Genomic DNA, 72,089 nt, shown 5'->3' with positions numbered 1-72,089 from the left:
GGTTCGGGTGCTGCCAGGCTGCGATGACTTGTTACCTCTGTTCCACCCCGCTGGGGCCGACAAAGATGATGTGATGACCCTCGGCGCCTGCTTAAGCTGGCCCTTGCTTTGGCCGAAGAGCTAGATTCGTTTGGGGGCGGGGGACACCACCCCACAGACAACACCGCCAGTCGTGCCGGCGCCAAGCCATGGCAAGACCGCCGCAACGCTACCGGACATGCATATGGCACAGGATCCGGACATGCATATGGCACAGGTTCCGGACGACGACGATGACGACGATGGTACATTTACCAAGGTCGATAAGTACTTTGCCGAACATGGGTACGGTGAGGAATTCTTGGGGCCTCCATCTCAAGAACCCAACCCTGCAAAAGACGACCGCGATCTAGCTGGTACCGCGGAGAAACCCAATTGCAACAGGCGTTGTCTGGCGTTTAGTTTTGAGGAGACGCCTCTAGCTGCCGCCTTCACCGAGCCTCAGATAGCCGAGGTGCGAAATATTATCAGCCCCAACACACTCAAGAAGGTGGTCTCTGAGCAGATGAACTCAATCCCATTACATCAGCAGAAGAAGGGACGGAAAAGAAAGACTAACAAGGGTGCGAGCCAGCCGGCACTGAGTACGATCCGTGCTCTAGACGGGCCACCTTCACCTAAGGATATCTCGAGGAGGGTGCATGTGGCGGGTAGGCCGATGCTACCGACTAATCAGCTCAATGCTGCAACTGGTGCTATGCGGAGTCTGCATGACAGTGTTCTTTGTTTGGAGAAGCGGCGTCTCTTCGAGAATAATGTGGCATACCCGGTTTTCATGCCCAAGGTGCCAGAGGGCAAGGGCTTTGTCGATAGCGCCATCAGGGGTATGATTGTCTTGTGGTTTGCTGACATCTTCACTATGTTTAACCTTCATCCACTGCACTACACCTTCGTTCGGCTATTTTCACTGAGTATGGAGATGCGGATCATTAGAGACAAGACCCCGGACCTAGTGATAGTCGACCCCTTCTATATGCGTCCCAAGATCTTGGGCAGCGCTGGGGACCGGCAAGTCGCGAGTTCATACCTCGAAGGCGTCATTCTGGCAAACTCAGAAAAGGATAACTTCCTCGTGCCTTACTTTCCGTGGTAAGTTACCCCCCCATCGCCACGTAACATATGATTTCTTAGATTTTGATCGTCCTTTTTTTTCTAACATTCCGTGTTTTGTGCAGTGACACACGTTGCACACTCATCCTCTTAAGCCTGAAATATTCCACGGCCACGTATTTCGACTCGGACTGTCAGTCAAAAAAAGACTACACAAATATCAAGAAAGTTCTTGATGAAGCTCTTCCCGGCTACGCCATATCTAGAGGCACCTTCAGCAGGACAAGTCTCGGGCATGGCAAGCACGTGTTCACCCACAATACGATGTTCGCCTGCGTCAAGCAGCCGTCTGGCAGTCAGAAGGATGCCTACTACGCCCTCCATCACATGCGGGTGATCATACGGGACAGTAATCACCTTCGGCTACCAAATAATCTCAAAGATTGGGCCGCACGCTTGTTGGCAATCCAGGATGCGGACATCAGACAAGAATTCTTTTGCATCCAGTCGGAGTTTGCGGAAATCATCCATCAAGATGTCCTTCGTACCTCAGGGCAGTTCTACCTCAGATCTCCGCTGTCCAATAGTGAGATAGATACAATGCTACAAATGCAGGCTGACAACGACCGCAATTTCATGACCATCACGAAAGACGGCGGCTTCATCCATGTTCCCGTGAATCGCTACTAATTCATGTTGCAATATTAAACTTTAATGAACTGGTATGTCTCTTTGGTTTGGACAGTCGTTCAACTTATATATAATCGATGCTATTTATTAGTAGGACCATGAATCGTGTTGTTATAGTTGTAATATTAAACTTTAATGAACTTGTATGTCTCTGTGAATTGCTACTAACGTTTTGTTTGGCTAGTGCATAGAGATGCCGTCGTATGTCGTGTACAAGGGTAAGGTTCCCGGAGTCTACGACGACTGGGAGGAGTGTCGGAGACAGGTTCACCGATTCAGCGGTAACAGTTACAAAGGGTACACCACAAGGGCGGAGGCGGAAGTTAGATACGCGCGCTATCTAGCGGGAGAGAGGAGGGAGCATTGGAGGAACCGGATGAAGACCAGTTTCATTGCGATTATGCTCATCGTGATGACCGCAGCTCTCTTCTATGTGATGGTAGTTTAGATGGTCGATATATCGACTTGTAATGTGAAGACAAACTCGCTACTCGCGGTCTCGAGACTTGTAATGTTCTAACTTTGTTCGGTATTTTAAATTCGAAGACTAATATGATGAATTGTATTCGGAGACTAATCTTCTATTGTATTCGATAAATCTGTTGTTTATATGTTGTGCTATCTATATTATGTGCAATAATATATTTTGTAATCTGTGCAAATATCAAAAAAAATAAAATAAATACCTAATATTCATACTACTGGCGCATCACTCAGCACTCTAGTGGCGCATCACTCAGCACACTAGTGCGCCATTAGTAAGCCAGAGCATATGGGTAAATATGGCCCTAGGAGGCATACTAATGGCGCACCATAAGCTATACTAATGGCGCACCGGGATCTATACTAATGACGCACCAGGATCTATACTAATGGCGCACTACTTCGTGCACCATTAGTATACCAGATACTAATGGCGCACCGTGAGCAATACTAACGGCGCACTACCTGGTGCGCCATTAGTATACCAGATACTAATGGCGCACTTGTGGTGCGCCATTAGTAAAAAAAGCTAATGGCGTGATGCTAGTGGCGCACCTATAGTGCGCCATTAGTAGCAAAAATAGGTGCGCCATTAGCAAGCCTTTTCCTAATAGTGACCCTGAAATTGAAAAGCACTACAAATGAACTCTGAAAATGTTGAAAGTTGGCATGCTATCATCATTTCACCCCACATAGCATGTGTTAAAAAGTTGAGAGGGCTACGACAAAAACTGGATGCACTTCGTGTATAAAACGGACAATCTCTCTCAAAGTATTAGGGTTTCGAACGAGAACTCATCTCTTACAAAGGGATTTCATTTTTTTGAACTTATTTGAACTCCATACTTTTTGTGTGTTCAAAATGCATCATTCAAAGGCACATCAAAAAATTTCAACAATTTCTGACTTCATTTGGTATTCTTCATGCATTTACTTATTTTTTTTGAGCTAGTTGACCCTGAAAATGAAAAGCATTACAAATGAACTGTGAAAATGTTGAAAGTTGGCATGCTATCATCATTTCACCCACATAGCATGTGTTAAAAAGTTGAGAGGGCTACGACAAAAACTGGATGCACTTCATGTACAAATCGGACAATCTCTCTCGAAGTATCAGGGTTTCGAACGAGAACTCATCTCTTACAAAGGGATTTCATTTTTTTGAACTTATTTGAACTCCATACTTTTTGTGTGTTCAAAATGCACCATTCAAAGGCACATCACAAAATTTCAACAATTTCTGACTTCATTTGGTATTCTTTGTGTATTTACTTTTTTTTGAGCTAGTTGACCCTGAAATTGAAAAGCACTACAAATGAACTCTAAAAATGTTAAAAGTTGGCATGCTATCATCATTTCACCCACATAGCATGCGTTAAAAAGTTGAGAGGGCTACGACAAAAACTGGATGCACTTCGTGTTTCAAATTGAATAAATAATTCAAAACTAAAAGGTTTAGTACATTCCATACATGCATTACATAAAAGGTTTAATACATTATTACATTATTGCACCAATGTTCCTATCTATTATTTCTGTTTTCTTCTGGGTCGTAGCCATGGAGAATCTTCATCATTCAGTAGGATGCTTGGGTCCGTTTTCACTTTGAAGGGCGGAATTTCATGAAACTTATTATAATCTACTGACATGTCTGTCTTGTCATCTACTCCCACGATGTTTCTTTTCCCTGAAAGAACTATGTGGCGTTTTGGCTCATCGGACGATATCTTCTTTTGCTGATTTCTTTTTCTAGTTTTTCTAGACATGTCCTTCACATAGAAAACCTGAGCGACATCATTGGCTAGGACAAATGGTTCGTCCATGTACGCAAGATTGTTGAGATCCACTGTTGTCATGCCGTACTTTTGGTCTGCAACTACTTCGCCTCCTGTCAGCTTCACCCATTTGCACCGAAACAAAGGGATCTTAAAAGTAGGTCCATAGTCAAGTTCCCATATCTCCTCTATGTACCCGTAATATGTTTCCAAACAGTGCCCATTCTCGTCTGTTGCATCAAAGCGGACACCACTATTTTGGTTGGTGCTCTTTTTATCTTGGGCAACCGTGTAAAATGTATTCCCATTTATCTCATACCCTTGGAAATTACATATAGTCGAAGATGGTGGCCTGGCCAAACAGTACAGCTGATCTCCAACGGTGTCGTCATTCATGAGATGTGTCTGCAACCAACTGCTGAAAGTCTTCTCGTGTTCCCCTTTAATCCAAGAGTCAGCCTTCCCCGGGTTTTCGGAGCGTAGAATATTCTTGTGTCTCACGATATACGGAGCCACCACGGTGGAATTGTGTAGAACTGTGTAGTGTGCTTGAGAGAAAGAATGCCCGTCCATACATACTTTTGCTTTCCTTCCTAGTGTGCCTTTTCCTGTCAGCCTACCCTCATACCGAGATTCAGGAACACCAATCGGCTTAAGGTCAGGAAGAAAGTCCACACAAAACTCAATGACCTCCTCTGTTCCATAGCCCTTGGAGATGCTTCCTTCTGGCCTAGCACGGATACGAACATATTTCTTTAAGACCCCCATGAACCTCTCGAAGGGGAACATATTGTGTAGAAACACAGGACCGAGAATTCTAATATCTTCGACTAGGTGAACTAGGAGTTGTGTCATTATATTGAAGAAGGATGGCGGGAACAACAACTCAAAGCTGACCAGACATTGGACCACATCAATCTGTAACCCTGATAGACTTTCTCGATTGATTACCTTCTGAGAAATTGCATTGAGGAATGCACATACCTTCACAATTGCCAGGCGAACATTTTCCGGTAGAATTCCCCTCAATGCAACCGGAAGCAATTGCGTAATAAGCACGTGGCAGTCATGAGACTTTAGGTTTTGGAATTTTTTGTCTTTCATATTTACGATTCCCTTTATATTCGACGAGAAGCCAGTCGGGACCTTGATACTGAAAAGGACTTCAAAGAAGATTTCCTTCTCTTCCTTAGTAAGAGCGTAGCTGGCACCCCTTGAAACTGCCCTGGATGCATGCCATCTCTTCCTTTATGACGTTCCTGGTCCTCCCGTGCTTCCGGTGTATCTTTTGACTTCCCATACAAGCCCAGGAAGCCTAGAATATTCACGCAGAGATTCTTCGTCAGGTGCATCACGTCGATTGCCGAGCGGACCTCATGGACTTCCTAGTAGGGTAACTCCCAAAATATAGATTTCTTCTTCCACATGGGTACGCGCTTATCAGGGCCGTTAGGAACAGGTTGGCTGCCAGGACCCTTTCCAAAGATTACTTTTAAATCTTTGACCATATCAAATACTTCAGCACCAGTACGGATGACAGGCTTCCCCCGGGGTTCTGCCTTGCCATTGAAATGCTTGCCTTTTTTCTTTAAGGGATGCTTGGGCGGAAGAAAACGACGATTGTACGGGTACACATTCTTCCTACATTTGTCCATATATATACTTTATGTCTGATCCAAACAGTGCATGCATGCATTGTATCCCTTGTTTGACTGTCCTGAAATGTTACTAAGAGCAGGCCAATCATTGATGGTTACGAAAAGCAACGCTCGAAGGTCAAATTCCTCTTGTTTGTGCTCGTCCCACACACGTACACCTGGTTCGGCCCACAGTTGTAAAAGTTCATCAACTAATGGCCTTAGGTACACATCAATATCGTTGTCGGGTTGCTTTGGACCTTGGATAAGCACTGGCATCATAATGAACTTCCGCTTCATGCACAACCAAGGAGGAAGGTTGTAGATACATAGAGTAACGGGCCAGGTGTTGTGACTGCAACTCTGCTCCCCAAAAGGATTCATGCCATCTGTACTCAGACCTAACCATAAGTTCCTTGCTCAGCTGCAAATCTCGGGAACTCTCTCTCGATTTTTCTCCATTGCCGACCATCAGCGGTGTGCCTCAACTTATCGTCTTACATACGATCTTCCATGTGCCATCGCAACAACTTCGCATGATCTTTATTTCTGAACAGACGTTTCAACCGTGGTATTATAGGAGCATACCACATCACCTTGGCAGGAACCCTCTTCCTGGGTGGCTCGCCCTCAATATCACCAGGGTCATCTTTTCTGATCTTATACCGCAATGCAGTGCATACTGGGCATTTATCCATATTCTCGTACTTCTCACCGCGGTAGAGGATGCAGTCATTAGGGCATGCATGTATCTTCTGCACGTCTAATCCTAGAGGGCAGACAAGCTTATTTGCTTCGTACGTGCTGGCGGGCAATTCGTTCTTTCTTGGAAGCATCTTCTTCATCAGTACCAGCAACTTTTCGAATGACGAGTCAGTCACACCGGTCTCTGCCTTCCACTTCAGCAATTCCAGTGTGCTACCCAGCTTCTTCTGACCATCTTCACAAGTTGGGTACAACAATTTTTTGTGGTCCTGTAACATCTGCTCGAACTGCAACCTCTCCTTTTCTGTGTCGCAACCTCGTCGTGCATCAGAAATGACCCGGCCAAGATCATCAGCGGGCTCATTGGTTCCCGTTCTTCATCCTGATCTTCTTCTTCATTGTCTTCCATTGCGGTATCAGCATACTCAGGGAACATAGATCGGTAGTTGTCATCATCGTTCTCTTCTTCTTCATCGTCGTCTTCCATCATAACCCCTCTTTCTCCGTGCTTGGTCCAAACATTATAGCCCGACATAAAACCGGACCGAAGCAGGTGACTCTGAATGACTCTTGAGGAAGTGTAATCCTTCTCATTCCGACATTCAACACATGGACAAAACATATAGCCACCACCATGCTTGTTCGCATCGGCTGCATCTCGAAAAGAATGCACGCCTTCTCTGTAAGCGGCTTTGCGTCGATCACCGTACATCCATGGATGGCTCATCTGCGTTATACGACAGTATATCATATACAATCACGATCCTAAAAATTAGTAACGCACGGTCTAAACAAGGAAATATAGTTGCTAACCTTTTAGAATAAGTAGAAATAAAGAGGAAGAGGTTTAAGCGTGGCTCGGGCATCTCATATCGTAGTTATGTTTGGTGAACTGAAGCGGCATCGCTCTAACACACATTTCAATAAACACCTCTAGTGCATCAAAAAAAATGAAGAGCTAGCACACACCCACACTCTTCCATCCAAGAAAAATGCAAGGAAGAGGGGAGAGGGGGGCTGTGCTATATATAGGCAGAGGACTTTAGTCCCGGCTTGAGACACAAACCGGGACTAAAGGTGGCGCACATGCGGGCTGCACACCGCGTAGCCCTCTAGTCCCGGTTTGAGACACAAACCGGGACTAAAGGCTCCTTACGAGCCGGGACCAAAGCCTCGTGAGCGGCATTACGATTTGAGGCAACGTGGCCGGGCCTTTAGTCCCGGCCCAGAGGGAGGCCGGGACTAAAGGGTCCAGGCCAAAGGCCCCGTTTTCCACTGATGTACCTTAGTTACTCCCACTATGACAGATGCTCATAGAAAAAAGATGTGCATGCATGTTAGTGCATTCATAGATGTAAGTGTGTGTCATCTGCACGTGTATGAAAATAATTACTACTGTGTTTAAAAAATGGGTCAGGTTCGAGATAGGCCAATCATATTTCACCAGATGATCTTTCTTAACCACCAAGCCAGCCGTTCCTAGGCCACAAAGCCGCACCTTGTTTCCGCAAGTGCAGCCTCGCTAGAGAAGGGCACATCACATTTCTGGTGGACAACGTCTCCCACATTTTGCGGCTATTTAAACCATCTCCAACGGCCGCGCCAAAAGACGCGCGCGGTAAACCCAGCTTTTAATGCGCGCGGGACGTCTTGCCATGCTCCAGCGATGGCGGGAAACTCGCGCGCGTGGAAAGACGGCAGCTCGCGCGCCATTTTTGCCGCACCGCTTCCTGCGCGCCTATAAAATGCGGCGCTCGTCACGCGCCTTTTCCACGACTTCTCTTCCTCTTCCTCTGCCACGCGCCTTTTCCATGACTCCTCTTCCTCTCCCTCAGCCACGTCCGCCTGCGCCCCAACGGCGGGTACTACTCTGAGATACGCTCCGGTGATCTCCGGCTCAGCCTCGGCACCTACGAGACGGCGCACGAGGCCGCCCGCGCGTTCGACGCGGCGGCATGGCGCCTAGGCAGGCCGCGCGGGCAGATGAATTTCCTGGACGTCTACACGCTCCAGCAGGCGCTAGACGTCGCCCCGCCGCCTCGTCTTAACACGGCACAAGACCGTACGGAGCACGCTGCGCGGCAGCGCCGCCTCCTCGTCGCCCAGGAGGACGAGCGGGTCATGGCGGAGTGGCCCCGGCGCCACCCGGAGGACGTCGCCTACCAGCAAGTCTACTGGACAAGGCGCCGCGAGGAGGACACGCGAAGGCGCCGCGAGGAGCGGTTGGACAGGCGTCGGCGGAAGGCATTGGCGAATGCGCAGGCGGATATCGTTGCAGCAGGCGGGAGGTCGTTCTTCACGGAAAACGATGATCCTTGGTTGGACATATGGCTCTCAACCTCGGACGACACCGACGAGGATGATGATGGTGATGATGGTAGCGACTAGGTGTAGTTTCTATCTAGTTACACCGTAGTTTTATCTATGCTTTCGAGCTATCTATCTAGTTGCACCGATGTAAAATACCTTTGTATCGTTTTTTATTTATGTAATCTATCTAGTTTTTATTTATCTATGCTTTCGATTTATCAAAAATAAAAAAATGTTGTGAGCGCGCGCTGCATTTTTTGCGCGCTGCTGGAGCGACGCGCGCGTGCTGCATTTTAGCGCAGCTGCTGGAGCCAGCGCTGCGCGCCGCGCCAATCCAGACGATGAGCGCGGCAAACCAGTTTTTTACACGCGGCGCGTTCAGCGTTTGTTGGAGATGCTCTTACAACAGGCACCCCTCACCCGTCTCCCACTCATTTTTAGTCCCCTCCTCATTGTCCCACGTACGCTAGCCCTGAGGCATATCATCCCATCTCATCCTCCTCTTCTCCCTCTAACCAAGACAAGATCCAATTGATCAGTGCCGGGAGAGCCATGAAAAATATCGAGCCGCGAGGTGCTGCCTTTCCTTTTCTGCACACACGAGGCATGAGAGGGGCGTCCACCTAATGCATTCTAATGGAGGGCGTACGATCGGATGGATCGACGTCCGGCGCCCTGCTGCCATGCCACCTAATGCCTAGCTAGCTAGTGCGCCATGGTGCGCTCCTGTTCGGATCCACAATCCCCCGCGTCCGTCCATCCATCCATCCACCGATTCAGACGATCTCCTCCCAACAAAAAACACTTCTGCTGTCCAATCGCTTTGCCTTTCGCCGCAGCTTGATCAGCTCGATCCTTCCAACGCATGCATTCCTGGAAAGCCACGCGGCCCGGCTTTCATGCACTGCCGTACCAGCAGCGGTGGCCTCCGGTTTGGTGGTACGGATGTTGGGGATTAGACCAATGATGCGCGGGTGCGTGTGGTGGTAAGGGATAGACGTGTGTTTGGTTTGACACGAAGGTGTACAGTACGTGGAGATTGTGGCCTCTCCACCACCATAGCATGCATCTCGCGGCTTCGGTTCTCCCTTTCTCTCTACCATGGCAGGGACCAGGGTATGCTGGCTGGTCGGCACATGTCAAGAAGGATTCGTGCACCCAATATCATAAGGTACCATATCCACTGTTCGGTGCTCTACACATGAAAGAGAGAAGAGTGCCCTTTCTTCAGAGTGTTGTTTATATTAGGGCAAAAGTTCATCAACCTGCCGCAATCTTGCTGAGCAACCAGAACTAGCTAGTATAGAGTCTGACTCTCTGCCACGTCGGAATGTATTTCTTGATCCAATAGACTGGAGAAATGGTGGTCTTGTCTCAGCTGGCAGCACCCAGGACCGTTAGTTTCAATTTCCGCCGGTGTGGGGCTGCCTGAAAAGGGGCAATAGTGATGGACGACGTTTCTTTGAAGCAGCCAGGCACGCTGGTGTACACCGGCGCCGGCGCCGGCAGGCAATCGAGCTATGGCACATCACGCACCCCAGTTCCCATCTGATTTGGCCCGACGTGAATCACACGCACTAACCACACCCTTTCTTGATTTCTTTCTCTCTGGTCAATGTCATCCGGGAGAAAGGCAACGAACGGAAAAGAAAATACGTAGCCCAATTGGCTTAACTAGTTCAAGCCATTCCAATGGCCAACTCGTCTCCAATCCCTGTTGTCTCCTCTGTTGGCCCAGACCGCGTCGAGTACTTTCCGACAACGGCAACGACCGACGACGAACGACGACGAAGCGAAGCAACGCTAACTTGAAACACTCCTTGCCGATGCAGTCTCCTCTGTTGGCCCGCCGTGAATCACACGCACTAACCACGCTCTTTTTTGATTTCTTTCTCTCTGGTCAATGTCATCCGGGAGAAAGGCAAGGGACGGGAAAGAAAATACATAGCCCAATTGGCTTAACTAGTTTAAGCCATTCCAATGGCCAGCTCGTCTCCAATCCCTGTTGCCTCCTCCTGCAGCTACCACCACCGGCGGTCGTCTCACGAAAGCAAGTCCTCGTAGATATAGAGCTTTCATAACTAGATAGCTTCTCCTCCTATGTACGTTTTTTTTAGAAAAGGAGGCTAAGCCCCGGCCTCTGCATCGAAAGATGCATACGGCCATATATTAAAATCAAACTCAAGTCTCAAAATAGTACATGAACGGTGCACCCAAAAGTAAAAGAATAAGATACAAGGCGACTGAAGCGTCCAACCGGTGACGTCAATTGACCTAGATGACTAAACACCTATCCTATTAATATGACGCCAACCAAACCGGTTGAAGATACCCTGAGCTACCATCTTCCATCGGGCACACCCAATAACCATATGCTCCCTGACGTCCACAGGAGTGAGAAATGATCACGTACACAGCCACAGCAACAAAAGCATTATTGGCACCAGAAGCACTAATCCCAACCGCTTCTTGTTGAAGTTTTGCAACTTTGGATTAACAAATTGTAATGCTAACCCTGTCATTTGAAGATGACACCGGGGATATCAATCATCGAATATTCAATCCCTGCCGGTGCCCGCATACAGAGCAGCAGCCTGGTGTTTGACGTCATATTTGCGGCAATGATTTTTGGCTTTTGGAATGCGCTGTCAGCTTAAACTATCTGTGATTGGAGTTCCAGGGCCACTCCGGCTTATCATGCGAGAGCGGATCTAACTGGTATATCTCAGCGCCTTGGCTTTTGTACTTCCTCCGTCCAGAATTATTTGTCGTCAAAATAGAATTTTTTTTTAAATGTATTTAAATCTTAAAACTAAAATACGTCTACATACATCCATTTCTATGACAAGTAATTTCGGACGGAAGAAGCATTTGCTTTGCATGAAGTTATATATGTGTGATGCCTTTTGTTTGAAGGAAAATCCTGCTGTTTTGCTTGCTGCGTCTTCTCCGTTCTGGCATACTCATCTCCTTATCCATTGATATTAGTTTAATTTCATGGCAAGTACCGACAAGTTTGACATTGATGCTTGGTTCAAATTAACTCACCTTTCTTACAATTTCGAAAAATATATTCGTGTGGATGATTCAACTGACTGACTGCATAAATGAAGTGAAATACAAATGGTTTCATACAGATCAAGAAGACCATGGAGCTTCATTTTGGAAGCGCATGGGTTGGTGGCTGACGATTGGAGGCACTTACTGCCGAGATTTTTGGGACTTGTAAGAGCATCTCCAGCATATCTTCTTTTCACACACAAAATTCTAATATAGGGAGAGTTGGGACAAAAACTTTGCTCGAGCAAATCCTTTTCCCATTTTTTTGGTGATAAAAAAATCCTCTCAACTCCACCTTTATAGAGAGGGGGCGATGCATCCCCCTATAATATTTTTCACATTGGGAGGAGCCAACTGAGATATTTTCCACGATTCCCGCTCCAGACAACATGTCACCGTCAGACACTCACCGTCGCACCCACGCACCACCCCCACCCCCGGCTCTAATCTCTCTAGTCTCCCCATGTCTATGATGGGCCTGTATATCTTGTGGGAGGGGGTCCATAGCTCGTTTGATAAGGATCTTGCAAAATTCTTGTGGCAGGCCACAAACGACCATCAGAAATTTAATATGGTCAAGTTGGCGGACACATGTATGCCAAAGGACCATGTTGATTTAGGCATGCTCTTCTCTCGTTGCATTAATGCGGCCCTCATGCTGCATTGGATCTCGCGGGTCATGCAAGGAGACGGGGCTTGTGGTTCCAGCTTCTCTAGGCTAAGGCTGCTCATAATGGGGAGTAACTAGGAGTAGTAACATAATGTTGTTACTACTCTATGTTACTACCTCCATAGTGGGGAGTAACATACATGAGGTGTCATGCAAACTACCATTTATTAGGTTATAGACACATAATGCATTGAAATATGTGATGTGATGGTAACTAGCTATGTTACTACCACCATCTCTCTCCGCATTAATTACTTGCCACGTCAGATTTTTTACCTACGTGACGTTGATGTTACTACTTAGTTACTTCCCACTATGGCTAGTCTAAGTATCTAAGGGGCGAGCCCCTCCTTGCGTCCGCGCGCTCCGAGGGAGCCCAATTATGGAAGTCCATCCAGCGGATAAAGAAGGAAATCTACCTACGAGTATCATTATCTATAGGTAATGGGGAATGAATTTTATTCTGGCTTGATCCATAGGTCAGGGGAACGCCGCTTCGTGTGAGTTTCCCCATCTTGTTTGATATTTGCGTTGACCCGATCTTGTTGGTTTCCGTAGCCGTTTCAGAATGGAAATTGAAACATCTTGTTCCAACGTACATTTGTGCAGGCGGATACCGTAGAGTGGGCTAGGTTACAAGCTGCCCTCCTGCTGGTGCTTTCGGATTATGTGGACACCGTATCTCGGAGTCTTTCACCTTTGGATGTGTTCTCTATGGGCTCCGCATACCATGCATTGTGCCCTACACCCATCATTTTTTTGGATTAATCTTCTATGGAAAGCCCTGATGCCCGATCAAGATCTGTGGGTGGCAATTTCTTTGGACTGGCTCACCTCCCGGGTGGAGGTGCTTAATAGACACAGGCCTGGTAATGGCATGTGCGCGCCCTCTGTGAAGTTCCCGAGGCCGGGTCTCACATCCCGTGCTCGTGCACAGCAACACGAGCTCTCTAGAGTTTCATCCGCGAATCCCTAAGGCCTGACTGGGAGGCCCTGAAACTTGTGGGATTGCTCGAAACCAAAGCTAACCATCTCGGGAGGCAGCGCATCCTGTTCTGGCTTGTGTTTGTGGCTCTGTCTTGGACGTTATGGACGATGCGCATACCATGCATTGTTCCCTACACCCATCCTTTTGTGGATTAATCTTCTATGGAAAGCCCCTATGCCCGATCAAGATCTTTGTGTGGCAATTTATTTGGACAGGCTCCCCTTAGGGGTGGAGGTGCTTAATAGACACATGCCTTGATGTAGAGGGTCTTCCCTCCTCGTCCCTCTTACTCGTTTTTCAAATTGTTTGCTTTCTTACACCACTGGCATCCATTATCTAGACAAGTTCACAATGACTGTCTGGGGCTCATGTTGGATGCACTTTCGGCTAATGCCTGTCGTCTCTCTTCTCCGCGGGACGGATGAGCCTGCTGCCACCGGGTGTGACCTTTTTTCTATTATTTTTATGTTTTTGTTTGTGTGATTGTGTTGATGCCCGAACCATTTTTGTTGCTTCGGTATTCTTGGACGGGTTGTATAGATGTTGATTTTATTTATAAATCGGGGCGAAACCCTATTCAGAGAGATCATTGTTTCCCTTGTAAATGATGCTATGATCATCACCATGCAATAATGAGTATTTTATGTCCAAAGATAAATGGGAAATTCTATTTAGAAGCGCCGCATGATGGATATTCGGCTTGCATCATTTCTTCTCATGCATGCATGCATGCAATGATGTCATGAGATTCGTTTTAAATGATCGGAATTGAAAAACTTTTATCTCTTAAACCGTTAATTCGATCGATGATTCGTTTTGGCCGTTGACTTTGTTTCGATGAAATCTTCAAAATTAGATCCCATGTCGACATGTTTTGATAACTTTTTTTTATCGTACTTACCACATTTGCTGTACTTACTTGTCATATTAGTAAGTACTTACTTGTATGATAAAAAATAACTTAATTGCCAAAAATTTTGAAAACTGCGTATAAATATGACATCTAGATATAATCAAAATGGCAAGCACAAACAATTTTTTTAGGCAATTACGCGCAAAAATATGACAACTCAACATATTTAAAATCGGTGACCACAAAAAATATTTTTTGATCATCGTTTATAAATGTGATAACTCGACATAGTTAAACTAACAAACACACAAAATAAATTTTTTTGGCAAAGTTGTATGTAAATATGACAAGTTTGCATATTTAAATTGGCAAACACAACATATGACAATGCTTTTATATCATGTATAATGAAAACTGTTACATGGTTTTGTACGAAAAAACATTAAAAGTGTCAATTAAGTTATTTTTTCAGGCAAGTAAGTGGTTAATAATATGGCAACTGGGATGAAAAAATGTGGCAAGTATGGATGAAAAAAAATAGTTGACGGAACATGTCGACATGGAATCTAGTTTCGAAGAACTCGTCGAGGGAAAGTCAATGGTGAAAGCGGATCATCGATTGAATTAACGGTTTTGTAGATAAAACTTTTTAAATTTCAAAATCAAAAGGAATCTTAGTGGCATCATTGCATGTATGTAGCAGTTTTCATTATACATAATGATATCATTGCACGCATACATGCGTGAGAGAGATATGTAATGGGTAATTAACAGGAGGTTAATTTTTACATTGGAATGTGATTGGAATGTGATTAAGTGAGCCGCCGCACGGCAAGACGGAGGTGGGGCGCCGCTCCCTAGCGTTGTTCAAGATAAATAAAGAAGCATCGCTCTTTACAATATGCACCCCTCACCTGTCTCCCCTCCCTTCTTCGACCCCTTCTCGTCCCACGCACGCTAGCTCATTATTCCTGGTCTCTTCTCAACCTACTCCTCGTCTCCCCTGCACAGACTGATTAATGCCACAAATAATGCACTCAAATGAAGGGCGTACAATCGGATGCATGGACGTCCGCCGCCCCGCGCCCGGCTGCCGTGTCACCTAATGCTAGCTAGTGCGCCATGCATGGTGCGCTCCTGTTAGAATCCACGACCATCCGTCGATCCGTCGAATCGGACGATCGTCTCCGCGCAGAAAACGCTCCCTCGATCCACCGCTTTTCCTTTCGCCGCAGCTAGCTTCATCCTTGCAACGCATGCATCCCTAGAAAGAATGCATGGTCAATCGTACCAGGAGCGATACTGCGATAGGATGAGATGTATGCCGGATTGCTGTACCAATAAGGCATGGGTGAGTGTGGTGGTCAGGGATAGGGGTGTGTATGTGTTTGGTTTGACACCAACGTACACAGTGGAGATTGTGGCCGCTCCACTATAGCATCTCGCGGCTTCGGTTCGCGCTTTCTCTCTGCCATGTGCGGGAGGCTAAGCTGGCTGGCCGGCATATGTGAAGTAGGATTCGTAGACCCAATATACTACGATCGGATGTGTAAGGCCCCGTTTGGATCAACGTTTCAGTTCGTTTCTGGCCGGTTTGGAATACAGGCCCTCTCCTGTCGTTTTAATTCGAGGCAGAAATCAAGAGGTGACCTGTAATTTACAATTGTAGAATGCATACACTTGTAAAATTTTACACCCATTCCGAGCAGGGCTGCAGCTTAATAAGAATAACTAATTAAGGTACCATATCCGTTGTTCGGTGCTGTACACATGAAAGAGAGAAGAAGTTCACTTTCCTCAGGGAGTCAGGGCAGGGCGTAGTGTTGGTTAGGGCAAAAGTTCATCAAACTGCCGCAATCTGCCTAGGATGTCAGAACTAGTATGGTCTGACTGTCCGCCACATTGGACGGCGCCGTTTGATCGTCCAATGGATAACTCGTTGTTTTGTATCTGTCAGGCAGCACTGAACAGCACCACTTCACTTTCAGCCTAGCCCCTCTCGGCGTCGCTTGGCCTGAAAAGGGAAAACAGAGAAAGATGTATCTTCCATACTACCAGTAATCCAGCTGTGGTTAAATCTGAGAATGATTTCATAGTTAGATCCATACCTGTACATGTATCTTTTAAAACCATACTTGAATCATATTCATTTAATGTTATTTTCAGCCCAACCAAAATTAAGCCCACTATTTTTTTTACCCAAATCAAGTTAAACCCGATACATAACCGTGGGTTTAAACCTAGTATATAGCTATGAGTTTGCTTCAATGTACATATGATTGTACATACTCACATGTTAAAAAGAAAATAAGATAGAAAAGGTATAATGCATCTACAACAGTTTGGGCAAAGTTATCCTTGAGATACATTCAGCATAAAGCAAGAGGCAAAAACACAATGCCCACGGCTGAAAAGCTCAATAACAAGTGTATTAAAGCCGATTGCTTAGCCAAAGCACAAACAAACACTTCCGATTTGCATGTGGTGTTTCCACATAATACAAAATTACATAGTACATCGCAGCATGCACGCGGATCAAACATACTCATTGTCGGTGCGTCGTTGGTTATCGCACATAACCAATAACCAAAAAACCGGTTTGGACCCGTAGTTTATAGCCGTTAATAACCGAACTGTTTAAATCTATAACCAACCATACCCAAACTAGTTTCTCCACATATCCAAGCCAAAACCAAACTAAAAAAGCCTCAGCTTAAAAAAACCTCAACCAATCAAACGCAAAGTAAAAAATCGAACCATTTCAACCGGTTTTTTAATAACCATTCTTAGGTTTAGCTGTGGTACATCACACATCTCAATTTCCATCTGACTTGGCCATGAATCGCACGCACTAGCCGCATCAATTCATCGTCGCCGGTCAATGTCATCAATTGAGTAAATAGATAATTTATTGATTAAATTAATCCACATGTAAATCACCAGCATTGCATTAATAGAAACATAGATATACTGATATTTGATCATGCAAGAACATACTAAACTAATAGCAGATCCATCTACGTATAGCACTAGCAGTGCTACAATAGTAATAAACACGAACTGAATAAATATGGTATACCCTTCAATAGGTCAGTTGGTTGTAGCCGCGACAGTCTCCTCGACCGCCTTCTTATCGGCTTCGATCTTCTCGTCGGCGAGATGGTCGGTCAAGCCATGGTGATGGCGAAGGCGACTCGAACGTAGAGGAAGCAGTCGGGCGGAGGCGAGCAGTCGCGTAGTCGCTCCTTAAAAACCTGACCGTCCCTCTCCCTTGCAGGATCCAGAGAGGCGGGGTTTCGGAGGTCTGCTCTTCCATCAACTGTGTAAGTTGTGAATTGGATGGAATCGCCGGCTGTAGCAGCAGCAAAAGGAACGACAACCCATGACCCATCGTGACAAGACATGGTGAGGCGGACGCCGGAGGAGGAGTGTGTGAGAGTCTCTTCTTTTTTCAAGCTTTAAGAGCAACTCTAGCAGACCCCGTATAATTGTCGAAAATGTAAAATTCCGTCGACTATACGGGTTTGGGCTGTTTTTCCTGCGAGAGCAGATACTGTAAACGCGGCCCGACCCGTAAAACTTTTGCGGTGTCCCGTAAACGCGAGCGATCGATCGCTATATATGCGGGTTCGATTGCTGGATGCGGGTCGAAACCCTATCCCTCCTCCGCCGCGAAAAGTCCCCCCACCTCACCGTCGGCGCCTCCAATCCGCCGTCGCGCGCCTCCATTCTACCGCGTAGCCGCTCCATTCCACCGTCCTTGATGACCAACTCTGGTAGCTGTAGGAACGATGACCCCGAGAGGCCTTGTTGCGTCAGATCCGACGCCGCCCGTAAGCGCGCCGCCCGCCGGTTCACGCAGTGGGGCCTCCCCCCGCCGCGGGCGCTCCTCCGTCGCAAGACAGAGGAGTATGACCGCGCGCGCGGCCGCCTCTTCTCTGGCAGCTCCTTCAAGACGTCGAGCTCGCGCTCGTGCTCCCCCATCCCCCCGGTGAAGAGGGAGCTCGAAGAGCTCCCATCGGTGAAGATGGAGCCGGAGGCCGAGGCGGTGCCGGAGCGACGTGCCGGGGCCATGGTCAGACCGGAGGATTTCCTCCCTCCGGCGAAGGCGGACAGCCTTTTGCCTATGCTGCTGGCGCGAAGTGCACGAGAGGCGAAAGAGGACCAGCAGCGCCGCCGGAGGGAGGAGGAGATCGACACCGTGCTCTACGAGCAGGGTGTCGCGTCGGCCCTCGCCTTCGGCCACAAGGTGGAGGAATGGCGCCGCGAAGGGACTGCGCAGAAGCGCATCTACGTCGAGCTCTCCTCCGACGAGAACGATGACTGAGCGCACTTCGCATGCATCTACTACTACACGAGCTCGACTCCGGTGAGCTCAATTTTGCATAGTGCGGTAGGATAGCTAGTATCTCTGGTGAGCTCCGAGGAGCTCCAGTAGGTTTGCTTTACCTCTGCCCCCCCCCCCCCCCCGCCCCCCCCTCTAGTAAGTGATGCCGTCTGAATATAGTTTGTATGATCATGTTCTATGTAAAGCTCTCAATGACTGTGGTTTCAATTTCGTCAGTGAATTTTTTTTTTAAATTATGCAGTTTGATTATACGGGTTCTGTTCTGCAGCGCTACGTTTCGTCACGCAAAACCCCACTCCGTCGAACTGTAAAACACGCTTGCAGGTCGTAATTATATAGGGTCTGCTAGAGTTGCTCTAATACCATGTGAAAGGGAAACCCTTATAAAAAGATCCAACTCCTTCTCCACTAGTAAAATGAGATTAAACTTTCCATCATTTTTTGCCATGCCTTCTATTGGACCCTTAGAGTTTTTTTTTTAATTATCATATGGGCTCTAGACCCATTTCGTATTTCAACATCATCGGGGAGCTACAAAGACAAGGGAAGAAAAAACGAAATACGTAGGCCAATTGCCCTTACTATTTTAAGCCATTCCAATGGCGAACTCGCCTCCAATCCGCGCCTTGCTCCCCGCGGATAGAGTAATTAACACCGCCGGGCACCACCACCGCTCACCGGTCGTCTCACCAGAGCAAGTCGTCGTACCGTAGTACGTAGCAACCTGCAATCTCCTACGTACGTACAGCGACAGCACACAGACATTATTGGTACCGGAAGAACTACTCCCAGCCGCTTCTTGCTGAAGTTTTGCAACTTTGGATTAACAAAACGTAATGCTCACCCTGTCATTAGAAGATGACACCGGGATACCAATCATCGAATATTCAATCCCTACCAGTGCTCGCATGCCGGCGTGCGACGTCATATTTTGCGGCAATGAGTTGCTGCCTTTGCGGATGCGCTGTCAGCTTAAACTATTTGTGGCTGGAGTTCCAGGGCCACCTCGGCCTATCACGCGACCGCGGATCTGATGTGGTGTTATTTGTTTGTTTTTTTTTTTGCTTTGCTTTGCATGAAATACACCATGTGATGTATTTTCGTTGGAAGGAAAATCCTGCTTTTTTGCTTGCTGCATCTCGTCCGTCTTGCTGATAGGCTATCCACGTATGTTGTACTAGTAAAATATGCCCGTACATTGCACCGGAAGAAAAAACACGTCGAACCCACACATTTTGTATTTAAAAACTGCATGTTCGTGTTCAAGGCTCATCCAAATCGGCATCTTGTGGTTCTGTCTAGTTCATCTAATAAACATATAACACTAATTTTATAAAGCCCAAGTGTTGCATAACCTCACAAAATACCATAAACCATCCAGAAGTCAGCTGGTCAAACATAACATGCGTGTGTAGCAAAGCAGCATATTCTTATTTTTACCATTACCATCAACGAAAAGGAAATTATAATAGTCAAACAATGTCATAAGGTGGGTAAGAAATATGCAAGTATGGAAAGTATTGGCAATTAAAATGGAAGTACACAAAAATTTGCTTGGCAACCAAAACTCAGGTTCTGCATATTACACCACTGTAGTAATGTAATGGGGATTATCAATCTTCTGAAATATAATAAGAAGGGCTAGCTTATAAACTGTAAACATCGTTTTATAGCTAAATAAGTATTACTTCCTCCGTTCCTAAATATAAGACCTTCTAGAGATTACACTATGAATATGAACTAACAGATATAGCTTGAGGAAGTAGAGGGAGCCTTTTCTTTCAAATTAATAATGTGTTTCCTCCCAACACTGCCATCTGGAATATGTACATGAAGGTATACTGGAATACATCGTCATGGTTTATAGTTATATAATTGTTTTTTCTTAGATGATTATCAAAGACTTACATGGCTCAAACAGAAATACATTTCACATTATGACATGCTTGCATCGATTAGAATATCAGGTCGGTTACAGTGGACAAAGGGTTCGCAAATTTGTATGACCTGAGTTTCTTTCAAAGTGTATTTCTCCAACAGCGTCTTCTTCAGCTCCTTTGTGAGGAGCACGTGCACAGGAACCAGATCGTGATTCTTAATGTTTATAAGAAGCTCCCCTTCCTGCAGGACAAAACATCAGACATGGCGAGAAGCACTGGATATTAGTCATACGAGCACGAGACATGAATGTAGAGCTCAACCTGGAAGACCTCACTAGTGGGGACAGGGCCTATAGCCCCGGCCCGTAAGGGGCTTTAGTCCCGGTTCACCAACCGGGACTAAAGGCCTAACCTTTTCGTCCCGGCCCTGTTACACGCCGGGACTAAAGGTGCTCCACGTGGGCGCCTCGTAGCGCCCTAGGGGCAGGCCCTTTAGTCCCGGTTCGTTACACGGACCGGGACTAAAGATTTTCAGATTTTGCTGGTTTTTGGATTTTTTATTTTTGAATGAAATTATTTTTGGGTTTTAGGGTTTTAGGGTTTAGGTGTTCGGGAGATTAACGTGATGCCTCGTTTGCTGTTCGGAAATTAGTTTTCATATAATTTAAATAGAAATAATTATGCATATATATATAAGATTAACTTATCTTACAAGCGAGCATATATATATACAATTATATGCAGATCTGAATTATCGGGACTAGAGCCCGTCTATTCGATTACATGGACGAACATCAGTAATGGCCCCTATTTACACTAAATCGTCCTTTGTCATCTATAGCTTCCGTCCTCAGAAATCCCGCAAGCTCCTCTGCAACAGCAATCGCGCGTTGCTCTGGTAGGACCTTCGTCCTCATGGTCGTGTGCTATATAAGAAGAGGAGATGAATATGAATATCAATCATGATAACAAAGAATGACGGGTAAAAATAGAGGTGTGAATGTTCATTACTTACGTCGAATCTGTGATCCTTGAGCTCAGAGGTAAACGTGCGAATGGTCTCGCAAACATAGTATCCGCATAGATGCGTTCCCCGTGGCTGCCTGTCGCACTTTACGAGAATAGAATATATATAATCAAAATAATAATCTAGCATCATAAATGTATTGAAAATTAATAGAAGTATATCATACTACTACTTACCTGGGCCGCTCTAAAGGTCAGCTTCTTAGGAAAGTTACCGGTAGTCACGCACTTGAACCGCTTCCAAACCCTGCCCAACAAGTATAATGATTTGCTAAGTTTTTCATTAATTGATATATCAGAAAATCATCGAAAGAGACCGATAGAGCGCAAGAATGATTAAAATTAGCCTTGGAGCATGTCCTGCAGGCTTTGGAACTGTTCCAAGGGTCTCGATAATGGGTCGAAGGCATCAACTCTTCCCTTATCAATTTGAATGTCCAACAGAATCCAATGGAAGCTGCACATGTATATATATATATATGTGTGTGTGTGTGTGTCAGTAACTTATCAATTACACTTATAAGTGAATGGACACAACAGAGTAAAGACCCTCACCTGAAGTTGTATGGAAACAGTATGTGGTCACAGAAATTTTGATCTGTTAGAAACCTTAGAAGGTTTTCCTCCGTCTCCTTGGGTTTGTCATTTAGCGTCGCTATATGTATTTTATCTGGGTCAATAAACCCAATATTTAGGATGCTCTTACTTTTACACTCCAGAATCTTCATTCTGCATTATAGAGTACAAGTTATATATAGACAATGAATTGAAATAACTAAACAAGTTATATGTAGACAACGAATTAAAAAACTTACAGACAATAGCAACTCATAAGCGATTTGTCGAGGGCGTCGCCATTGTACATCTGGAAGAGTTCATCAAAGTCGATATGGATTTCTTCGGAGCGGCCGTAGTACTCCCGTGGGACACTCAGCACGATCATCGTTCTCCCATTCTTTGATTCACTTAAGTACCATTTATGCAAGTAACGCATATTTGTTGGGAGATCATCTTTGCTAACCAAAGGCTCTCCCATGACAAACTGTGGCTTAGGGGCTACCACAGCCTTGGGTATCCTGTCGTCTTGCGAAGTCAGCAAATCTTCAACCGAGATACCACATTCATCCGCCAACTCCTTTGCTCTTTCAAAAGCTTGCCCCTGCACCGGAGGGGGAACATTCTCGGTTAACACCTTGAGGGGTGGGATCGACTGTTTGGCCTGTTGTCCAAGCTGAGGAACGTCTGATTTGTTCTTGCTTGTAGTTGAACTTGATTTGCTCCCACTTGCACTTGCACGTGATCTGCTCTTTTTCACTTCCTTCTGCAATGTGCGTGTATAGTCATCAGGCTTATGGTGTAAGTCATACTGTGATGGAGTGGTTATGAAGTCTTTTGCCCATGCTATGTGCTTCTTGGTGTATTCCGGGCGGGGCTCGGGTTCCTTTCTTTTCATCTGCGCATCATGCTGTTCCTTTGCTATCCTGGTGTTTTCCTCGGGGGTACGATCATAAGGTCTGATAGGAAGATTAGCATGAGGTACCTTTGGGAGGGGCGACAGTTTGCGCTTTGGGGAGCTCCGTCGCTTAGAAATCTTCGACGGAGCGTTCTTGCTGGCACGCTTCCTCTTAGTATCATGTGCGGGCGGCGGCGGAGACGGACGACCCAAGTCCGGCGGCGGTGATCGAGATGGACTCGTGTTGTGCTGGCCGACGTCATGTGGAGGGCTTGGAGGTAATGGAGGTGTAGGTGACCTGCGACGACTCGGAGGCGGTGTTGTCCTTGGGGCCGAGCCTGGAAGCTTGATGTAGTTCTTGTCCCATAGGATGACTCCACCCAGTACTTCTCCGAGTGTCCTCTCATCTTCGGGTCCAGCTATGTCGAGCTCCATATCATTAAACCCCGTCATGATTTCATCCACCCCGAATTTAGCAAAGCCAACTGGAATCTCATAGCCATGCCAGCGTGCATCAAGGCCAGAAGGTAAAGCTTGTCCGACGGCCACCTTCATGGATATGTTCTTGAATTTCTGATGGAGTTCACATGATGTTGACTCCTTGATTCCATCCACGGGGTAGCCGGGACCGCCCTCTATCATTCTTATTTCATCGTCGGGCGGGGCCTCAGATTCAGCCACGCTGCTTTTCCGCTTAGATGGGGCACCGGTAATATCAAGTGCAGGATGTTCCTGGCGCGGTACTCCTCTAAGCTCATCAATCTGCTTCTATTGCTCGTTAATCCTGGCAAGCAACTGGTTGAACTTGTCATTCTCCTCATCCTGCTGCCGCTTCTTTGCTCTCTCTCGGCTTCTGTAAGTGTCTTACAAATGGATTTCATTTTTTTGAACTTATTTGAACTCCATACTTTTTGTGTGTTCAAAATGCACCATTCAAAGGCACATCACAAAATTTCAACAATTTCTAACTTCATTTGGTATATTTCGTGCATTTACTTATTTTTTTTGAGCTAGTTGACCCTGAAATTGAAAAGCATTACAAATGAACTCTGAAAATGTGGAAAGTTGGCATGCTATCATCATTTCACCCACATAGCATGTGTTAGAAAGTTGACAGGGCTACGACAAAAACTGGATGCAGTTCGTGTACAAAACTGACAATCTCTCTCGAAGTAGCAGGGTTTCGAACCAGAACTCATCTCTTACAAAGGGATTTCATTTTTTTGAACTTATTTGAACTCCATACTTTTTGTGTGTTCAAAATGCACCATTCATAGGCACATCACAAAATTTCAACAATTTCTGACTACATTTGGTATATTTCGTGCATTTACTTATTTTTTTTGAGCTAGTTGACCCTGAAATTGAAAAGCACTACAAATGAACTCTGAAAATGTTGAAAGTTGGCATGCTATCATCATTTCACCCACATAGCATGTGTTAAAAAGTTGAGAGGGCTACGACAAAAACTGGATGCAGTTCGTGTACAAAACTGACAATCTCTCTCGAAGTAGCAGGGTTTCGAACCAGAACTCATCTCTTACAAAGGGATTTCATTTTTTTGAACTTATTTGAACTCCATACTTTCTGTGTGTTCAAAATGCACCATTCAAAGGCACATCACAAAATTTCAACAATTTCTGACTTCATTTGGTTTCCTGACCAGAGAGTAGTCATCACTCCGCGCTTGCCAGACGTTTAGAATGTCCTGGGCTGCTGCGGGAGTGGGAGGGTCACCTAGCGGCGCATTAAGGACATAAGCCTTTTTAGCTGCTTCAAGGATGAGCTTCAGGTTGCGAACCCAGTCCGCATAGTTGCTACCATCATCTTTCAGCTTGTTTTTCTCTAGCAATGCGTTGAAGTTGAGGTTGACGTTGGACATCTACAATATTTATAAAGACAACTTTTAGACTAAGTTCATGACAATTAAGTTCATTTAATAAAATTAAGTATGAACTCCCACTTAAATCGACATCCCTCTAGTCATCTAAGTGATACATGATCCATGTTGACTAACCCGTGTCCGATCATCACGTGAGACGGACTAGTCACCATGGTGAGCAACTTCATGCTGATCGTATTCAACCATACGACTCATGTTCGACCTTTCAGTCTCTTGTATTCGAGGTCATGTCTGTACATGCTAAGCTCGTCGAGTCAACCTAAGTGTTTCGCGTGTGTAAATCTGGCTTACACCCGTTGTATGCGAACGTTAGAATCTATCACACCCGATCATCACGTGGTGCTTCGAGAAAACGAACCTTCGCAATGGTGCACACTTAGGGGAATACGTTCTCGAAATTTTAAGAGGGATTATCTTATTATGCTACCGACGTTTTAAGCAATAAGATGTAAAACATGATAAACATCACAATGCAATCATATAGTGACACGATATGGCCATTATCATCTTTGCTCTTTCGATCTCCATCTTCAGGCATTGCATGATCATCATCGTCACCGGCGTGACACCATGATCTCCATCATCATGATCTCCATCATCGTGTCTCCGTGAAGTCGCCACGCCAACTACTACTACCACTATTACTATGGCTAACCGTTAGCAATGAAGTAAAAGTAGTAAGCACATGGCGTTGCATCTCATACAATAAATTAAGACAACTCCTATGGCTCCTGCCGGTTGTCATACTCATCGACATGCAAGTCGTGAAACCTATTACAATAACATGATCATCTCATACATCATACATGCAACATCACAACTTTGGCCATATCACATCACATGTCAAACCCTGCAAAAACAAGTTAGACGTCCTCTAATTGTTGTTGCAAGTTTTACGTGGCTGATTTGGGTTTCTAGCAAGAACGCCTTCTTACCTACGTGACAGCCACAACGATGATATGCCAAAGCTATTTACCCTTCATAAGGACCCTTTTCATCAAATCCAATCCGACTAGAGTAGGAGAGACAGACACCCGCTAGCCACCTTTATGCACGATGTGCATGTCTGTCGGTGGAACCAGTCTCACGTAAGCGTACGTGTAAGTTCGGTCCAGGCCGCTTCATCCCACAATACCGCCGGAAAAGAATAAGACTAGTAACGGCAAGCAAATTGACAAAGCATCGCCCACAACTTTTGTGTTCTACTCGTGCATAGAATCTACGCACAGAAAACCTCGCTCTGATACCACTGTTGGGTAACGTAGCATAAATTCAAAAAATTTCCTACGCTTATTCAGATCTTCCTATGGAGAGACCAGCAACGAGAGTGGGGTAAGAGCATCTTCGTACCTTTGAAGATCGCTAAGCGGAAGCGTTGCTAGAACGCGGTTGATGGAGTCGTACTCGCAGCGATTCCGATCTAGTGCCGAACGACGGCACCTCCGCGTTCAACACACGTGCAGCCCGGTGACGTCCCCCGCACCTTGATCCAGCAAGGAGGAGGGAGAGGTTGGGAAAGAAGTCCAGCAACACGACGGCGTGGTGTCGGTGGAGAGACGAGGTCTCCTGGCAGGGCTTCGCCAAGCGTCGGCAGAGAGGAGGAGGGAGAGGAGCAGGGCTGCGCCGAGAGAGAGAGATTCAACCGTGTCTCAAACAGCCCCGAACCTCATCTATATATAGGGGGAGAGGGAGGGGGCCCAGCCCTTAGATGGGAGAGGGGTGGCGGCCAGGGCAAGGGGGAGGGGTGGCGCACCCCTCTGGTGGGCCTTAGGCCCACCTAAGCTAGGGTTCCCCCCCTTCCCGTTTTTTCCGGTGCGCATGGGCTGGGTGGGGGGCGCACCAGCCCACTTAGGGGCTGGTTCCCTTCCCCACTTAGCCCATCTAGCCTCCCGGGGTCGTTGCCCCCTTCGGTGGTCCCCCGGGACCACCTCCGGTGGTCCCGGTGGTCCCGGTACGTTACCGGTGATGCCCGAAACACTTCCGGTGTCCGAAACCATCCGTCCTATATATCAATCTTTACCTCCGGACCATTCCGGAGCTCCTCCGAGATCTCATCCGGGACTCCGAACAACTTTCGGTAACCTCGCACAACAATTCCCTATAACCCTAGCGTCATCGAACCTTAAGTGTGTAGACCCTACGGGTTCGGGACACAGGCAGACATGACCGAGACACCTCTGTGGCCAATAACCATCAGCGGGGTCTGGATACCCATGGTGGCTCCCACTAGCGTCACGATGATCTCATCGGATGAACCACGATGTCAAGGATTCAATCAATCCCGTATACGATTCCCTTTGTCTGTCGGTATAGAACTTGCCCGAGATTCGATCGTCGGTATACCTATCCTTGTTCAATCTCGTTACCGGTAAGTCTCTTTACTCGTTCCATAGCACGTCATCGTGTGACTAACTCCTTAGTCACATTGAGCTCATGATGATGTTCTACCGAGTGAGCCTAGAGATACCTCTCCGTCACACGGAGTGACAAATCCCGATCTCGATTCGTGCCAACCCAACAGACACTTTCGGAGGTACCCGTAGTGCACCTTTATAGTCACCCAGTTACGTTGTGATGTTTGATACACCCAAAGCACTCCTACGGTATCCGGGAGTTGCATAATCTCACGGTCGAAGGAAAAGATACTTGACATTAGAAAAGCATTAGCATACGAACAATACGATCTAGTGCTAGGCTTAGGATTGGGTCTTGTCCATCACATCATTCCCCAAATGATGTGATCCCGTTATCAATGACATCTAATGCCCATGATCAGGAAACCATGATCATCTATTGACTAACGAGCTAGCCAACTAGAGGCTTGCTAGGGACACATTGTGATCTATTCATTCACACATGTATTACTGTTTCCTGTTAATACAATTATAGCATGAATGTTAGACGATTATCATGAACAAGGAAATATGATAATAACCATTTTATTATTGCCTCTAGGGAATATTTCCAACAGTCTCCCACTTGCACTAGAGTCAATAATCTAGTTACATTGTGATGTATCGAACACCCATAGCATTATGGTGCTGATCATGTTTTGCTCGTGGAAGAGGTTTAGTCAACGGGTCTGCAATATTCAGATCCATGTGTACTTTACAAATATCTATCACTCCACTCTGGACATGGTCCTGGATGGAGTTGCAGCGGCGCTTGATGTGCTTCGTCCTCCGGTGAAACCTGGGCTCTTTGGCTATGGCAATGGATCCAGTGTTATCACAGAAGAGTGTCATAGGACCCGACGCGCTTGGAACCACTCCAAGGTCGGTGATGAGCTCCTTCATCCAAATTCCTTCATGAGCCGCTTCTGAAGCAGCTATGTACTCCGCTTCACATGTAGATGCTGCCACGACTTCTTGCTTGCTGCTGCACCAGCTCACTGCCCCACCATTCAACACATATACGTATCTGGTTTGTGACTTAGAGTCATCCGGATCTATGTCGAAGCTAGCGTCGACGTAACCCTTTACGACGAGCTCTTCATCACCTCCATAAATGAGAAACATTTCCTTAGTCCTTTTCAGGTACTTAAGGATATTCTTGACCGCTGTCCAGTGTTCTGCACCGGGATTACTTTGGTACCTCCCTACCAAGCTTATGGCAAGGTTTATATCAGGTCTGGTACACAGCATGGCATACATTAGAGAGCCCACGGCTGAAGCGTAGGGGACAGAACTCATCTTCTCTCTATCTGCTGCCGTGGTCGGGGACTGAGTCTTACTCAATCTTATACCTTGCAAAACTGGCAAGAACCCTTTCTTTGAGTTTTCCATATTGAACTTCTTCAATATCTTGTCAAGGTATGTACTTTGCGAAAGACCTATAAGGCGTCTCGATCTATCTCTATAGATCTTGATGCCTAATATGTATGCAGCTTCTCCAAGGTCCTTCATTGAAAAACTCTTGTTCAAATAGGCCTTTATGCTCTCCAACATATCTATATCATTCCCCATCAATAATATGTCATCCACATATAGTACGAGGAAAGCCACAGAGCTCCCACTCACTTTCTTGTACAGACAGGCTTCTCCGTAAACCTGTATGAACCCAAACGCTTTAATCACCTCATTAAAGCGAATGTTCCAACTCCGAGATGCTTGCACCAGCCCATAGATGGAGCGTTGGAGCTTGCATACTTTGTTAGCACCCTTAGGGTCGACAAAACCTTCTGGTTGCATCATATACAACTCTTCCTTAAGGTTCCCGTTAAGGAACGCTGTTTTGACGTCCATTTGCCAAATTTCATAATCATAAAAGGCGGCAATTGCTAACATAATTCGGACTGATTTCAGCTTCGCTACGGGAGAGAAAGTCTCTTCGTAGTCAACTCCTTGAATTTGTCGAAAACCCTTTGCGACAAGTCGAGCTTTGTAAACGGTTACATTACCGTTTGCATTAGTCTTCTTCTTGAAGATCCATTTATTTTCTATGGCTCGCCGTTCATCGGGCAAGTCCACCAAAGTCCATACTTTGTTCTCATACATGGATCCTATCTCGGATTTCATGGCCTCAAGCCATTTGTTGGAATCCGGGCCCGCCATCGCTTCTTCATAGTTCGAAGGTTCACCGTTGTCTAACAACATGATTTCCATCACAGGGTTGCCGTACCACTCTGGTGCGGAGCGTACCCTTGTGGACCTTCGCGGTTCAGTAGTAACTTGATCCGAAGCTTCATGATCATCATCATTAACTTCCTCTTCAGTCGGTGTAGGCACCACAGGAACAACTTCTTGCACTGCGCTACTTTCCTGTTCGAGAGGGGGTGTAATTACCTCATCAAGTTCTACCTTCCTCCCACTTACTTCTTTCGAGAGAAACTCTTTCTCTAGAAAGGATCCGTTCTTGGCAACAAAGGTTTTACCTTCGGATCTAAGATAGAAGGTATACCCAATAGTTTCCTTAGGGTATCCTATAAATACACATTTCTCCGCTTTGGGTTCGAGCTTTTCTGGTTGAAGTTTCTTCACATAAGCATCGCAGCCCCAAACTTTAAGAAACGACAACTTAGGTTTCTTGCCAAACCATAGTTCATATGGTGTCGTCTCAACGGATTTAGACGGTGCCCTATTTAAAGTGAATGTTGCAGTTTCTAATGCGTATCCCCAAAATGATAGCGGTAAGTCGGTGAGAGACATCATAGATCGTACCATATCTAATAAAGTGCGATTACGACGTTCAGACACTCCGTTGCGCTGCGGTGTGCCAGGCGGCGTCAGTTATGAAACGATTCCACACTTCTTTAGGTGTGTGCCAAACTCGTGACTCAAATATTCTCCTCCACGATCAGATCATAGACATTTAATTTTTCTGTCACGTTGATTCTCAACCTCATTCTGAAATTCCTTGAACTTTTCAAACGTCTCAGATTTGTGCTTCATCAAGTAGATATACCCATACCTACTCAAATCATCGGTGAGAATGAGAACATAACGATAACCACCGCGAGCTTCAACGTTCATTGGACCACACACATCAGTATGTATTATTTCCAATAAGTCGGTTTCTCTCTCCATTATTCCTGAGAATGGAGTCTTAGTCATCTTGCCCATGAGGCACGGTTCGCATGTGTCAAATGATTCAAAGTCAAGAGACTCTAGCAGTCCATCAGTATGGAGCTTCTTCATGCGCTTAACGCCGATATGACCAAGGCGGCAGTGCCACAAGTATGTGGGACTATCATTATCAACTTTGCATCTTTTGGTACTCACACTATGAATATGTGTAACATCACGATCGAGATTCATCAAGAATAAACCATTCACCAGCGGAGCATGACCATAAAACATATCACTCATATAAATAGAACAACCATTATTCTCTGACTTAAATGAGTAGCCGTCTCGCATTAAGCAAGACCCTGATACAATGTTCATGCTTAAAGCTGGTACTAAATAACAATTATTAAGGTTTAAAACTAATCCCGACGGTAGATGTAGAGGTAGCGTGCCGACGGCGATCACATCGACCTTTGAACCATTCCCGACGCGCATCGTCACCTCGTCCTTGGCCAGTCTCCGCTTATTCCGCAGTTCCTGCTTTGAGTTGCAAATGTGAGCAACAACACCGGTATCAAATACCCAGGAGCTACTACGAGCGCTGGTAAGGTACACATCAATAACATGTATATCATATATACCTTTAACGTTGCCGGCCTTCTTGTCCGCTAAGTATTTGGGGCAGTTCCGCTTCCAGTGACCCTTTCCCTAGCAGTAGAAGCACTCAGTCTCAGGCTTGGGTCCGTTCTTTTTCTTCTTCCCGGCATCTGGCTTACCGGGCGCGGCAACAACTTTGCCGTCTTTCTTGAAGTTCTTCTTACCTCTGTCTTTCTTGAAACTAGTGGTCTTGTTGACCATCAACACTTGATGCTCCTTCTTGATTTCTACTTCTGCAGACTTGAGCATCGAGTACAACTCGGGAATGGTTTTCTCCATCCCTTGCATGTTGTAGTTAAGCACAAAGCCTTTGTAGCTTGGTGGGAGAGACTGGAGGATTCTGTCAATGATAGCATCATCCGGAAGTTCGACTCCAAGTGAAGTCAGACGACCGTGCAACCCAGACATTTTGAGTATGTGCTCACTGACAGAACTGTTCTCCTCCATCTTACAGCTGAAGAACTTGTCGGAGACTTCATATCTCTCGACACGGGCATGAGCTTGAAAAACTAGCTTCAGCTCTTGGAACATCTCATATGCCCCGTGTTGCTCAAAACGTCTTTGGAGCCCCGTTTCTAAACTGTATAACATGCCACACCTGACCAGAGAGTAGTCATCACTCCACGCTTGCCAGACGTTTAGAATGTCCTGGGCTGCTGCGGGAGCGGGAGGGTCACCTAGCGGCGCATTAAGGACATAAGCCTTTTTAGCTGCTTCAAGGATGAGCTTCAGGTTGCGAACCCAGTCCGCATAGTTGCTACCATCATCTTTCAGCTTGTTTTTCTCTAGGAATGCGTTGAAGTTGAGGTTGACGTTGGACATCTACAATATTTATAAAGACAACTTTTAGACTAAGTTCATGACAATTAAGTTCATTTAATCAAATTAAGTATGAACTCCCACTTAAATCGACATCCCTCTAGTCATCTAAGTGATACATGATCCATGTTGACTAACCCGTGTCCGATCATCACGTGAGACGGACTAGTCACCATGGTGAGCAACTTCATGCTGATCGTACTCAACCATACGACTCATGTTCGACCTTTCGGTCTCTTGTATTCGAGGTCATGTCTGTACATGCTAAGCTCGTCGAGTCAACCTAAGTGTTTCGCGTGTGTAAATCTGGCTTACACCCGTTGTATGCGAACGTTAGAATCTATCACACCCGATCATCACGTGGTGCTTCGAGACAACGAACCTTCGCAACGGTGCACACTTAGGGGAATACGTCCTCGAAATTTTAAGAGGGACCATCTTATTATGCTACCGGCGTTTTAAGCAATAAGATGTAAAACATGATAAACATCACAATGCAATCATATAGTGACATGATATGGCCATTATCATCTTTGCTCTTTCGATCTCCATCTTCAGGCATTGCATGATCATCATCGTCACCGGCGTGACACCATGATCTCCATCATCATGATCTCCATCATCGTGTCTCCGTGAAGTCGCCACGCCAACTACTACTACGACTACTACTATGGCTAACCGTTAGCAATGAAGTAAAAGTAGTAAGCACATGGTGTTGCATCTCATACAATAAATTAAGACAACTCCTATGGCTCCTGCCGGTTGTGATACTCATCGACATGCAAGTCGTGAAACCTATTACAATAACATGATCATCTCATACATCATACATGCAACATCACAACTTTGGCCATATCACATCACATGTCAAACCCTGCGAAAACAAGTTAGACGTCCTCTAATTTTTGTTGCAAGTTTTACGTGGCTGATTTGGGTTTCTAGCAAGAACGCCTTCTTACCTACGTGACATCCACAATGATGATATGCCAAAGCTATTTACCCTTCATAAGGACCCTTTTCATCAAATCCAATCCGACTAGAGTAGGAGAGACAGACACCCGCTAGCCACCTTTATGCACGATGTGCATGTCTGTCGGTGGAACCAGTCTCACGTAAGCGTACGTGTAAGTTCGGTTCGGGCCGCTTCATCCCACAATACCGCCGGAAAAGAATAAGACTAGTAACGGCAAGGGAATTGACAAACCATCGCCCACAACTTTTGTGTTCTACTCTTGCATAGAATCTACGCATAGAAAACCTCGCTCTGATACCACTGTTGGGTAACGTAGCATAAATTCAAAAAATTTCCTACGCTTATTCAGATCTTCCTATGGAGAGACCAGCAACGAGAGAGGGGTAAGAGCATATTCGTACCTTTGAAGATCGCTAAGCGAAAGCGTTGCTAGAACGCGGTTGATGGAGTCGTACTCGCAGCGATTCCGATCTAGTGCCGAACGACGGCACCTCCGCGTTCAACACACGTGCAGCCCGGTGACGTCCCCCGCACCTTGATCCAGCAAGGAGGAGGGAGAGGTTGGGGAAGAAGTCCAGCAACACGACGACGTGGTGTCGATGGAGAGACGAGGTCTCCCGGCAAGGCTTCGCCAAGCGCCGGCAGAGAGGAGGAGGGAGAGGAGCAGGGCTGCGCCGAGAGAGAGAGAGAGATTCAACCGTGTCTCAAACAGCCCCGAACCTCATCTATATATAGGGGGAGAGGGAGGGGGCGCAGCCCTTAGGGTTCCCACCCCTAAGGGGTGCGGCAGCCCTTAGATGGGAGAGGGGTGGCGGCCAGGGCAAGGTGGAGGGGTGGCGCACCCCTCTGGTGAGCCTTAGGCCCACCTAAGCTAGGGTTCCCCCGCTTCCCGTTTTTTCTGGTGCGCATGGGCTGGGTGGGGGGCGCACCAGCCCACTCAGGGGCTGGTTCCCTTCCCCACTTAGCCCATCTAGCCTCCCGGGGTCGTTGCCCCCTTCGGTGGTCCCCCGGGACCACCTCCAGTGGTCCCGGTGGTCCCGGTACGTTACCGGTGATGCCCGAAACACTTCCGGTGTCCGAAACCATCCGTCCTATATATCAATCTTTACCTCCGGACCATTCCGGAGCTCCTCTTGACGTCCGAGATCTCATCCGGGACTCCGAACAACTTTTGGTAACCTCGCACAACAATTCCCTATAACCCTAGCGTCATCGAACCTTAAGTGTGTAGACCCTACGGGTTCGGGACACAGGCAGACATGACCGAGACACCTCTCTGGCCAATAACCATCAGCGGGGTCTGGATACCCATGGTGGCTCCCACTAGCTCCACAACGATCTCATCGGATGAACCACGATGTCAAGGATTCAATCAATCCCGTATACGATTCCCTTTGTCTGTCGGTATAGAACTTGCCCGAGATTCGATCGTCGGTATACCTATAACTTGTTCAATCTCGTTACCGGTAAGTCTCTTTACTCGTTCCGTAGCACGTCATCGTGTGACTAACTCCTTAGTTACATTGAGCTCATGATGATGTTCTACCGAGTGGGCCCAGAGATACCTCTCCGTCACACGGAGTGACAAATCCCGATCTCGATTCGTGCCAACCCAACAGACACTTTCGGAGGTACCCGTAGTGCACCTTTATAGTCACCCAGTTATGTTGTGACGTTTGATACACCCAAAGCACTCCTACGGTATCCGGGAGTTGCATAATATCACGGTCTAAGGAAAAGATACTTGACATTAGAAACGCATTAGCATACGAACAATACGATCTAGTGCTAGGCTTAGGATTGGGTCTTGTCCATCACGTCATTCCCCAAATGATGTGATCCCGTTATCAATGACATCTAATGCCCATGATCAGGAAACCATGATCATCTATTGACTAACGAGCTAGCCAACTAGAGGCTTGCTAGGGACACATTGTGATCTATTCATTCACACATGTATTACTGTTTCTTGTTAATACAATTATAGCATGAACGATAGACGATTATCATGAACAAGGAAATATGATAATAACCATTTTATTATTACCTCTAGGGCATATTTCCAACAGGCATGCTATCATCATTTCACCCACATAGCATGTGTTAAAAAGTTGAGAGGGCTACGACAAAAACTGGATGCAGTTCGTGTACAAAATTGACAATCTCTCTCGAAGTAGCAGGGTTTCGAACCAGAACTCATCTCTTACAAAGGGATTTCATTTTTTTAAACTTATTTGAACTCCATACTTTTTGTGTGTTCAAAATGCACCATTCAAAGGCACATCACAAAATTTCAACAATTTCTGACTTCATTTGGTATATTTCGTGCATTTACTTTTTTTTGAGCTAGTTGACCCTGAAATTGAAAAGCACTACAAATGAACTCTGAAAATGTTGAAAGTTGGCATGCTATCATCATTTCACCCACATAGCATGTGTTAAAAAGTTGAGAGGGCTACGACAAAAACTGGATGCAGTTCGTGTACAAAACTGACAATCTCTCTCGTAGTAGCAGGGTTTCGAACCAGAACTCATCTCTTACAAAGGGATTTCATTTTTTTGAACTTATTTGAACTCCATACTTTTTGTGTGTTCAAAATGCACCATTCAAAGGCACATCACAAAATTTCAACAATTTCTGACTTCATTTGGTATATTTCGTGCATTTACTTTTTTTTTTGAGCTAGTTGACCCTGAAATTGAAAAGCACTACAAATGAACTCTGAAAATGTTGAAAGTTGGCATGCTATCATCATTTCACCCACATAGCATGTGTTAAAAAGTTGAGAGGGATACGACAAAAACTGGATGCAGTTCGTGTACAAAACTGACAATCTCTCTCGAAGTAGCAGGGTTTTGAACCAGAACTCATCTCTTACAAAGGGATTTTTTTTGAACTTATTTGAACTCCATACTTTTTGTGTGTTCAAAATGCACCATTCAAAGGCACAACTATTTGAAGGGAACCAACTATGATTCCAATGGAACATATTAAACACTAGTTGATTCTAATACGATTTTTCAGATTATGGAACACTATTCCAATTAGATTGTGCTCCCCTTCAACTAATAAAAATTGTTTCACTACAACTATTTGAAGGGAACCAACTATGATTGAAACATAACATATTAAACACTAGTTGATTCTAATACGATTTTTCAGATTATGGAACACTATTCCAATTAGATTGTGCTCCCCTTCAACTAATCAAAATTGTTTCACTACAACTATTTGAAGGGAACCAACTATGATTGAAACAAATAAACTTACAATGTCATTATCTTGGATCAAAGAAAGCCTCAAAACTTACCTCGCCCATTGGAAGATCAAGACATGGCGTGCGAAGCATAGTTGGATGACGGCAACACCGCGTTGATCGGCCGTGTACTCCAGATCAAGCCCCAAGAACTTCTCATGATCCGCGCGTGGTCAAACCATCGTTCCTTCAACTGTTGAAGAAAAAACGGCACCTCCCTGCTTAGGTTCGTGCACACGACACGGAGCTTGGTCGTGCCATGTGCGAGCACCTCATGAAAGCTAGTTGGCATGGTGGAAGAAGAGAAGGGAAGAAGAGAGGAGAAGAACAGAGAGGGCGACGCGAGAGAGAAGAAGAAACAGAGAAATGGCGACTGTACGCTTCGGTTCGTGCTTTTCATCGCCCAAAACGACGCGGGATGCAAACCGTTTGGGTCTTTAGTCCCGGGTTGAGCCACCAACCGGGACTAAAGAGGTATACCAACCGTCGCCACCACTACGGCAGGCCACGTGTTAGTCCTTTAGTCCCGGGTTGAGCCACCAACCGGGACTAAAGGGGGATACGAACGGTTGCCACCACCACTGCCCACCGCGTAGCCCTTTAGTCCCGGTTTGGGACACGAACTGGGACTAAAGGCTCCTTACGGGTCGGGACTAAAGCCTCGAGGGAGGCATTGAGAATTGGGGCGACGTGGCCGGGCCTTTAGTCCCGGCCCAGAGGCAGGCCGAGACTAAAGGGTCCAGGCCAAAGGCCCGTTTTCCACTAGTGCCTCGAGCTGCAATTTCTCCTGCGATAACCCGAGCAGCAAGTTGCGGGAAAAGGCGGTCAGCGCCTGCTGCACGACGAGTACACCATTGTACACGTTCTCCTGCTTCATCTTCTTGGTGTAGCTCTTGACCGTCTTCACGCCGGGCTTGGGCTCGGTCGGGAAGAAGATGTAGATCTGGAGGGGGCATTGCCAACACCGTAAATCAGTCGACGCCCTAGATATAAGTAGAAAATAACAAAGATACATATGATATATAGCTTGAGAGGTTCTTTTGAGCATGCTAACCAGACCAAAATAGAAACCAACCCATAACATAGGTAAAACTTACTTGTAGCGATATGCAATCTCTGTGAATAACTTGTGAACGACGTCATCACCCCGAACAAATGCCGAGGCACGTCTTGCTGCATCTAGTGTACCCTATAAAACAATAGAATGCCAATCAATATAGCAACAATTGCAGGAACGGAAGTTTCATGAGAAAGAGCTACAGAAATCATGCACTATAATACACTTAACGTAGGATCAGATGCGGGACGAAACCAAGAATATCACCATGCTTTATTAGTATCCAAAATTCAGATTTTCAGGGGGGGTGGGGGGACGCTCATACATGTTCATGAGATAATTCGTAAGTTATCTGCTAGCACGTAGGAAAGTGTGCAAGCCCAGGCATACTATGTAAGAATCATATATATGGAGATTGGTGGAGCAAATTTACCTATAAAGTGGCACCTATGACTGTAGCAGATTTCTCACCTACGCCAATGGCACCTAAAAGGGCCTGAAACCAGTTCAGGTGGCATTCCATTTAAACCGGGAAACGATGAGACATAAACACAAAGCAAAGATGAACAGACACAGCACTGCCAAGCTTACTTGAGTAGACAACATTGCACGGATGTATGTCGAGAGCCCCTATAACAAAGAGCCATGGATAAGGCATATATAAGAACCGAAGACCAAGTAGTTTGGGGGTCCAACAAGCTTGCATACAGTTACTGTAGAAACGTGATTTACCTGTAAGGTATCCCACATCTGGAATGGGACGTAGTCAGGAGTGACGCTACCAAGAAAGCCCTGCGAATCAGAGAGTCCTCGCTGATGAGTTACCAAAGGTGAAACGGAGAAGAACACTCCACCAAAATCCAAATTCAGAGCCACCAGCTTAGTCATAATTAGTAGCTGTAAACAGGCTATTTTTTCCTACTGCATGTCCTTATTTCTGCGAGGCAATGCTCATGAATGATAGTAAAAGAATCGGGAAAATCGAATTGCTCCTCTGTTTTAAATAACACTCCACCCCTTCTCCACATTCACTTGTGCCTTCCTCATGGTCCATGCCCTGAGCTGTGGCACCCTGACCGTGGCACTTCCGTTGTTGAAGGCGTAAATGTGGGCCCTGCCGACGTCGGTGAGCACCGCCGGATAAACTCTGGATGTGATGCAAACCCTACCCCCGCCGCCGAAGCTCTCCACCGCCGACCGGTCAATCTGCAAGGCAGCATCCAACCATCCATTTTCAGTTCTGACATGTAGGAAATGAATAACATGAGAAATGGCAGAGCCTCCCAGCTTACCAGGGTTCTGAGTGATATCTTCCTTTCCTTTGCAAGATCAAATTCAAAGAAGCCTCCATAGGCTGGTTTCTCCAGTCCTGGTCTCAGGGAAGACCTGTGCACACAAAAGATAATATTTCACTTTAGTTTTCAAACGTTTATAGAGAAGACTAACCAAAATTACGGCATGAGACATAATCACTGACCTTCTTAGGTCAGAGCACATGAGTACCATGTACTTTTCCTGTGACTTGTAGACTCTCCAATACACCTCAGTGTGCTCGTCCATGTTGTCGGAGGCCACAATAACAAGTCCAAATGGACCTATACCACCAGGAACCGATGCACCCGCTTCCCCACAATGCTTCTCGGGGTCCAAAAGCCAGGAAGGATCAAAAGGATCGGCTTCATCGATGGACGCCAGCTCAAAGTCTATCTCTACATTAGCCTGTTTCAAGAAAATGTGCGCCTGATTAGCTACAGTTGCTCTGAAAAATACACAACACACCAAAGCTTACGTATGTATGCCTATCCTTTTGTTTCCAAAAATGTACTACCTCTGTAACTAAATATAAGACGTTTTTGCAGTTCAACTTACATTTAGTTACAGAGATAGTACTATCGATAATTAGTTGTTACCAGAAGACCCTGCAGCTTTTACTGGCATAAAACGTTTCTTAAGTAAAAAAAAGGATTCTTCGGAAGACCGAGTAAGCATCTGTGAAAAGGAAACTACCTGAAAGGCGTCAACTTCCTTGATCTCAAATAGGTCTCCCTTGTTGAGCTCTAGTCCTTGATGGTTGATTTCATTTGTTCGAAGGTACTCAATCTCCTCAACTGGCCATTGTAACAACTGCTTGCCATCGGCGGTAACCAAATTGTCCCGGGGATCATCTAAATGTAATAAAAACTGAGGTTAAAAATGCTACACTGATTTACTAAATCAGTTACATCACTATTTCAATACAGCCAATTAGGGGAAGATTTCCTTACATGGAGTCCTGCCCAACCCTTTGCAAGATCATCTGACGGACTATCTGTCTCCCTGGACCAACCCCATACAATCCTCCTGCCCTTTTTTGAGTCAAAGAATGATTTTGAAGCATACAAAGTGTTGTAATCTATCCTCAGCCACAGCCGACGATCATCTACGACATTATTTGGCACAAAGGCATCACGTTGGAGATCATACACCCCAATCATGTACTTGTCAACGGAATCCACACCCACGCCGCCGCGCTGGGCTTGTCGTGGCCCGCGGAGCGCGAGGGTTCCACGTCCATTGATCCCCTCGCACAATCGCTGCCCGTGGCAAGCGGCAAGTGAGAGGAGCGGAGCCTCCCCCGTCCGGCGGCAAGCAGGCAGCAGGGCAGGGATTCGAGTCGTGCCGACGCGGTGAAGTTGACTCGGGCCGCCGGATTTGGATCGTGCCCGCCCGCGCTCGACTTCGCCGCCCTGCACGCGTGCGCCTCCAGCCTCGCCGCCTCGCCGCATGGTGCGCTGCGCCCGCCGCCAGATCCGGCCGCCCCACGCGCCCCTCGGCCTCGCCTCCACCTCTGACCACCGCCGCGCCGCTCGCCGGCGCCGGAGCCGCCGTCGTCGGACCGGCCTCCTCCTCAGCCAGATCGGATCCACCCAATCCCTGGACCAATGGAGGACAGAGGTTTTTTTAAAGACGAAACATTTTTTTCACTTATTGAAGGACCCCGGGTTGATTTTGGAAAAACAGGGGCGTTTTTGCAAAACTGCCACGACGGACGGTAGAAGCCATCGGTGCTTTATTATTAGGGGAGATTTGTACTACTGTCTAGCAAAGGAGTATTTAATAAAAAAAACTACCAGAATTCGTCCAACCTTGCTTACAAATTATCACTTTACGATTTTGTTTCGAAAACTATCACTTTTTTGCTAATTTGTGATTAAAAACTATCAAGTGTGAAAAGCGTTCGATTCGTCTTGTTTAAACTCAATTATGACAGTGCTGGCCCACACGTCACGTTGACATGGCACAATCGTCAACTTCGTTAAATTGACCGTTATGACATGTAGGGCCCACATGTAAGTCTTAGATTTGTAAATATTTTGAAAGGTTTTTAAACTTATACAAGTTACTAGTTAGATTTATCTGACCGTGCAAGCCCAATGGTTAGTGGCCCATTTAATTCTAACAACCCACTAACCCACACTGCGGGAATCAGGAAGTTTGCCGCTAGTCAATCTCTTAGCCGTCAATGTTTGGTTGGGGCAAATGGCAAAGACAACTTTTGCTGTGAGTTGTAGGTGACAAAGAATGTATCACGGTAAAATAATCTTTGTCTTTTGTCGAAAAAAAACGACAAAGATTCTTTCTCGTCTGTTTTTTTTCCACGGACGGTAAACTAAGCTCTTTGCCGTTTGTGTATTTTTTGACAGAGGGTAAGGAAGAAGCACAACACACGGATTGATCGTGCGGATCGATGACATGGCAAAATCTTAGCCACATCAGCCCACAACGCACGACCCCATCCCACCGCTCCTATCGGACGCACTTGTCCACCCACGATGCACTCACCCCACGTCGCATGCACCCTTCTCTCCTTCTCGTTCTCCTTCATCTCTACTTCTTCTCCCTCCTCTCTCCTCCCTCCCTGAGCAGGAGCCACCGACCTTGGCCCTCCCTCGCTGTGAGAAGCTATCGTCGGCCCCGACCGTCCCTCGCCCTGAGAAGCCGCCGCCGGCTCCGGCCCTCCCTCACCACCCCAAGCAACAACATGCAGCCGACCATGGCGCCACCTGCCCCGCCCCCCCCCCACCCCCCCGAGCAGCCGCAGGCGTCCGACCATGGCGCCACCAGCCCCGGCCCTCCCCGCGTCGCCCCGAGAACCCGTAGGCGACCGGTCTTGGCGCGACCGGCCCCGACCAACGCCCATCGCCCCGAGCAGCCGTAGGAGATCCGCCATGGTGCCGCTGGCCCCGACCATCCCATGTTGCCCCGAGTCGGCCCTCCTCCCTCCGACATGACCTCCCTCTAGCGTGGCCTCCTCCTCTCCCTCCAGCAGCGGTGAGTGAGCAGTACGGCGAGCGAGGTGCTCTGTTCTAACGAGGTTGGGCGCGGCAAGCAGCTCTGCTCTGACGAGGTCCAAAGCGGCAAATACCTCTGCTCCGGCGAGGGAGAAGCGGCAAGCAGCATGTGTGCGCCTCTGGTCCACATTATCCTGCTATCTTGTCATTTTTTTAGAAAAACTTATTTGCCGTCTGTTGACATATAGGCTAACGGCAAAACGATGGGAGGGCCCACATGCTAACAGAAAGCCCTAAAACCGACGTTGCCGTCTTGTACGGGGAAAAGCATGACGACAAAGACTTTGCCCTCTGTCCGGTGGAAAGCCGACGGCAAAGAACCTCTTTGCCCATTCATAGTATGCCGTCATGCTTTGTTGTCTACTCACAGACAGCAAAATCTTTGCCGTATGTATACATGTCTTTACTGTCTATTAGTGCCTCACGGCAAACTTCCTGATTCCCGTAGTGCCATCCCTACCCTACCCACTAAGAGCAACTCTAGCAGACCCCGCATCCGTCCGGCCTGCAAAACGTGTTTGCAGTTCACGGAAAACCCCTTTGCGGGCAGGCGCGCACGGCCGCGGATGCAGACCCCGCATAACGGACCCGTAAAAAAGCATATTCGCCTCAGGTGGAACGTTCATGGAAATCACGTTAGGAGAAGCCACAAAACTCCTAGACAATATCATGACGAACTACTCTCAGTGGCACACTGAAAGGTCACCTACTAGTAAAAAGGTACACGCTATAGAAGAAATTAACTCGTTAAGTGCTAAGATGGATGAGTTAATGAATTTGGTTGCTAGTAGAAGTGCTCCTTTAGATCCTAATGACATGCCCTTGTCTTCCTTGATTGAGAGTAGCAACGCTAGCTTGGACGTTAATTTTGTTGGTAGAAATAAATTTGGCAACAACAATGCTTTTAGAGGAAACTATTTCCTAGGCCTTTTCCTAGTAACCCCTCTAATAACTTTGGCAACTCCTACAACAATACTCATGGAAATTACAATAGATTATTGCTACGGCAACAAAAGTCCTTCCTTGGCGCTAGGAATTCTTCTTGTTACTTCTCTGGTTTGCGTCGGTTTTTCCCTTGAAGAGGAAAGGGTGATGCAGCACAGGGGCAGTAAGTATTTCCCTCAGTTTGAGAACCAAGGTATCGATCCAGAAGGAGGGTCTCGTCAAGTCCAGAGTACCTGCGCAAATACAAACAAGCTTGCACCCAACGCTTCAAAGGGGTTGTCAATCCCTTCAAGATTGTGTGCAAAGTGAGATCTGAAGGCGGAAAGTGCAACGAAGTAAAAAGTGTAAGGCTAAAAATATGGTGTGGAGTAGACCCGGTGGCCATAGTGTTCACTAGAGGCTTCTCTCAAAATAGCAAATATCACGGTGGGTGAACAAATTACTGTCGAGCAATTGATAGAACCGCACAAAGTCATGACGATATCAAAGGCAATGATCATACATATAGGCATCACGTCCGAGACAAGTAGACCGATACTTTCTGTATCTACTACTATTACTCCACACATCGACCGCTATCCAGCATGCATCTAGTGTATTGAGTTCATGACGAACAGAGTAACGCCTTAAGCAAGATAACATGATGTAGAGGGATAATCTCAAACCAATGATGAAAACCCCATCTTTTTACCCTTGATGGAAACAACACGATGCGTGCCTCGCTACCCCTTCTGTCACTGGGTGAGGTCACCGCACAGTATGAACCCAAAACCAAGCACTTCTCCCATTGCAAGAATCATAGATCTAGTTGGCCAGACAAAACCCACAACTCGAAGAGAATTACAAGGATATGAAATCATGCGTAAGAGAGCATAGAAGAAACTCAAATAAGATTCATAGATAATCTGATCATAAATCCACAATTCATCGGATCTCGACAAACACACCACAAAAGAAGATTACATCGGATAGATCTCCATGAAGATCATGGAGAACTTTGTATTGAAGATCCAAGTGAGAGAAGAAGCCATCTAGTTACTAGCTATGGACCCGTAGGTCTATGGTGAACTACTCACGCATCATCGGAGAGGTCATGGTGTTGATGAAGAAGCCCTCCGTGTCCGAATCCCCCCTCCAGCAGGGCACTAGAATGTGCCCCAGATGGGATCTTGCGGAGACAGAAGCTTGCGGCGGCGGAAAAGTACTTTCGATGATCTCCTGATTTTTTTTGGGATATTTAGGGAATAAATAGGCGCAACCCCTAGGTCAAAGGGCGCTCAGGGGGCCCACAAGCCTGTGGGCTGCGGCCTACCCTCTAGCCGCGGGGTGGGGGCTTGTGGGGCCCCTAAGGCTCCCCTGTCTTGGCTCCCAAGCTTCCCGATCTTCTTCCGTTACGAAAAAAATATTTTCGAGGATTTTCTTCCGTTTGGACTCCGTTTCAAAATCTCCTCTGAAAGGGGTCAAAAACATGGAAAAACAGGAACTGGCACTTGGCACTGAGTTAATATGTTAGTCCCAGAAAATATATAAAAGGCATGCAAAACATCCAAAGTTTGGCAAGATAATAGCATGAAACCATCAAAAATTATAGATACGTTGGAGACGTATCAATTACCCTCTGATCTAGAGAGTAATATCAAAGAGTTTATCAACTCACAAAAAAATTTCAATGCGTCCATAGAGGAAAAACTACTCAGAATTGACGATTTGGCTAGGAGTGTTGATAGAATGTCTAGTGATATTGATGCTTTGGAAGTTAGATGTGCTCCTCCCAAAATCAATATGGATGAAACTTTGAAAGCTATGCGTGTTTCCATGAGTGAGAGCAAAGAAAGAACCGCCCAAATTCGTGCTAGACATGAATGGCTTAAAAAGGCGTGTTCCCGTGATAAGAATCACGAAGATCTTAAAGTGCTTGGTGTGACTCCCATTGAATCTTTGTTTTCTTCTGTCAAACCAAATGATTATGGGGCTGGATATGAATCCACTTTGGTTGAAAAATGCCCCAATGATTCGGAGTCCATCTATCTTGATGCTAAAAGCATTGAAAGTGGAGGAGAAGATATTAAAACCCTGAGTAGTAATGAAACTACTACTTTCGATTTCAAGGAATTCAATTATGATAGTTGCTCCTTGATTGAATGCATTTTCTTGATGCAATCTATGCTAAACTCTCCACACGCTTATAGACAAAACAAGGCCTTTCCCGATCATATCGTCGAAGCTATGATAAAATCTCTTGAAGAGAAACTTGAATTGGAAGTTTCTATCCCTAGAAAGCTTCATGATGAGTGGGCACCTACTATAAAAATCAAAATCAAAAACTATGAATGCGATGCTTTGTGTGATTTGGGTGCTAGTGTTTCCGCGATTCCAAAGTCTTCATGTGATGTTCTGGGTTTTAATGAGATTGAGGAGTGTTCTCTTAATTTGCATCTTGCGGATTCTACTGTCAAGAAACCCATGGGAAGGATCAATGATGTTCTTATTATTGCAAATAGGAACTATGTACCCGTGTATTTCATTATGCTTGACATTGATTGCAATCCTACATGCCCTATCATTCTTGGTAGACCTTTCCTAACGACTATCGGTGCTATCATCGATATGAAGGAAGGGAATATTATATTTCAATTTCCTTTAAAGAAGGGCATGGAGCATTTTACTAGAAAGAAAATAAGATTGCCTTATGAATCCATGATGAGGGCTACTTATGCTTTGAGCACCAAAGACGACGATACGTGATTCTATCGCTTTATGCCTAGCTAAGGGCGTTAAACAATAGCGCTTGTTGGGAGGCAACCCAATGAATTTATCTTTTTCTTTCTATTTTGTTGCATCCACACCATCATAATTCTGTTATGATAGTGTCTTTTGTGTGTTCTTTTTTGTGTTTGAGCCAAGCAAAACCTTTATGACTAGTGTTGGTGATGGTTGTTTGATCCTCCTGGAAAAAGACAGAAACTTTTCGCACACGAGATTATTTGTCATTTTTATTTATAAAGAGCTTTTCAGTTGATTATTTTTTATGCTGGTTGATATGCCTTTTTTCCCATGCAGCCGTAATTTTTCAGAAGTTTTGAGGTACCAGAAGTATACGAAGTATACAGATTGCTACAGACTGGTCTGTTTTTGACAGATTCTGTTTTTGGTGAGTTGGTTGCTTGTTTTGATGAAACTATGGATAGTATCGGGGGGTACTAGCCATGGAAAAGTGAGAATACAGTAATCTAACACCAATATAAATAGAAATCAAGATTTCTACAGTACCTAAAGAGGTGGTAGTTTGTTTTCTTGTGCTAATGATATCACGAGTTTCTATTTAAGTTTTGTGTTGTGAAGATTTCAAGTTTTGGATGATGTTCTCATGGACAAAGGGATAAAGAGTGGAAATAGCTCAATCTTGGGGATGCCCAAGGCATCCCAAGCCAAATTCAAGGACACCAAAAACCCTAAGCTTAGGGATGCCCCGGGAAGGCATCCCCTCTTTCGTCTTCAATCCATCGGTAACATTACTTGGAGCTATATTTTTATTCACCACATGATATGTGTTTTGCTTGGAGCGTCTTGTATCGTTGGAGTCTTTTCTTTTTGTTGTGTCACAATCATCCTTGCTGCACAACTTTTGAGAGAGACATGCACTCATCGTGATTTTGCTAGAATGCTCATCGTGCTTCACTTATATCTTTTGAGCTAGATAATTTTGCTCTGTGTGCTTCACTTAGATCTTTTAGAGCACGGCGGTGCGTGACTTGGTAGTTGGTTTGTGCTATGAAAGTAGTCCCAAAGGTGATTGGTACCCAAAGAGGATACAAGAACCTCCATCTTCATGTGCATTAAGTAGAAAGAGAAGTTTTGATTCCTCTCAATTAGTTTTGAGACGTGGATTTGGTAATATTAAGAGTTATGTTAGTAGGGTGTTGTGAATCTAGAAATACTTGTGTTGAAGTTAGTGATTCCCGTAACATGCACGTATGGTGAACCGTTATGTTAGGAAGTCGGAGCATAATTGATCTATTGATTGTCATCCTTTGTGTTGCGGTCGGGATCGCGCGATGGTTTACACCTACCAACCCTTCCCCTAGGTGTATGCGTTTAGCACTTTGTTTCGATTACTAATAGAAACTTTCGCAACAAGTATATGAGTTCTTCATGACTAATGTGAGTCCATGGTATAGATGCACTTTCACCTTCCACCATTGCTAGCCTCTCTAGTGCCGCGCAACTTTCACTGGTGCACAAACCCACCATATGCCTTCCTCAAAATAGCCACCATACCTACCTACCATGGCATTTTCATAGCCATTCTGAAATATATTGCCATGCAACTCCCACCGTTCCGTCTCATGACTTGTGCCGTCAATCTCATATTTCCATTGCATGATCGTAAGATAGCTAGCGAGATGTTTCAACGTCATACGCCAAGCTAGATTGTTGCACATCCCGGTACACTGCCGGAGGCATTTCCTATAGAGTCATCATCATTTTGAGCTTTGAGCTGTGAGTAAATAAAAGTGTGATGATCATCATTATTAGAGTATTGTCCCATGTGAGGAAATAAAATAAAATAAAAAGAGGCCAAAGTTGCCCACAAAAAAAGAGAGGCCAAAGAGCCCAAATTAAAAAAAGAGAAAAAGAGAGAAGGGACAATGCTACTATCTTTTTCCACACTTGTGCTTCATAATAGCACCATGTTCCTCATGATTGAGAGCCTCTTGCTTTGTCACCACCATATACTAGTGGGAATCTTTATTATATAACTTGGCTTGTATATTCCAAGGATGGGCTTCCTCAAATTGCCCTAGGTCTTCGTGAGCAAGCAAGTTGGATGCACACCCAGTAGTTCTCCTTTTGAGCTTTCACATACTTATAGCTCTAGTGCATCCTTTGTATGGCAATCCCTACTCATTCACATTGATATCTATTAATGGGCATCTCCATAACCCTTTGATACGCCGAGTCAATGTGACCATCTCTTCCTTTTTTGTCTCACAACCACCACCACACTCTATTCCACCTATAGTGCTATATCCATGGCTCACGCTCATGTATTGCGTGATAAGTTGAAAAAGGTTTGAGAAAGTAAGTGTGCGAAAACAATTACTTGGCCAATACCGGGGTTGTGCATGATTTAAATTAGTTGTGTGGGGATGATGGAGCTTAGTCAGACTATATGATTTTGTAGGGATAACTTTCTTTGGCCTTGTTATTTCGAAAGTTCTTGATTACCTTGCTAGTTTGCTTGAAGTATTACTGTTTTCATGTCAATAGAAAACTATTGTTTTGAATCTTACGGATCTGAACATTCATGTCAGATGAAAGAAGTTACAAAAGGACAACTATGCTAGGTAGCATTCCACATCAAAAATTCAGTCTTTATCACTTCCCTACTCGAGGACGAGCAGGAGTTAAGCTTGGGGATGCTTGATACGTCTCGAACGTATCTATAATTTTTGATGGTTTCATGCTATTATCTTGTCAAACTTTGGATGTTTTGTATGCCTTTTATATCTTTTTTGGGACTAACTTATTAACTCAGTGCCAAGTGCCAGTTCCTGTTTTTTTCGTGTTTTCGACCCTTTTCAGATGAGGATTTTCAACGGAGTCCAAACGGAATAAAACTTCCGAAAAGATTTTTTCCGGAACACAAGATACGCAGAAAGCTTGGAAACCAAGGCAGGGAGTCCCGGGGGAGGCCACAAGCCCCCATGGTGCGGCCAGGGGGGCCCGCGCCTCCTAGGCTTGTGGGCTCCTTGGGCCTCCCCTTCCCTAGCTCCTTCGCCTATAAATTCCCTAAAATCCCTAAAAAAAATAGAGTGACCGGCGAAAATACTTTTCCGCCGCCGCAAGCTTGTGTCTCCACAAGATCCCATCTGGGGCACGTTCTGGTGCCTTGCCGGAGGGGATATTCGGATACGGAGGGCTTCTTCATCAACACCATGACCTCTCTGATCATGCGTGAGTAGTTCACCATAGACCTACGGGTCCATAGCTAGTAGCTAGATGGCTTCTTCTCTCTCTTGGATCTTCAATAAAAAGTGCTCCATGATCTTTATGGAGATCTATCCGATGTAATCTTATTTTGCAGTGTGTTTGTCGAGATCTGATAAATTGTGGATTTATGATCAGATTATCTATGAATCTTATTTGAGTTTCTTCTGATCTCTCTTATGCATGATTTCATATCCTTGTAATTCTCTTCGAGTTGTGGGTTTTGTCTGGCCAACTAGATCTATGATTCTTGCAATGGGAGAAGTGCTTGGTTTTGGGTTCATACTGTGCGGTGACCTCACCCAGTGACAGAAGGGGTAGCGAGGCACGCATCGTGTTGTTTCCATCAAGGGTAAAAAGATGGGGTTTTCATCATTGGTTTGAGATTATCCCTCTACATCATGTTATCTTGCTTAAGGCGTTACTCTGTTCATCATGAACTCAATACACTAGATGCATGCTGGATAGCGGTCGATGTGTGGAGTAATAGTAGTAGATACAGAAAGTATCGGTCTACTTGTCTCGGACGTGATGCCTATATGTATGATCATTGCCTTTGATATCGTCATGACTTTGTGCGGTTCTATCAATTGCTCGACAGTAATTTGTTCACCCACCGTGATATTTGCTGTTTTGAGAGAAGCCTCTAGTGAACACTATGGCCACCGGGTCTACTCCACACCATATTTTTAGCCTTACACTTTTTACTTCGTTGCACTTTCCGCCTTCAGATCTCACTTTGCAAACAATCTTGAAGGGATTGACAACCCCTTTGAAGCGTTGGGTGCAAGCTTGTTTGTGTTTGTGCAGGTACTCTGGACTTGACGAGACCCTCCTTCTGGATCAATACCTTGGTTCTCAAACTGAGGGAAATACTTACTGCCCCTGTGCTGCATCACCCTTTCCTCTTCAAGGGAAAAACCGACGCAAACCAGAGAAGTAACAAGAAGAATTCCTAGCGCCAAGGAAGGACTTTTGTTGCCGTAGCAGTAATCTATTGTAATTTCCATGAGTATTGTTGTAGGAGTTGCCAAAGTTATTAGAGGGGTTACTAGGAAAAGGCCTAGGAACATAGTTTCCTCTAAAAGCATTGTTGTTGCCAAATTTGTTCCTACCAACAAAATTAACGTCCAAGCTAGCGTTGCTATTCTCAATCAAGGAAGACAAGGGCATGTCATTAGGATCTAAAGGAGCACTTCTACTAGCAACCAAATTCATTAACTCATCCATCTTAGCACTTAACGAGTTAATTTCTTCTATAGCGTGTACCTTTTTACTAGTAGGTGACCTTTCAGTGTGCCACTGAGAGTAGTTCGTCATGATATTGTCTAGGAGTTTTGTGGCTTCTCCTAACGTGATTTCCATGAACGTTCCACCTGAGGCGAATATGCTTTTTTACGAGTCCGTTATGCGGGGTCTACTTCACACTATATTTTCACCCTTACACTTTTACTTCGTTGCACTTTCCACCTTGAGATCTCACTTTGCAATCAATCTTGAAGGGATTGACAACCCCCTTATAGCGTTGGGTGCAAGCTCTTTTGTGTTTGCGCAGGTACTCTGGACTTGACGCGATTATCCTACTGGATTGATACCTTGGTTCTCAAACTGAGGGAAATACTTACTGCTCCTGTGCTGCATCACCCTTTCCTCTTCAAGGGAAAACCAACTCAAGCCAAGTCTCCGTCAACGTGCCAATTTCTGGCGCTGTTGTTTGAGAAGTAGCAGAAGGATTTTGAATGTGTGCACATGAATTTTAGATGGAAATTTATCACGCTAGGCTGGGAAGATAATGGAGACTGTTAAACCTGTTCCTTCGTTCCTCCGGAGCAATAAAGAAGATATGGCAGCTGGGGCTTCAATTGTATCACCCACACTTATTATACACACATGAATATAGTTACAAGTCAAATCACATATTGTGCTCATTTCACAATGTAATGTAGGACCAGTTAATTGTTAGTCATTGTAACATGTTTGACTGAGATGAAGCTTCATTGCACCTTTCATTCTCTTTATGTGCTCATTTTAGTAATTGTTACTAGGTTCGAGGGCTGGAGTTGTAACTGGATGAAGTGTCATTGTAACTGGATTTGTAGTGGAGTTGAAGGCCGAACTATTTTATGTGGTTCATGTTTGTAAAGTTTCTGCAATGATGCTTATTGCTTAAATGACCGGGACTATTTAACATAATGTTTTTTCGTCGGAATTATCTACGATGCCTAGTGTATGAAAACTATGCAAAAATAAGGCCTGGTCCTAGATAAAAATAGTAATGGGCTGAAATGTCAAATATTGATCTGAATTGTTGGGCCTCGCCCATTTAGTTGTCTGATTTGGATTGGGCTAGTAAAATTGTGACCTTATTTTTCAGTCATTGGTGATCCGCCACATTATCAGCTTAGCCACGTGGCTGATGCCATGTCAGCTCCTACGTGGTTCAGGTACACATGTAATGACCAAAAAAATTGGTCAAAGATTTTATGACCTAAGTTTTTTGGTCAAGGAATACATGACCAAAATATTGAAAAGGTCATGGTTGTTCGTTCTTGACGGCCAACTGTTGACCCTCTGAATTTGGTCAAAAAAAGGTCGTAACATGATACCAATGACGATTCTTTGACCAAAATGGTTGGTCATTATTGATCATATTTCTTGTAGTGTGACCTACAGAACCAAAACTGTGAGTATGAGTGTAGATTTAAATCAATACGGTTGGCTGCAGATTTGAGGATTCCGGAGACTCGGTCATATTTCCATGATGGAGCACCTATGCCTTGGAAGACGGAGGATCAAACCCAGGCTTCAACAACTCCACCACCATCACCTTCGAAGGAAGACAACTGGGCACGGGTATGGGCAATCCCCTTGGCTTGAGCCAAGCTTGGGGGAGTTGCCCAGTATCGTATCACCTTCACATCTTTTGCTTTTACCCTTTTTCTTAGTTCGGCCCTTTTTGGTTTTATCTTTCTCTAGTAGAATAAAGCTCTTAGTATGTTCTAGGTTTGAGTTTTGCTTTGTGTCACCCCCGATGTAATCGAGCTCGTGAGTCATATAATAAAGAGTGCTTTAGTTAAGGGCCTTGCCTCATGCCATGATCTATAGAAAAGAATGATAATAGAACAATAGCATGAAAGATCATGTAATGATCTTATGGGAAGTGATTACTTCACATATAAGAAGAATGTTGATGGAAACTTGTTGCAGGTGGACAAACGTAGACCTTGGTCATGGTTGCAATTAATAGGAAGTAATAAATAAAGAGAGGTTCACATATAAATATATCATCGTGGGCATCAACTATGATTGTGAACACTCATTAAACTATTACATGCTTAGAAGTAGATGTTGGACAAGGAAGACAACATAATGAATTATGTTTGCTTGCTTCCGAACAATGTTATATGACTAGAGATCCCTTAGCATGTGACGCTTGCTTCCACCTCATATCAGCCAAAACTTCCGCACTAAGTAGAGATACTACTTGTGCATCCACAAACCTTCAACCCGGTTTTGCCATGAGAGTCCACCATACCTACCTATGGATTGAAGAAGATCCTTCAAGTAAGTTGTCATCGGTGCAAGCAATAAAAATTGCTCCCTAAATATGTAGGATCTATTAGTGTGTGGAAAATAAGCTTTGTACGAACCTGTGATGAGGAAGACATAAAAGCGACGGACTGCATAATAAAGTTCTTTATCATAGGAGGCAATATAAAGTGGCGTTCCTTCACACTAAGAGGCCACACATCCAAACCTCAAAAGCGCATGACAACCTCTGCTTCCCTGTGCGAAGGGCCTATCTTGTACCTTTACTTTTTGTCCTTAAAAGAGTCATGGTGATCGACACCAATTCCTTATTTCGCCTTTATCTTGGCTAACGTCATGTGCTAGGGAAAGATCTATATTCGTATGTCAACATGGAAGTAAGTACTCATGAATTATTATTCTTGACATTACACTTGAGGTAAGTAGTTGGGAGGCGAAACTATAAGCCCCTATCTTCCTCTGTGTCCAACTGAAACTTTGATCTCATGAATACGCGAGTTTTAGCAATTGTAGAAGATGAAAGGATGATTGAGTATGCGGATTTGCTTTACAACCTCTTATTTGACTCTTTCTGATGTTATAATAAATTGCAATTGCTTCAATGATTAAAGGCTATTGGTTGTTAATTCTCAATAAGGTTCTTGATCCATACTTTACTTGGTGAAGGAATTATCACTTCAGCATAAGAGATTATATGATGATATTGTTGTTCTAATTATATCATGATGCCTGCATGTCCGTACTTTGTTTTGTCGACACCTCTATCTCCAAACATGTGGGCATATTTGTTGATCTCGGCTTCTGCTTGAGGATAAGCGAGGTCTAAGCTTGGGGGAGTTTATACGTCCATTTTGCATCATGCTTTTATGTTGATATTTATCGCTTTATGGGATGTTATTACACTTCACGGTACAATACTTATGCCTTTTCTCTCTTATTTTATAAGGTTTACATGAGGAGGGAGAATGCCGGCAGCTGGAATTCTGGTCTGAAAAGGGAGCAAGTTTGAGATACCTATTCTGCGCAACTCCAAAAGCCGTGAAAATCAACGGGGAATTATTTTGGATTTTATGAAAAATACTGTGCGGAAGAAGTACCAGAGGGGCGCCACGAGGAGGCCACAAGCCTGCCAGGCCCGGCCTACCCCCCTGCTTGGGTCTGGGTGGCTTGTGGGCCCGTGTTGCCCCTCTGGCGCTCATATTTTGCTATATGGAGGGTTTCGTCCCAGAAAAAATTATAAGGAAGCTTTCGGGAGGAGCCGCCGCCGCCACGAGGCGGAACTTGAGCAGAACCAATCTACAGCTCCGGCAGGGCCGTCCTGCCGGGGAAATTTCCCTCCCGGAGGGGAAAATCTTCGCCATCGTCATCACCAACACTCCTCTCATCGGAGGGGACTCATCTCCATCAACATCTTCATCAGCACCATCTCCTCTCCAAACCCTAGTTCATCTCTTGTAACCAATCTCCATCTCACGACTCCGATTGGTACTTGTAAGGTTACTAGTAGTGTTAATTACTCTTTGTAGTTGATGCTAGTTGGATTAGTCGGTGGAAGATTATATGTTCAGATCATTGATGCTATTCATTACCTCTCTGGTCATGAATATAATTATGCTTTGTGAGTAGTCACTTTTGTTCCTGAGGACATGGGATAAGTCTTGCCATAACTAGTCATGTGAATTTGGTATTCGTTTGGTATTTTGATGCGTTGTATGTTGTTTTTCCTCTAGTGGTGTTATGTGAACGTCGACTACATAACACTTCACCATTATTTGGGCCTATAGGAAGGCATTGGGAAGTAATAAGTAGATGATGGGTTGCTAGAGTGACATAAGCTTAAACCCTAGTTTATGCGTTGCTTCGTAAGGGGCTGATTTGGATCCACTAGTTTAATGCTATGGTTAGAGTTTGGCTTAATTCTTCTTTCGTAGTTGCGGATGCTTGCGAGAGGGGTTAATCATAAGAGGTATGTTTGTACAAGTAAGGGCAGCACCCAAGCACCGGTCCACCCACATATCAAACTATCAAAGTAGCGAACGCGAATCATATGAGCATGATGAAAACTAGCTTGACAAAAATTCACATGTGTCCTCGGGAGCGCTTTACCTCGTATAAGAGTTTGTCCAGGCTTGTCCCTTGCTACAAAAGGGATTGGGCCATCTTGCTGCACCTTTGTTCCTATTGTTACTTGCTACTCGCTACGAATCATCTTATCACACAACTATCTGTTACCGATAATTTCAGTGCTTGTAGAGAATAACTTATTGAAAACCACTTGTGAGTTCCTTCTGCTCTTCGTTGGGTTCGACACTCTTACTTATCAAAAGGACTACGATAGATCCCCTACACTTGTGGGTCATCAATGCCCATATTGGATCCTACATATTCTCCGAAGATCTTATTGGTTGAACCTCAGTGCCAAGGATTCATATAATCCCGTATGTCATTCCCTTTGTCCTTCGGTATGTTACTTGCCCGAGATTCGATCGTTAGTATCCGCATACCTATTTCAATCTCATTTACCGGCAAGTCTCTTTACTCGTTCCGTAATACAAGATCCCGCAACTTACACTAAGTCACATTGCTTGCAAGGCTTGTGTGTGATGTTGTATTACCGAGTGGGCCCCGAGATAACTCTCTGTCACACGGAGTGACAAATCCTAGTCCTGATCCATACTAACTCAACGGACACCTTCGGAGATACCTGTAGAACACATTTATAGTCACCCAGTTACGTTGTGACGTTTGATGCACACAAGGCATTCCTCCAGTGCTAGTGAGTTATATGATCTCATGGTCATAAGAACAAATACTTGACACGAAGAAAACAATAGCAATAAAACGACACGATCAATATGCTACGTTCATAGTTTGGGTCTTGTCCATCACATGATTCTCCTAATGATGTGATCCCGTTATCAAGTGACAACACTTGCCTATGGCCAGGAAACCTTGACCATTTTGATCAACGAACTAGTCAACTAGAGGCTCACTAGGGACAGTGTGTTGTCTATGTATCCACACATGTATTTGAGTTCCCAATCAATACAATTCTAGCATGGATAATAAAAGATTATTATGAACAAGGAAATATAATAATAACTAATTTATTATTGCCTCTAGGGCATATTTCCCACACCGAGGCCGCCGCCCTGACGCCCGCCTCGCGTGCAGGTCACCACCGCAGGGAGTCCCGAGCCATCGTGCCTGCAGGTCATCGCTGTGGGGAGGCTAGAGGTTGCCGCCCTGGTGCCCGCCTTGCCTGCAGGTCACCGTTGCACCTGTAGGTTGCCGCTGCAGGGAGGCCTCCGAGCGCCCTCGTCTGCAGGTCGCCGCCGCAGGGAGACCGTCGAGCACCCGAGCCTGCAGGTCGCCGCCACGGGGAGCCCCCAGGCCGACATCATTGCCGCAGGAAGGCCCCAAACCGTTACCCGGGCGCCCAACTCGCGTGTAGGTCGCCGCCGCAGGGAGGCCCCAACCACCGCGCCTACAGGTCACCTCCGCGGGGAGGCCCCTGGCCATCGTCAGGTCGCCCGCCTCACCTGTAGGTCAAGTCGTCTCCTCCAGATGCGGCCGTGTCACCGTATTACATCATCTTCTCTCCCTCCGATGAAGGTCGTTGCTGCCTCAATCAGTTTCTTCGGTGGCCCGTGTGACCTGCTGTTGGCGCCCATGGAGGGGCTGTTGTCACTAAATCACCCGACGACGGTTGGTCTCCGTCGTCTCTCTTGTTGTCATCCGTTGCCGGCGACGAGGACTACCCCTGGTCTTCCTCATGAGGAATTTTAGAGGAAAGATATATAAATGGCATGTGGCCGCATATGTTGATGATCAAACTTAACGGTGGTGAATTTTTCAACTCTGACATGTGGGACAACACTGTCATAATCGAGTTTAAATGAGACGAATAGGACGCTTTTCAGACTTGGTAGTTTTTAGTTACACATTAGCAAAAAACTAGCAGTTTTGGCGACAAAATCATAAAGTGGTAGTTTGTAGTGTTAGAATGTATTTATACGTAGCTCCTGTATAGATCTTGTATATTGTATTGTACATGTTGTGTACCCCCTTATATATATCCGAGATAGCCCACCTTGTAAGAGGTACGGTGCAGTTTCCCAAACCCTATGTTTTACATGGTATCCAACCAGATAGGTTCCTATGTCTTCCGCTGCCCTACCTAGCCCGATCGCCGCGGCCGCGCCAACCGCCGACGCTGTTGCTAGCACACTGGCCCCTGCTTCCGCAAGTCCTGCCTCACCGCTCTTCTCCTCGCGCCCGTTGGTGTCGGTCTACACCGGCTGATCGTCTATGGGCGGTGCCCTCTCCGATCCACTACCGCCGCCGCCTGCTGTGTCTGCTCCTCCCCTGTCTAGGATGGATGCTCTGACACCCTACGGCTACGCAGCCGACCATTGGATAGCCCCTCCTTCGATCCAGCCGGCTCAGTCGATGCCCTACCCAGCTACAACTACATCATCGATGATGCCCTATCCGGCTGCACCAGCGGGTACGTACGGCGCCACGCGAGCGACTTCCTATGGCGCTATGGTCGTGCCCTACAGAGCTCCCGTACTAACTGCCCACGCCGGCTACTACCATCCGCAGTTGCCCGTTTCATACTACAGTGCTCCTTTGTCGGCTGAGGCAACTTCCTCACATCTGGTCCTTGGTGCAACCAGTGGTATCCCACACTCGGCGTGCTACTCGTCGCCTCATACTACTGGACCACCTCCGTATGATCATGATATTGCTGCTGAACGTTCTACTTCGCGCACCTTATCCCGGTGAAGCTCACGACGGATAACTACCTACGGTGGCATGCGCAGGTCCTGCAACTCCTTCGCAGTCGTTACTTGTAGGGCTACCTTGGTGGCGCCCTGTCGTGCCCTCCGCCGCATCATCCAGCGGATCATGCATGGGTGTGTCAAGATCAAGCGATCCAATTCGCGATCCAGTCGTCCCTCCCGGAGGGAGTTTCCTCTCTGGTTCTGTTTGCTGCCACCTCTCGGAAAGCGTGGTCTGCCCTGCACACGAGCTTTGCGTCTCAAGAGTAGGCGCATGCCTACGCCATTAGCACGGAGTTGGGGGAGACCAAGTTTCTTGATCTGAGCATCACCGACTACTTTAACAAGATGATGCGCCTCGCTGACACTCTAGCCTCCATTGGTCAACCGCCCCGTCCCGAGGATTTCACCACCTTTGTTATGAACGGATTGGACACCGACTATGATAACCTTGCCGAGAACATTAATGGTCGTGACACTCTACTCCAACCTTGTGAGCTCTACTCATGTCTCCTCCCCATGGAACAGTGTGTCAAGTCCCGCCGCTCGAATCTTAGTTTTGCGGCTGTCAATGCTGCCTATCACGGCAAAGGGAAGCCATTCAAGCCGGCAGGAGGAGGCAAGGCAGGATCTCCGACACCACAGCCTCGGCGGCCTCCTGCCCCCGGCACGATGCCCACAACTGGGGGCGCCGCTTGTGTGCCTGTTGTCCATCATGTGGAATCCAGCTCCCCTGTCAGTTATGTGGCCTTTCCAGCCATATAGCCTCCCGTTGTTATCGTTGCTTCAAGAAGGACGTCCTCGGCATTGGCAACAACGGAAAAGGAAATGACAAGTAGGCTGCCTTGGCCACCCATGAGTCCGGACACACTCCATCGTATCCAATTGACCCGACATGGTACATGGATATAGACGCTACTCATCACTGACGGGAGAGATGGGTAAGATTTTCGTCTAGGAGTCGTATCGTCATCATGATCAGGTTCACACCACCAGCGGAGTACGTATGCACATATCACATGTTGGTCAGGCATCACTTCTAACTCATAAACACAATTCTTTACACCTTCGGAATGTTCATAGAGCCCCCTTTGCTACTCGTAGTTTATTGTCCGTTCCTCAACTTACTCGTGACAATAATGTCTTCACGAGTTTCATCCTTTTTTATCAAGGATCAGGACACGAGGGACGTTCTAGTTAAAGGTCGCCTGTGCCATGGACTCTATGCACTTGATATGTCGTCTACTCCTCGAGCATTGAGTGGTGTCCGTGTTTCGCCCACTCATTGGCATGCCCGGCTTGGTCAGCCTGCTACTCTTATAGTTCGTAGTATTCTTCATCGTCATGATCTTCCAGTTGTGTCCAATAAAGATGCTTCCATAGTTTGTGATGCCTATCAGCAAGGCAAGACTCACCAGCTTTCGTTTTCCGAATCGATTCGTGTCGATAAAACTCCACTTGAGCTTGTGTTTTCTAATGTATGGGGCTGATACGCCTCCGTCGTATCTACTTTTCCGAACTCTTTTGCCCTTGTTTTGGACTCTAATTTGCATGATTTGAACGGAACTAACCTAGACTAACATTGTTTTCAGCAGAATTGCCATGGTGTTGTTTTTGTGCAGAAATAAAAGTTCTCGGAATGACCTAAAAATTTACGGAGAATTTTTCTGGAATTAATGAAAAATACCTGCGCAAAGATCCACCGGAGGAGGTGAGCCAGTGGGCCACAAGCCCAGGGGGCGCGGCCACCCCCTGGCCGCGCCTGGCAGGCTTGTGGGGCCCACGTGGGTCCACCGCCTCCAAACTCAGCTCTATATATTCCGTTTCGCCCGGAAAAAAATCAGAGGGAAGGATTCATTGCGTTTTACGATACGGAGGCGCCGCCACCTCCTATTCTTCACCTGAAGGGCAGATCTGGAGTCCGTTCTGGGCTCCGGAGAGGGGAAATCGTCGCCATCGTCATCATAAACCTTCCTTCATCACCAATTCCATGATGCTCTTCACCGTTCGTGAGTAATCTCATCATAGGCTTGCTGGACGGTGATGAGTTGGATGAGATCTATCATGTAATCGAGTTAGTTTTGACGGGGATTGATCCCTAGTATCCACTATGTTCTGAGATAGATGTTGCTACTACTTTGCCATGCTTAATGCTTGTCACTAGGGCCCGAGTGCCATGCTTTCAGATCTGAACCTATTATGTTGTCACCAATATATGTGTGTTTTTGATCCTATCTTGCAAATTGTTGTCACCTACTATGTGTTATGACCCGACAACCCCGGAGTGACAATAGCCGGAACCACTCCCGGAGATGACCATAGTATGAGGAGTTCATGTATTCACCAAGTGTTTCTGCGTTGGTCCAGTTCTTTATTAAAAGGAGAACCTTAATATCCCATAGTTTCCATTAGGACCCCGCTGCCACGGGAGGGATGGACAATATATGTCATGCAAGTTCTTTTCCCTAAGCACGTATGACTACATACGGAATACATGCCTACATTAGATTGATGAACGGGAGCTAGTTACTTATCTCTCCGTGTTATAGCTGTTACATGATGAATCACATCCGGCATAATCATCCATCACCGATCCAATGCCTACGAGCCTTTTACTACTGGTCCTCGCTACGTTACTTTGCCGCTACTGCTGTCACTACTGCTGTTACTTGCTACTGCTGTCACTACTGTTGTTACTTGTTACTTTGTTGTTACCTCCTGCAAGACTATTTTCTGGCGCCATTGATACAACAAGTCAGGAATAGTCTGCCGTCAACAGGCCTTTTTCTGACACCGTTCCTATCATACCACTTTGCTACTGATACTTTGCTTGCAGATACTAATCTTTCGGGTGTGGTTGAATTGACAACTCAGCTGCTAATACTTGAGAATATTCTTTCGCTTCCCCTTGAGTCGAATCAATAAATTTGGGTTGAATACTCTACCCTCGAAAACTATTGCGATCCCCTATACTTGTGGGTTATCAAGGCAATTTTCTGGCGCCGTTGCCGGGGAGGCACAACTATATTCTCTGAGTCACTTGGAATTTTCGTCTACTGGTCACTATGAGGAATCCGATAGATCCAAGAACTAAAGTCTTGCCTTCCACTACGAGGACAGGTAAGGAACTTCCATCTAGCTCTGCACTTGATTCACCTTCAGTTATGAGTAAGTTTGCGACATCACCTCCTGCTAGAAATCTTGATATGTCGCATGTGCTTGATGATGCTACTTCTGTTTCCCATGATGCTTATGATGATGCTATGCTTGATACTACCCTTGATGATGCTATGCTTGATACTATTCCTGATGATGCTATGCTTGATACTATGCCTGATGATGCTATGCTTGATACTGTTTCTCCAATAGGTGCATTCCTTGATGCACAAATTGCTAGAGTTGCTGCTAGATGTGATGATACTTCTGAAACTGCTCATACTATTGAAGTAGAACCTGCTATTTTGCCTGCTAGAACTAGCTCTCCTATGCCTGAATTGCCTGATATGCTTGATACGCGTTATGTTATGGAGGGAGAGATAGCTGAGGATTTTATTGCGTGTAAGGATAGCTATGATGTTGATAAATTACTACGCAAGTGGAAAGAAAAATCTCTCAACGCTAGGATGAAATATGACCCGAAGTTTGCTACTTCGCCTATCTTTGTGCCCGATAAGGATTATGAATTCTCTGTCGACCCTGAGTTAACCACTCTGGTCGAATCTGATCCTTTTCACGGTTATGAGTCTGAAACGGTTGTTGCCCATCTTATGAAACTGCACGATATAGCCACCCTATTCACTAGTGAGGAAAAGATCCGCCACTACTATATCCTCAAGTTGTTTCCTTTCTCGCTAAAGGATGATGCTAAGACCTGGTTCACTTCTCTTGCTCTTGGTTATGTGCGTAGCCCCGAGGTTATGGTCTACTACTTCTCTGAAAAATATTTCCCTGCCCATAAGAAGCAAGCTGCCTTGCAGGAAATATACAACTTTGCTCAAGCTGAAGAAGAGAGTCTCCCACACGCTTGGGGGAGGCTTGTCCAGCTACTCAATGCTTTGCCTAATCACCCTCTTGAGAAGAATGAAATACTTGATATCTTCTATAATGGACTTACCGATGCTTCCAAAGACCACCTAGATAGTTGTGCCGGTAGTGTTTTTAGGGAAAAACCGTAGAACAAGCTGAGATTCTATTGAATAACATCTTGCGCAATGAAAATGCTTGGACTATTCAAGAACCACCTCCTAAGCCAACTCTGAAGAAAAGAGGAATTCTATTCCTCAGTCCCGAAGATATGCAAGAAGCTAAGAAATCTATGCGAGAGAAAGACATTAAATCTGAAGATGTCAAAAATCTACCACGTATCGAAGAGATCCATGGTTTTTATAACCCGATACAGGTAGTAGAAGTAAATTCTCTGCGTAGGTTTGATGACAGTGTGAAAGTGCGTTATATCGACTAGAGGGGGGTGAATAGGAGATTTTTAGAATTTCATCACTGAGGAAATTCCTTTTGAGGAAATTCCTCACTCATGACTAACTTATAGCGGAAACAGTAAAGGATCGGAAGTGCAAAGTTTCACAACAGCAGTTTTTCAGAGTGAAGAATGTGAAAACAGATTGCACAGTGAGCAGGCACGCATAATACAGATGAGGGATAACTAACGTGAAGAATTTGGGTTGAGGAAATTCAGAGAAAATCTTCAGCAAATTCTTCAAACAGTCGCAGTGAAAGTCATCAACACATAATACGGGGAAAGTAAAGAGTTGAGGAATTAGAACCCGTTTCTCAGTGAAGACAGTCGTTGATGACCCAGTTCCAACTGCTGTGACAGTCGTACATCTGGTTTGGAGCGGCTTGGTATTGAAACCAAAGGACACCCAGTCCCGGGACACACAGTCCCTACCGTATTCTCCTTGAGCTAAGGACACACAGTCCTCGCCCAACACTCGTGGTAAGTCTTCAGGGCAGACTTCCAAACCCTCACAAACTTGGTCACCCGGCGATCCACAATTGACTGCTGGAAAGCTCTAGACCATGATGCCTAACCGTCTGGAGGATGCACACTCCTCAAAGGTAAAAGGCTTCAGTCCCACACAGGAACAACTTCTTCAGTGATGCTCAATCACTAGGTTTGGTTTGTGGTTTCGGTGGGTGGTGTATTTCCTCACTGATGAATTACTCTCGAAGGCTCTGAGGAATTTGGGTTGCTCTTATGACAAGTGTCAGTTTCTAACCGAGCAGCGAACCAACTAGTGGTTGTGGGAGGTGGCTATTTATAGCCTGGGAGCATCCCGACACGATTTGACACTAATGCCCTTAAATAATATGACCGTTGGAGTGGATAAGAGCAGTGACTTGGCGTGGCTATCGAAACGGTCGGAACCCTCAACTGTGAGAGTCCTCATGTCACTCATATTCCTCACTTGAGGTTTTTGGTAGGATTAGGCTTGGGTTGAGCATCATGAGGAAATTCATTCCATAGTGTAACTTTGACCCCCTTTAACAGTACGATGTCCCTATTATTCAAATGCGAAGAAAGTAAAACAGAAAGTGTAAATCTTCATGCTTCAAATTCTTTAGAATGATTTTCTTCAGGAACCACCGGACTTCTCAATATCAGTATCTTCATGAGGAATATCAATTTCATCGCAGATTCCTCGCGATTCATTTCTTTAGCTTCAGACCAATTTCTTCAACTGAAGACATATATTTTTAGGGGTCGATATTCTTCAAATATCTCAAACTCCTCAATGACTTATAGATCCTGTGTACACTTACAAACACATTAGATACTTAACCTATAGGTCTTCAAACCACCAAAATCACTAAGGGGCACTAGATGCACTTACAGTCTCCCCCTTTTTGGTGGTTGATGACAATTAGGTTAAGTCTTCAACAGGGATCAAACATATGAAGTGTAAATACTCATTTTGAGGAATTTGAAGTCAAGATTCAGAGAGACTCCCCCTGAAGATGTGCATATCTTGAGGATTTTGCTTTTTACAGCAAATGCACATTGATGATTTATATCAATGAGATCTCCCCCTGAGTCTTGTAAATCATGCATACATATAACATATCATATGAAGAAAATGAAAATGCATGATGAGAGATGGTATCTGACGAATTCCAGCTTGCATGCATTAAAACTTGAGGAATAAGCATGCGAAGAAAAACGTTCAAAAGCGTTAGAGTACCATCGGGCTTAAGTTACAACTCATTACATAAAAACTTCAGAAGAGCCAAGAGTTTGTAACTTAAATATAGTTCATACGCCCCAAAAATATCCCGCTAGAAGACTAACTCTCAAGTTTCTCCCCCTTTGTCATCAAGTGACAAAAAGGGACAAACTGAGGACTAACGCCCGTGAAGACTTCACTCCTTGGCGGTTGAGGAAGAGCCGTGATGCTTCTTGGCGGTAGTCTTCTTCCTTGGACCGGTAGCAGTGCGGAATGAAGAAAAGGAGTTGTCTTCAAGGTCTGGCACTGGAATAGGCCTGAACTTCTTCTTGGGAGGCCACGACCATTCAAAGTCTCGCTCAAAGTCCATTTCTTCAAGCTCATTCTGAGTCTTCAGATGTGCAAGTGTAGCCCAGGTGCGATCAAAAACCTCATGCAGATAGTGATGGTTGAGCTTCACAGAGTTCTGTGTTTCAGTGAGGGTTTTCACAATGGCACCAAACTGGTGTTTGACCCATTTGTGGTTGCGATCCACCTTCTGCTGAAGAGTGAGGAGATCTCTGGTATTCATCACGCGAGGAGGAACGGGGCTTGCCGGACGAGTCTCAGTATCATCCCATGAAGAATAAGCTTCTGGCTCCCTGAACTGGCCATCAAGGGGCCTACTGCCTTCTTCAATCACAGATTTTCCTTTGCCTTCAATGGACTCGAAAGTCTTCTTGTTGACCCGGATAGGAGGCATATAACCAACATGGTTTTGGCACTCAGCGAGAAAGTTGATGCATGTCCTTGTCCTGATGAATCTCATGATCCATGGGGCATATATCTTGTGATCAAAAGGACACATAGCATTGTCGGCCAAAGTCCTCAAGAAGAAATCATGGATGTTGATAGGAATACCATGAATGATGTTGAAGAGGATACTCTTCATGAGGCCTACAACATCTTCTTCATCGTCATGACCTTTGATCGGTGCGAGCACACTGCAAAGGATTCTGTAGACAGACCTGGGTGTGTACTTGAGCTTGTGGACGAGGAAGGTTGTTCTCGGAGATTTTCCTTCAGCCAAGGGCTTCATGAGGACTTCCATCATTCCATTTGGCAGCTCACGCTCACCATAAAGCTTCACAGCCTCATCTGAGGGAATTGCTACGGGCAGTTCTCTGAGGAGTTCAGTAGCAGGAGCCTCGTAATGAGTGTTTTAGGTCATCCAATCAAACACCCATGTGTTAATGTCTTCAGGGTTGCCAGATATGTGAAGATTGGCATAGAACTGAAGAATTAACTCGCTGTTCCAGTTAGATATGTCGGAGCACATTGGGAGTAAACCTGCATCATGAAGGACACCGAGGACTGGCTCCAGGCACGGTATTGCTTCAAGCTCAACATGAGGAATATGCCTGTGCTGGAATATCTTGTTTCGTCCACAGAGCACAGAGGCATAGTAGTTCATCTAGGTGCTAGTCCAAAACTTCAGATGCCTCATTTGAGGCTTGTCATAGGGGTTCTCTCCGATGAAGTACATGCGTTCTTCAAAGAAATTCTTCTTTTGAAACTTTGGACGCTTGGAGAACGGCTGACGCTGAACTGGCTGAAGATTTTGCTGAGGAATAGGAGGGGAGACAACAATAGCAGTCTCTGGGTTGAGCACAACGAATGCATTGTCTTGGGCAGGTGCATTCTCTTCAGCATGTTCCTCAGGGTGAGGAATTTCAACAACTGGTACTTCAGGCTGAGGAGATGGTGCTTGCTGGGCGTCAGGCTGAGGAGATGGCTCTGGCTGTGCTTCAGGGTGAGGAATTTCTGCTTCTTGCTCAGTTGGAGGAGTTGGATCAGCCTGTTCCTCATCTTGAGGATTCTGCTCAGAGTGTTGAATTTCATCAGCTTGAGGATTTTCAGTTTGTTCTTCCTCAGCTGGCTTGGTGGCAGAGGCAGTTTCATCAGCTGATGCAGCTGATGCTTGAACATTTTCTGTTTGACGATTGAAAGGTTGAGGACTGTCATCTATCTGAATTTCGTCATCAGTGTGTTCCTCAGAGGCGACATCTTTCATTTCCTCATCTGCCTTTTTTGCTGGATCATCAATGATGATCATTTCATAGGAAGGAGCAATATTCAGTGGCACAGGGTCCATAGGAGTAGTTTCTTCAAGTGCTTTGAGGCGCTTGACCTCTGTTTCTTCTTCTGCTGAGGAGGCCTTTCTCTTCTTGGCTTCCTTCTCAACAGCCCTGGTTTTCTTCACGTCTGATGCAGACGGAGTCATCTTCTTCACCGTTGAAGCTTTTGGTGAAGGGGTTTTCTTGACAGATTCTTCAGCTGGTATTGAGGAACCAGCTGGAACAGAGTCATCAGTTTGCTTTGGCGAAGCAACTGGGTCAAGGACAGTCTCATCAGCTGCAGCAAATTCATCAGCTGGAGTTTCCATGATGATTTCTTCAATAGCCGGTTCATCAACACGGCGCTCTTGGTGTACTTCCTCAGCTTGAGGAGTTTCCTCATCATGAAGAGATTAATCTGCTGGCTCCTCAATCAAGGGCTGAGGAGTTGGTGCTGGGGTGCAGTTCTCTTGTTGTAGTCATCAACAACACTAGTGGCCAGCTTGATGAAATTGCTCTTGAGGCTTTTTCGATCTGACAGCTTGGCGTACTTGTCAGTCAATTTCTTCAGCTCTGCCTGTGTTGTCACCAGTGCATCAAGAGTCAATTTGAGGAGGTTTTGCCTGAGGAATTTCTCCTTTTTAATGTTTGCAACTTTGGCCTGCCTGGCCGGTTGTTCTTTCCACTTGGCTTGATTTATGAAAGTGGCCACCATGTGGCTGATGCCAGGGGGAAGTTTCAAATCATCAAGCGGAGTGTTTGGGTCCTCATACCAGATGTTGATGTAGTCAAGGAGGACCTTGGGGTCCATGAACAGATGAATGGCAATGCCTGATGCTTGAGCTACTCTTTCCTGCTTGTTTCTGATGATGGCTTGCAGGGTTTGATCATCATATTCATCACTGTCATCTGATGCAGATGGGACGGTGATGATTTTGCTGGGGCTTGGCAGAGTTGCATGTTCAGCAGTTACCAAAGTCTTCGCAGGAGGTGGTGAAGACTTTGTCTCCGAGCTGGTTGCAGCTGGGAGTGAGGAGCTGGAGCTGCCTGTCGTAGGCTTCATGACCTGCTTCTGTACTGGTTTCTCTTGAGGCTTTGGAGGTGGAGTTGAGGATTTTGGTACTAAGGAGATTGGTACTGAGGGTTTTGACGCAGATGGTTTTGGTGTTGAGGGTTTTGTGACTGAAGCCTGAGCAGACTTCTCTTGAGGCTTTGGAGCCCTTGGCTTGGACGACACAGAGTGTGGTTGAAGAATTGCTGAACCAGAGGTCTCAGCGGCAGAGGAAGTGGCAGCAGCTGAGGATTCATTGAATTTCCTAACTGCAGCTTCTGCCTGCTTCTTGAGCTTAGCCAGATGCGTTTCCTTCTCATCTGGATAGTCATCAATGGTCTTGAGGCTTGAGGGATGTGCTACTTGATGATTCTCAAGCGGGGCCCGTCTGCCAGGGGGCTTCAGAGCGAATTTCTTTGCATACTTGCAGTCACAAACCTGTATTCCTTCCATTCCTTTGCCCATCGGCGTTCTATCTTCTGCAGCCGTATTTTTCTCTTGGCCATTGTCTCATTTTCATCAGGCGTGCAGTAGTCCAAGTAAATATCCTCAGGGATATCCACAGCTGTGTTTTGCTCAAGTTTCTTTCCTCCCTTCTATTTTCTTTCATCCTCCATTTTCTTCAGTTGAGGATTTTGCTGATGAGTTTGAATCTTGAGGATTCTGATGAGCCTTGAAGAGTTTCTTCCAGAAACGCTGCAAATGAGTTAATGTGATGAGAACCGAGAGATTCATCAGCTGACATGTGTGTACCTGTGAACAGAGTATAGTTGCGAGGAATTTGGAGAGGTCATATGCGTTCTCAGATTTGAGGAAAATGAAAAAGTTTGACAGTTTGAGGAATATAACCAGTGGTTGAGGAATTTGCCTAAGCATACTGTTCTTGGGTTCCAGAGTTGTACAGATCCGAAAATTCGCACAATTGAGGAATCTCGTGAAAATCTTAGATGCTTAGTATAGTTCATCAATGATGTGGTGATAGGCAGTGTTTGAGGAATCAAGAGCTTATCGTTTCTTGAGGAAAAACAGATTTCACATAGAAGATGTAAAATTTTAGATCTAACTTGCTGTAAAAATGGGATTTATTTACCCTGGAAGGTGCGCACGAAGACCACAGAAAGTTGTGTGTGGAGAAGCTCTTCGGTCGCGTGTCCAATCCACCCTAACCCGGCGACAGAGGACGTCTACGGCGGCGGCGGACGAAGATGGTCCGACTCCGGCATGGTTCCGGTGACGGAGAAGTTGAGGCAGTGAAGCTCTTCCTCACCGGCGACGAGACTACCAGCGATGGCGCTAGGGTTAGGTGGTGTATGCTGTGGCAGGAGAGCAATGGAGCGAAGAAGGGTATGCCGAGGGGGATAAGGACATATTTATAGCCAAAAGTTACTGTTGGCGCGAAAGTTTCGGACCAAACCGCCCCTGCCTCTACGTCTCCGCAGGACACGTGTAGCTACCGAATAGTGTGGTGGAGATAGTGGAGATCGTGGTTATCCGATCGTGGGAAGTGGGGTTCAGTTACTGTGTATTTAAAGAAACAATTTTTGAATATTTGAGGATTTTCGTCACAAAACCATCAGCTGACACGGACGCAGTGAGGATTTTGAACAAAGTTTCAAGTAGAACGCATATGAAGAATTGAATAGACTGGATGAGTATAGCATAGAGGGAATGTAGGGTCCGATCACATTCACTTAGCAAAAATATCAACTTGAAGAAATAGCAATGAGTGAATGTTGTTGAGGACTTGAAATCACAGTCTATCTAGTCAAATGAAAGTCATCAAGTGTTTCCGAAGATTTTGTGATAAATCATCACACTGAAGAACAGTTGTTTTGAAGAAAAACACATTTTGAGGAAATTGATCATTTGAAGAAAAACAACTTGAGGAATTTCACATTGGGCGGTGGCGTGACCCACCATATAAGAATGTTGATTACAGACGTCGCGTACAATTGTCGTAGGGCCCTGAGAATCAATTTCTTCGTTAATTTCTTCACATTCAGAGTGACATTCTTCATCAGTTGAAGAAAATCGATTCATCATGTGTTGCAAATCTAAGTCATCAACTTTGCATAAGTGTTAGGATGTGTGCATGTTTTTACAAAACATTTGAAGATTCTAAGATATTTAGCTCACACCGCAACTTGCAAAACCTGTTCTCATCCAAGGGCTTAGAGAAGATATCTGCCAGTTGATCTTCATTCTTCACATGGTCGATGAGGATATTGCCCATGAGGACATGGTCCCGAAGAAAATGATGACGAATCTGGATGTGCTTGGTCTTCGAGTGCTGTACTGGGTTGTATGCAATCTTGATAGCACTCTCATTGTCACAGTAGAGAGGCACATTCTTCATGTTGATGCCGTAGTCCTTGAGGGTTTGCTTCATCCATAGCAATTGAGCACAGCAAGAACCAGCAGCAATGTACTCAGCTTCGGCAGTGGAGAGTGATACGCAGTTCTGCTTCTTTGAGGACCAGCAAACTAGTGATCTTCCGAGGAAATGGCATGTGCCAGAAGTTGACTTGCGATCCACACGGTCACCAGCATAGTCTGAGTCAGAATACCCTACCAGATGAAGATTGGAGCCCTTGGGATACCATAATCCTAGTGTTGGTGTGTGACCTAAGTATCGAAGAATATGTTTCACAGCCTTATGGTGTGATTCCTTCGGTTTTGCTTGAAAACGTGCACACATGCAAACACTAAGCATTATGTCTGGCCTAGATGCACATAGATACAATAAAGAGCCAATCATAGAACGATATACCTGCTGATCGAAATCTTTACCATTTTCATCAGTGCCGAGGTGGCCGTTGGTAGGCATTGGAGCCTTGGCACCTTTGCATTCGTGCATGTCGAATTTCCTCAGAACATCCTTGAGGTATTTCTCCTGTGATATGAAGATTCCATTGCTTTCTTGACGAATTTGAAGACCCAAGAAGAATTTCAGCTCCCCCATCATGGACATCTGATATTCTTCACTCATCATGTAAGCAAATTCATCACTGTATCGTTTGTCAGTACAGCCAAATATGATATCATCGACATATATTTGACACACAAATAGCTCATTATCATAGGATTTAGTGAAAAGAGTTGGATCGAGTGAACCAGGTTTGAAGCCATTCTTCATGAGGAATTCCTTCAATGTATCATACCATGCCCGAGGGGCTTGCTTGAGACCATAAAGAGCCTTTTTGAGTCTGAAGACTTTGTCTGGATTCTTTAGATCCTAAAAACCTGGGGGCTGAGCAACATACACTTCTTCCTCAAGCTTACCATTGAGGAATGCACTTTTCACATCCATTTGATATAAGATGATGTTATGATGATTAGCATAAGCAAGTAGTATTTGAATTGCTTCAAGTCTAGCAACAGGTGCAAAAGTTTCATCGAAATCTATTCCTTCAACCTGGGTGTAGCCTTGGGCTACAAGTCGTGCCTTGTTCCTCACCACTTGACCGTCCTCATCTTGCTTGTTTCGGAAAATCCACTTGGTGTCGATGATATTGTGCTTGCGAGGATCTGGTCGTTTGACGAGCTCCCATACATCATTCATCTTGAATTGAAGAAGTTCGTCTTGCATAGCTTGGATCCACTCCGGTTCCAGAAAAGCCTCATCAACTTTTGAGGGTTCTGTGATGGATACAAAGGAAAAATGCCCACAAAAGTTAACTAAGTGTGAAGCTTTTGAGCGAGTGAGAGGACCTGGCGCGTTGATGTCGTTAAGGATTTTGTCAAGTTCTACTTCGTTTGCAATCCTTGGATGAGATGGTTGAGGATTTTGTCTGGGCTGAGGAAGTGGTGCTGGTGCAATTTCCTCAGGAGCATCTTCTTGATTTTTATCAGTGATGGGGATCGTTTCTTCACCAATTTCCTCAGTGGGCACAATGTCTTCAGTAGGCTTGAGCTTTATAGCTTCCTCAGGAGACATCTTATCTGGATCAGAAGGCAATTGCTCTCTTTGCGAGCCATTAGTTTCATCGAACCGCACATCTACAATCTCAAAAACTTTGTTGTGATAGTTGTTGAAGACTCTGTAAGTGTGCGAGTCCTTTCCATAACCGAGCATAAAACCTTCATGTGCCTTAGGTGCAAATTTTGAGCTATGGTGAGGATTTCTAATCCAGCATTTTGCACCGAAGACTTTGAAATAACTTACATTGGGTTTCTTGTCAGTGAGGAGTTCATATGAGGTTTTCTTGAGGAATTTGTGAAGATATACCCTGTTGATGATATGGCATGCAGTGTTGATTGCTTCAGGCCAAAAGCGACGAGGAGTCTGATATTCTTCAAGCATAGTTCTTGCCATTTCAACCAGAGTCTTGTTCTTCCTTTCGACAACACCATTCTGCTCAGGAGTATAAGGAGCAGATAATTCGTGAGTAATACCAAGTTCATCAAGATAATCATCAAGACCAGTGTTTTTGAACTCGGTTCCATTATCACTCCTGATATGTTTGATCTTGATGCCAAAGTTCGTCGAGGCCCTTGAAGAAAATCGTTTGAAGATTTCCTGCACTTCAGTTTTATACACTATGATATGCACCCAAGTATATCTGGAATAATCATCAACTATGACGAAGCCATATAAAGATGCTGCATTGGTTAGTGTGGCATAGTGAGTAGGTCCAAATAGATCCATATGAAGCAATTCAAATGGACGTGTAGTGGTCATGATAGTCTTCGAGGGATGCTTGGATCTGGTCATTTTCCCAGATTCACAAGCACCGCAGAGATGATCCCTGAGGAATTTGACTGATTCGATGCCGATACATGCTTCTTCTTCGCGAGCATGTGCAAATTCCTCATGCCTGCATGACCTAGTCTTCGGTGCCACAGCCATCCTTCTGAGGTTTTTGCTAGTAAGAAAGTGGCTGGTTGAGGACCTGTAGAGAAATCAACAATGTACAAATCCCCTCTTCTTACACCTTCGAAGACTTTGGATCTGTCAGATTCCATGATGACTATGCTTCTATATCTACCAAAGATAACAATCATACCAAGATCACAAAGCATCGAGACTGGCATAAGGTTAAAACCAAGGGATTCAACAAGCATCACTTTGTCCATATGCCTATCCTTGGAAATAGCCACTTTGCCAAGTCCCAATACCTTGCTTTTACCTTTGTGAGCATATGTGATTTGCTTCAGAGGTGATGGAGTTAGTGGCATATTCATCAGTAAGCTTTTATCACCAGTCATGTGATGTGTGCAACCACTATCAAGAACCCACTCAGTATTCTTGGGTTTGTCATCCTGCAGATGAATTAGTACAGCTTACCATCTCATATGCTTCAGATTTGAAGAATATGATACTAATTTCATCAGATTAGTAATTTCATCATAACAGAACTGTAAGGACGTGTGAAATATTTCTATTTCATCAATCATTAGCTTGCGTCCTATCAAGCATTTCCTCAGGTCTCCAGCAAATTCTTCAGATGATGATTTTCATCTGGAGACGTGTCCTGAAGAAGCGATTAGTTCGATTTCTTTACCACCCACATCTGAAGTGGTGGCAAATCATTCATCATCCTGCGAGCACCATATGAGAAAGGTGGCATTGAAGCCAATGCACTTCTCCTAACAGTAGGGGGATTAAAGTACTCATATGAATATGCAGAGAACTGGTTTGAGGATTTATGAACATAATGATTTGAGGAGTAACGCTCATATTCATATTCCTTGTAATTTCCGTGCATTCTAGACGCATTAGCATGGGTACGAGCATAGTTTTGACCAATTGAGGATTTTGATCCTCTTGAAGACTTTGGTCCTCCTGAGGAATTTGATCTGGGGTTCAGATTCTTCAGTGGTGATGTCATGAGGACATTCGCCTGAAGATTTTCAAGACAACTTTTGGGAACCCAGATTTTTCCTCAGAGGAGGGCCATTCCTGCAGTTAGTTCCAACATATCGAGCAAATACTTCTCCAGATTTAATTTTGAACAGTTTATAGTTGGAGTCAAATGACTCGTGTGAGGAATAGGATAATTCACATGAAAAACCAG

General features: G+C 45.4%; 2 protein-coding genes and 1 long non-coding RNA gene across 3 annotated transcripts; all 3 read right to left on the bottom strand.

The window, feature by feature from the left end:
- Positions 1–20,543: 20,543 nt before the first annotated feature.
- Positions 20,544–37,410, bottom strand: LOC123405740 (DNA-directed RNA polymerases II and IV subunit 5A-like). Its single transcript, XM_045099317.1, has 5 exons — positions 37,396–37,410; positions 37,181–37,272; positions 36,853–37,066; positions 20,810–20,818; positions 20,544–20,729 (listed from the first exon to the last, which is right to left on the bottom strand). Exons 1-5 carry the CDS (start codon positions 37,408–37,410, stop codon positions 20,544–20,546), a joined length of 516 nt encoding a protein of 171 aa, XP_044955252.1.
- A 167-nt stretch (positions 37,411–37,577) lies between these two features.
- Positions 37,578–37,934, bottom strand: LOC123406070. The gene is made up of 3 exons (XR_006612003.1): positions 37,873–37,934; positions 37,732–37,770; positions 37,578–37,636 (listed from the first exon to the last, which is right to left on the bottom strand). It is a non-coding gene; the product is annotated as an uncharacterized LOC123406070 (long non-coding RNA).
- A 205-nt stretch (positions 37,935–38,139) lies between these two features.
- LOC123405739 (fructan 1-exohydrolase-like) lies at positions 38,140–41,350 on the bottom strand. Its single transcript, XM_045099315.1, has 6 exons — positions 41,058–41,350; positions 39,422–40,053; positions 39,148–39,305; positions 38,618–38,859; positions 38,433–38,526; positions 38,140–38,346 (listed from the first exon to the last, which is right to left on the bottom strand). Exons 1-6 carry the CDS (start codon positions 41,348–41,350, stop codon positions 38,140–38,142), a joined length of 1,626 nt encoding a protein of 541 aa, XP_044955250.1.
- Positions 41,351–72,089: the final 30,739 nt, after the last annotated feature.

This window comes from Hordeum vulgare, chromosome 6H (assembly GCF_904849725.1).
Source record: "Hordeum vulgare subsp. vulgare chromosome 6H, MorexV3_pseudomolecules_assembly, whole genome shotgun sequence".
Lineage (NCBI taxonomy): Eukaryota > Viridiplantae > Streptophyta > Magnoliopsida > Poales > Poaceae > Hordeum > Hordeum vulgare.
Note: the sequence above shows the minus strand (reverse complement) of the source record. Positions and strands in the feature narration are given on the sequence as shown.

Coding starts and splice junctions, on each gene's coding strand:
- LOC123405740 (XM_045099317.1), bottom strand. Junction 37,067..37,180: donor GAGATTGCATATCGCTACAA/GTAAGTTTTACC, acceptor ACTTATATCTAG/GGCGTCGACTGATTTACGGT.
- LOC123405739 (XM_045099315.1), bottom strand. CDS start 41,350: ATGGCGGATCTCCTACGGCTGCTCGGGGCGATGGGCGTTGGTCGGGGC. Junction 38,527..38,617: donor ATGTGCTCTGACCTAAGAAG/GTCAGTGATTAT, acceptor TTGTGTGCACAG/GTCTTCCCTGAGACCAGGAC. Junction 38,347..38,432: donor AGATATCACTCAGAACCCTG/GTAAGCTGGGAG, acceptor GCTGCCTTGCAG/ATTGACCGGTCGGCGGTGGA.